We start from the raw sequence: 72089 nt of genomic DNA on the forward strand, positions 1-72089 counted from the left end.
GCCAGAGGTAGCCTGACTGCCATTAGGTACCGAGATGAGATCCTCAGACCCCTTGTGAGACCATATGCTGACACATGCACATTTGTGGCCTGCTGGAGGTCATTTTGCAGGGCTCTGGCAGTGCTCCTCCTTGCACAAAGGTGGAGGTAGCGGTCCTGCTGCTGGGTTGTTGCCCTCCTACGGCCTCCTCCACGTCTCCTGATGTACTGGCCTGTCTCCTGGTAGCGCCTCCATGCTCTGGACACTACGCTGACAGACACAGCAAACCTTCTTGCCACAGCTCGCATTGATGTGCCATCCTGGATGAGCTGCACTACCTGAGCCACTTGTGTGGGTTGTAGACTCCATCTCATGCTACCACTAGAGTGAAAGCACCGCCAGCATTCAAAAGTGACCAAAACATCAGTCAGGAAGCATAGGAACTGAGAAGTGGTCTGTGGTCACCACCTGCAGAACCACTCCTTTATTGGGGGTGTCTTGCTAATTGCCTATAATTTCCACCTTTTGTCTATTCCATTTGCACAACAGCATGTGAAATCTATTGTCAATCAGTGTTGCTTCCTAAGTGGACAGTTTGATTTCACAGAAGTGTGATTGACTTGGAGTTACATTGTGTTGTTTAAGTGTTCCCTTTATTTTTTTGAGCAGTGTATATATTTATTTATTTTATTTTTTATTTTATTTATTTAACTAGGCAAGTCAGTTCAGAACAAATTCTTATTTACACAATTACAGCCTAGGAACAGTGGGTTAACTGCCTTGTTCAGGGGCAGAACAACAGATGATTTTTACCTTGTCAGCTCGGGGATTCGATCTAGCAACATTTTGGTTACTGGCCACTAGGCTACCTGCCGTCCCAATGTCCATTTTGTTTATGGGGAGTCTTTAAGGATGTCTTCTTTAAGGAAGACATCCTCTTCTGCAAACCACTGGAAACCAGGACAACAGGAGAGGATATTTTTAAAGTACTGGACAGCTTTGTGATATCAAATGGACTTTGGTGGTCAAGATGTGTTGGTATCTGTACTGATGGCGCAAAAGCCATAACAGGGAGACATAATGGAGTGGTAACGCGTGTGCAAGCAGTTGCTCCCGATGCCACTTGGGTACACTGCAGCATCCACCGAGAGGCTGTTGCTGCCAAAGGAATGCCTGACAGCTTGAAAGACATTTTGGACACTACAGTGAAAATTGTTAACTTTGTTAAAGCAAGGCTCCTGAACTCTCGTGTATTTTCTGCACTATATAATGATATGGGCAGGGACCATGATACGCTTTTACAACATACAAAAGTGTGCTGGTTATCAAGGGGCAAAGTATTGACATGTTTTTTTTAATTGAGAGACGAGCTTAAAGTTTTCTTTACTGACCGTAATTTTCACTTGTCTGACCGCTTGCATGATGACGAGATTCTCACACGACTGGCCTATCTGGGTGATGTTATTTCTCGCCTGAATTATCTGAATCTAGGATTACAGGGACTCTCTACAACTATATTCAACGTGCGGTACAAAATCCAGGCTGTGATTAAGAAGTTGGAGCTCTTCTCTGTCTGCATTAACAAGGATAACACAAAGGTCTTTCCATCATTGTATAATTGTTTGTATGCAAATGAACTCAAGCTCACGGACAATGTCAAATGTGATATAGCGAAGCACCTGAGTGAGTTGGGTGAGCAATTGCGCAGATACTTTCCCCAAAACGGATGACACAAACAACTGGATTTGTTATCCCTTTCATGCCCTGCCTCCAGTCCACTTACCGAAATCTGAACAAGAGAGCCTCATCAAAATTGCAACAAGCGGTTCTGTGAAAATTATAATTTAATCAGAAGCCACTGCCAGATTTCTGGATTGGGCTGTGCTTAAAGTATCCTGCCTTGGCAAATCGCGCTGTTAAGACACTGATGCCCTTTGCAACCACGTACCGATGTGAGAGTCGATTCTCGGCCCTCACTAGCATGAAAACTAAATACAGGCACAGACTATTTGGAAAATGATTTAAGACTGAGGCTCTCTCCAATACAACCCAACATTGCAGAGTTATGTGTATCCTTTCAAGCACACCCTTCTCATTAACCTGTGGTGAGTTATTCACAAAGGACAGACACTTCAAAACCTTATTCTTTATTTTTTGACTGTCTGGTACTTTCCTGCCACGTATGAATGTGTTATTCAATGTGTTTCTATGGGCGATGGTAGTAAAGGCCAAATTCAATATTTGATGATACCTACAGGGGTCCTAAAATTCTACATCAAATAGCTAAATGATCCATGGAATGAGCATCTCGCAAAAGGTATTTTTCTGTGCACTATGTTAGCACACACAGCCTTTTATCCGCAGAAGTCAATTTGAAACGAAACACATCTTTGGTGGGAAAATGCTTTCATGCAGAAATTAGCATATTCACATGGAAATCTGTCGCCAATTAGATGGAAACATAGCTAATGATGGCCTGGAGTTTCTTGTTGAAATAAAGTGCGTGTGTGTGTGTGTGTGTCCTAGCCAAAGCAGACTAGGAAGCTGCAGTTTAGTTTTATAGTGCATTCGGAAAGTATTCAGGCCCCTAGACTTTTTCCACATTTTGTTACGTTACAGCCTTATTCTAAAATGGATTAAATTGTTCCCCCCTCAATCTACACACACAATACCCCATAATGACATCACAATACCCCATAATGACATGACAATACCCCATAATGACAAAGCAAAAACAGGTCAAGACATTTTTGTAAATGTATTAAAAATAAAAAACTGAAATACCACATTTACATAAGTATTCAGACCCTTTACTCAGTACTTTGTTGAAGCACCAGTGATTACAGTCTTGATTCTTCTTGAGTATGATGCTAAAAAGTGATGACGCTACAAGCTTGGCACACCTGTATTTGGGGAGTTTCTCCCATTCTTCTCTTCAGGTCCTCTCAAGCTCTGTCAGGTTGGATGGGGAGAGTCGCTGCACAGCTATTTTCAGGTCTCTCCAGAGATGTTTGATCGGGTTCAAGTCTGGGCTCTGGCTGGACCACTCAAAAGACTTTCAGAGATTTTTCATTTTTATTTGTAATACATTTTTTACCCCTTTTTCGTGGTATCCAATTGGTAGTTACAGTCTTGTCTCGTCGCTGCAACTCCCATATGGACGCAGTCAAGAGCATCCTCTTCCAAAACACAACCCAACCAAGCCACACTGCTTCTTGATACAATGCCCACTTAACCCGGCAGCCAGCCGCACCAATGTGTTGGAGGAAACACCGTACACCTGGCGACCAGCATGCACTGCACCCGGCATGCCACAGGAATCGCTAGAGCACGATGGGACAAGGACAACCCTCCCCTAATCCGGACGATGCTGGGCCAATTGTGCGCCACCCCATGGGTCTCCCGGTCACGGCCGGCTGCGACAGAGTCTGGACTCGAACCCAGACTCTCTAGCGGCACAGCTACCACTGTGCCACTCGGGAGGCCTGACAGTCAGAGACTTGTCCCGAAGCCACTCCTGCGTTGTCTTGGCTGTGTGCTTAGGGTCGTTGTCCTGCTGGAAGATGAACCTTCGCTCTACTCTGAGGTCCTGAGCGCTCTGGAGCAGGTTTTCATCAAGGATCTCTCTCTCTGTACTTTGTTCTGCTCATCTTTACCTTGATCCTGAATAGTCTCCCAGTCCCTGCCGGTGAAAAACATCCCCACAGCATGATGCCTCCACCACCATGCTTCACCGTAGGGATGGTGCCAGGTTTCCTCCAGACGTGACGCTTGGCATTCAGACCAAAGAGTTCAATCTTGGTTTCTTCAGACCGGAGAATCTTGTTTCTCATGGTCTGAGAGTCCTTAGGTGCCTTTTGGGAAACTCCAAGAGGGCTTTCATGTGCCTTTTACTGAGGAGTGGCTTCCGTCTGGCCACTCTACCATAAAGGCCTAATTGGTGGAGTGCTGCAGAGATGGTTGTCCTTCTGGAAGGTTCTCCCATCTCCACAGAGGAACTGGAGCTTTGAGAGTGACCATCAGGTTCTTGGTCACCTCTCTGACCAAGACCCTTTTCCCCCGATTGCCCAGTTTGGCCGGGCGGCCAACTCTAGGAAGAGTCTTGGTGGTTTCAAAATTCTTCCATTTAAGAATGATGAAGGCCATGTTTTGGGGTACGTTCAATGCTGCAGAAATCTTTTGGTACCCTTCCCCAGATCTGTGCCTCAACACAATCCTGTATCGGAGCTCTACGAACAATTCCTTCAACCTCATGGCTTGGTTTTTGCTCTGACAACTGTTGGATTTGATACCTTATATCTTTCCAAATCATGTCCAATCAATTGAATTTACCACAGGTGGACTCCAAGTTGTAGAAACATCTCAAGGATGATCTTTTTTTTGGTTATAGTTAGTCTTGTCCCATCGCTGCAACTCTCCTACGGACTCAGGAGAGGCAAAGATCGAGAGCCATATGCGTCCCCCGAAACACGACCCTGCTTCTTGACGCTCGCTTAACCTGGAAGCCAGCTGCACCAATGTGTCGGAGGAAACACCTTCCAACTTGCAACCGAAATCAGCTTACAGGCACCCAGCCCTCCACAAGGAATTGCTAGAGCGTGATGGGGCAAGGAAATTGTAGGCTGTAACGTAACAAAATGTGGAAAAAGTCTAGGAGTCTGAATACTTTCCGCACTGTATAAAGACGTTTTACAAAAACTCCCACTGTACCTAACATCATCACTACAGACACGAGTCTCCACCATGGTCTCAGGGATGGAAAACTTTGGAAAGTCCTTTGGTCTCTACTGAGTTAAGTAAATTAGCTTTTAGTTTTCGCACCTTATTTGTGGAACAATCTTAAATTTGATGTTCGGGTGCCTCTACGTCAATTCAGAAAGCTGATTGAGGACCTGAATTTTTTAAATGACTGTTTATATTTTGTGTGTATTTTGTGTAATTCAGGGCTCATCTGTGAAAAAAAAAAAACTGGTCTCACTGACTGATAAAAAACAGAAAATACTACACTACTTTAGACCAGGGCCCACATTGATCTGGTCTAAAGTAGTTCACGATTTAAGGAATAGGGTGGCGTTTGGGATTTACACACCGGTAACTACATAAAAGTAAATACACTGCTCAAAAAAATAAAGGGAACACTTAAACAACACAATGTAACTCCAAGTCAATCACACTTCTGTGAAATCAAACTGTCCACTTAGGAAGCAACACTGATTGACAATAAATTTCACATGCTGTTGTGCAAATGGAATAGACAAAAGGTGGAAATTATAGGCAATTAGCAAGACACCCCCAATAAAGGAGTGGTTCTGCAGGGTGACCACAGACCACTTCTCAGTTCCTATGCTTCCTGGCTAATGTTTTGGTCACTTTTGAATGCTGGCGGTGCTTTCACTCTAGTGGTAGCATGAGACGGAGTCTCCAACCCACACAAGTGGCTCAGGTAGTGCAGCTCATCCAGGATGGCACATCAATGCGAACTGTGGCAAGAAGGTTTGCTGTGTCTGTCAGCGTAGTGTCCAGAGCATGGAGGCGCTACCAGGAGACAGGCCAGTACATCAGGAGACGTGGAGGAGGCCGTAGGAGGGCAACAACCCAGCAGCAGGACTGCTACCTCCGCCTTTGTGCAAGGAGGAGCACTGCCAGAGCCCTGCAAAATGACCTCCAGCAGGCCACAACTGTGCATGTGTCTGCTCAAACGGTCAGAAACAGACTCCATGAGGGTGGTATTAGGGCCCGACGTCCACAGGTGGGGGTTGTGCTTACAGCCCAGATCTAGGATGTGTTATTTTAGTGTTCTCTTTATTTTTTTGAGCAGTGTATATAATAAACCAGCACAACTGGAACAGGAGTCAAACAAGTTTCCTTTATTTGTAACATACAAATAAAACACTGACAAGGCTGAAATGACCGTTTCGTTGTTTTCCTTTCATCGTCGTCAGTTAATAATGAAAATCAGTCACAGGACAGGTACACTCACTGTCCAACATTGAGTTAAATGTCATTTTTAAAACCTAAACAAATGTTTTACCTGTAAAAAGCAAATAGAAACCAATCCAATGTATCTGTAACCGATTATATACAGACAGAAAGAGACAATGATGAAAAAAAAAAAAAAAAGAGTTGATCTTGAGGGGAGATATTCAAACAGGTCATAGTAAAAGGTCAGATTTATTTTAAATATGAAGAAACGTTTATTCCCTAAACTAAATGATTTTTAATTTAAACAAAAGCGTTTCCGCACCACTCCCTGCAACACCTGACCAAAGCCACCAATCCAGGTAGCGGTCTCCCAGATACAGATCTTGGATCAGATTCCCACAACCCTAACCATTAAGGGGGGAAGCTTTAACCACCCCACCCCCGCATCCCAACAGAGTTGGCGCTAAACAATTTGCCCCTAACCTATAAAAATATGATTTCTAGAAGAAGCCCTATTGATGTAAGTGCCGAATTACCATTTTAGGACTTCCATTTCTATGCCCCAATCACTGATCTCAGGTGAGGAACATTGTCACCCCCCCCCCCCCAGGCCAGTTTCCAAGACCGAGATAAAGCCTAGTCCTGGATTTAAAAGCATTCATTTTTTAGTCCAGGACTAGGTGTAAAATTTGAGGTTGGGAAATCTGATACTAGATCTGTGGTTAGGGGTGTCTTCTTTCCCCAAACTATTTGACCGTAACATAGTTGCTAAGAAACACAAAGAGATGGTTGTTAGTGTCAGTTGGGATTTGAACCTGAGACAGACATGGTCTGTAGAATATTATCTGGTTGGAAAGTAGAAAACAAAACGAGCGATTTTACTTACCTGACAGTTTATCTTTATACAATGAACAAGAAAAAAAATGTCAACGTTTTTTGTTTCTTTGTTGTTTTAATAAAGCAGTAAACTTCGAGCCTGGGTGAGATGCCAGAGTTGAGTTTCTTCCCGGTCACTGGGGAGACATCCCAAATATAACCCTATTCCTTAGTGCACTACTTTTAACCAGAGACCTATGGGCATTAGCATGCCCTTTGGGATGCAGCCACAGACATACAGCACAGAGGTGGGTTTCTAGTATCTCTATGGGAAACCACCCAATCTGGCAACCCAGATCTGCCAGCCACTATACCCTGAAGGTTTCTGTAAGTTAACAGAGACGGCAACAACTACTACCCTACGGGCCTGTTCAAAGGTAGTGCACTATATTATATATATGGTACTGTGTGTGTGTGTGTGTGTATATATATATATTGTACCAGTCAAAAGTTGACACACCTAGTCAGTCCAGGGTTTCATTAGTTATATATATAAAAAAAATTCTACATTGTAGAATAGTGAAGAAATCAAAACTATGAAATAACACATGGTAACCAAAATAAAATATTTGAGATTTGAGATTCTTAAAAGTAGCCACCCTTTGCCTTGATGACAGCTTTGCACACTCTTGGCATTCTCTCAACCAGATCATGAGGAAGTCACCTGGAATACATTTCAATTAACAGGTGTGTCTTGTTAAAAGTTAATTTGTGGAATTTCTTTCCTTCTTAATGTGTTTGAGCCAATCAGTTGTGTTGTGACAAGATAGGGGTGGTAAACAGAAGACAGCCCTATTTGGTAAAAGACCAAGTCCATATTATGGCAAGAACAGCTCAAATAAGCAAAGAGAAACGACAGTCCATCATTACTTTAAGACGTGAAGGTCAGTCAATACGGAACATTGAAAGTTTCTTCAAGTGCTGTCGCAAAAACCATCAAGCGCTATGATGAAACTGGCTCTCATGAGGACCACCACAGGAATGGAAGACCCAGAGTTACCTCTGCTGCAGAGGATAAGTTCATTAGTTATCAGCCTCAGATTTCAGAGTTCTAGTAACAGACACATCTCAACATTAACTGTCCAGAGGAGACTGTGTAAATCAGATTACTACATTAATCCATATGTGTTACTTCATAGTAGAGATGTCTTCAATATTATTCTACAACGTAGAACATTTAAAAAAACGTTTAAGAAACACCCTCAAATGAGTAGGCGTCCTAACTTTGACTGTTACTGTGTGTGTGTATATATATATGTATGTATGTATCTCTCACACACGTCTCTCTACAAAAATGTAGGAACAGCGGGTGTTCCTGCCATCAGACAGCATTTAAAAATACTGTAGAAGATCAACTGAAACGGATCAGAGGCTCTGGGGAAGAGAGAGACTATCTACCGAACACCTGATCAAACTAAGATAAATACATGTGGGCCTCTGTCCCAACAGTCCATCCTAATTTACCATTCAGAATGCATGGCTAATACATCGCTTCATCCATAATAGTATGCACATTAGGATTATTGGGATGGAGCCTTGGGACAGTTCAGAAAGCTGTTGGTGGCTGGCTAGAAAGAGCACAAGCAGATTCCTAACTTATCAAAGACTAAAATAGTATGGAGAGAGGGGGGATATGGATGAGAGAGAGAGAGGGGGGAATATAGAGTGGGCCAGGGGTTTTGGGGCGTTTGGGTACAGTAATGACTCATGAGCAGAGAAGGGGACGAGGGGCAGCTTCTAGAGCGTGGGACCAGGAAGTGGGCAGGAAGTGGTGAAACAGGAACAGGCTTCCTCAGTGACAGCAGCCTCCACAGTGCCCTCCTCCACCGTGGCTGTGCCCCTGGGCCTCGGCTTGGGCCTCGGCATGTTTGGTCCGCCGCGACAGGATCTCATAGGTGCAGTCGTCGCCACAACAACCAGACATACTGGGGGAGGTGTCGTCGATATCGAACCTGGGGAGGGATAAAGGGGTGGTAGAAAGAAGCACAGGAAAGAGAAAGATGAAGGGAAGAGTGGATTGAGTACAGTACCAACAGTGATCTCTAAAATAACAAAATCATGTTTGTACATGCTGAGAAGCAGCTGTTGATGTTGCTATAGAAACCCACTGTAAAGCTTCTCTGAAGAACTGGTACGCCCCGTGGTTGTGTTTGAATACTGTTAACATCACCTTCTTCATCTGTGTGCTAGAGGCAGAGAGAGAGAGGGGCAGAGAGAGAGGGGCAGAGAGAGAGGGGCAGAGAGAGAGAGGCAGAGAGAGAGAGGCAGAGAGAGAGAGGCAGAGAGAGAGAGGCAGAGAGAGAGAGGCAGAGAGAGAGAGGCAGAGAGAGAGAGGCAGAGAGAGAGAGGCAGAGAGAGAGAGGCAGAGAGTTGGTGATGGGTTACAGTATATGGATGAGGAACTACACTGAACAAAAATAAATGCAACATGGAAAAATGTCTACGTTTTTACTGAGTTTAGTTGAATTTATTTAAGTAACTTATTTCTTTAAAATTATTAGGCCCTAATCTATGGATTTCACATGACTGGGCACGGGTGCAGCAATGGAGGGCATAGGCCCACCCACTTGGGAGCCAGGCCCACACCCACTTGGGAGCCAGGCCCACCCAATAAGAATGAGTTTCTCCACCACAGAAAGGCTTCATTACAGACAGAAATACTCCTCAGCACACCCCCTCCGCCGATCCCACAGGTGAAGAAGCCGGATGTGGAGGTCCTGGGCTGGCGTGTTTACATGTGGTCTGCGGTTGTGAGGCCGGTTGGACCTACTGCCAAATTATCTAAAAAACGTTGGATGTGGCTTATGGTGGAGGAATGAACATTTAATCCTCTGGCAACAGCTCTGGTGGACATTCCTGCAGTCAGCATGCCAATTGCACAGTCCCTCAACTTGAGACATCTGTGTCATTGTGTTGTGTGACAAAACTGCACATTTTAGTGGCCTTTGTCCCAGCAGAAGGTGCACCTGTGTAATGATGATGCTGTTTTAAATCAGCTTCTTGATATGCCACACCAGTCAGGTATATCTTGCCAAAGGTGAAATGCTCACCAACATGGATGTAAACATCCAAAATCAGCTGTTTGTACATCTGGAACATTTCTGTCCTTTTTTTTCTTCTTCCCAGCTCATGAAACATGGGACCAACAGTTTACATGTTGCGTTTATATTTTTGTTCAGTTTAGTTTGAAACTTAAAGCAAATCTGTCCATATCTGCATATCCATAGTTTGGAACTCTTTCCTATTGGTCTGTTAACTTAGTTACCACCTGGTGATGTCACAAGGCAGGCCAAATGATAGTGTATATACACGGAGCAAAAATGTAAACACAACATGTGAAATCCATAGATTTATTTAACCTGGCAAGTCAGTTAAGAACAAATTCTTATTTTCAATGACGGCCTAGGAACGAACGGTGAGTTAACTGCCATGTTCAGGGGCAGAACAGTTTTTTTACCAAGTCAGCTCGGGGATTCGATCTTGCAACCTTCTGGTTACAAGTTCAACACTCTAACCACTAGGCTACCCACTAGGCTAACCCCCCCCCCCCCTCCCCATTAGGTCCTAATGAATTTATTTCCATTGACTGATTTCCTTCCATGAACCCATTAAAATCTTTGAAAATTGTTGCACGTTGCGTTTATAGTTTTGTTATGTACTATATAAACACGTACCTGTTGGCGATGAGCTGTAGTATCTGGATGAGGAACTTGCCCAGTCCTTTCCTCCTCACCCTACTCTCCAGCTGGACCTCATAACTACAAAAACAACAACACACATCAATAAACACAATAACACTGGTCGAGGTTCAACCCAGGTTACGTCGTATCAAAGACTCTAAAAAAAGGGGACGTTACCAACAAGTTGGACCAGTTGGACGGGGATTTTCCCCCGGACGTGTGCTCGCATTTACAAGATGTAATGAAGGCAGCAGAAGGCCCTTTCGACAGACTAGTGTCCTGCTCAGGGGGTTTTTACTTGAACAAGCTGCCTCACACACACACACACACACTGCAGAAACAGGAGATCACCATAGGGCAGGAGCCTCAGACAAGGAAACTATATATTTTAATTTAAAAAAATGTAAACTACTATACAATAATCAATTTCAATACTACTAGCTATAACAAAAATGCTAATAACTAACCCAAGATAGACCAGAGCCAGCTGTTTCCAATGAGAGCAAATTAATCCTAGTGGGCAGAACAAACAAGGGGGTGGGCAGAGCCAAGCACAAGCTAGTGAGATTCTATTGGCACATTCTAGCATATATTTGCATATTTCCACTAGGGAAGAGCTACTCTGAAGTCTGCATTAACTCAATTCACTCTTGCACTCAAAGAATAAAAAAATAATTAAACTTTGGCTAAGGATAAAGTCTACAAAACTTCATCCACTGTTCATAACAGATTACAGTTTTGGAAACTGAAAACTGCATTGAGAGCAAATGTTTTATCGATGAGAAAATGTGCAGAATGCATCTCACACCATCTTTTCCCACTGCCAGCCACTGGGCTTCCTCTCATCACCACACAATGCTTTGCTAAAGTATTCACCCCCCTTTGCATTTTTACTATTTTGTTGCCTTACAACCTGGAATTAAAATAGATTTTTGTGGGGTTTGTATCATTTGATTTACAAAACATGCCTACCACTTTGAAAATGGAAAATATTTGTGAAACAAACAATAAATAAGACAAAACTTGAGGGTACATAACTATTCACCCCCCCAAAGTCAATACTTTGTAGAGCCACCTTTTGCAGCAAATACAGCTACAAGTCTCTTGAGGTATGTCTCTAAAAACTTGGCACAATTAGCCAGTGGGATTTTTGCCCATTCTTCAAGGCAAAACTGCTCCAGCTCCTTCAAGTTGGATGGGTTCCTGCTGGTGTACAGCAATCTTTAAGTCATACCACAGATTCTCAATTGGATTCAGGTCTGGGCTTTGACCAGGCCATTCCAAGACATTTAAATGTCTCCCCATAAACCACTCAAGTGTTGCTTTAGCAGTATGCTTAGGGTCATTGTCCTGCTGGAAGGTGAACCTCCGTCCCAGTCTCATGTCCCTGGAAAACAAACAGGTTCCCCTCAAGAATTTCCCTGTATTTAGCACCATCTGTCATTCCCTCAATTCTGACCAGTTTCCAGTCCCTGCCAATGAAAAACATTCCCACAGCATGATGCTGCCACCACCATGCTTCACTGTGGGGATAGTGTTCTCGGGGTGATGAGGTGTTGGGTTTGTGCCAGACATAGCGATTTCCTTGATGTACAAAAAGCAAATTGTAGTCTCATCTGACCAGAGCACCTTCTCCCATATTTTTGGGGAGTCTCCCACATGCCTTTTGGCAAACACCAAACGTTTGCTTATTTTTTTCTTTAAGCAATGGCTTTTTTTCTGCCCACTCTTCCATACAGCCCAGCTCTGTGGAGTGTACGGCCTAAAGTGGTCCTATAGACAGATACTCCAATCTCCGCTGTGGAGCTTTGCAGCTCCTTCAGGGTTATCTGTGGTCTCTTTGTTGCCTCTCTGATTAATGCCCTCCTTGCCTGGTCCCTGAGTTTTGGTGGGCGGCCCTCTCTTGGCAGGTTTGTTGTGGTGCCATATTCTTTCCATGTTTTAATAATGGATTTAATGGTTCTCCGTGGGATGTTCAAAGTTTCAGATATTTTTTTTAGAACACAAACCTTATCTGTACTTCTCCACAATTTTGTCCCTGACCTGTTTGGAGAGCTCCTTGGTCTTCATGGTGCCGCTTGCTTGGTGGTGCCCCTTGCTTAGTGTTGTTGCAGACTCTGGGGCCTTTCAGAACAGGTGTATATATATCCACTGAGATCATGTGACACTTAGATTGTACACAGGTGGACTTTAATTAATTATGTGACTTCTGAAGGTAATTGGTTGCACCATATCTAATTTAGGGGCTTCACAGCAAGGGGGTGAATAAGAGCCACTTTTCCATTTTTAAAAGAAAATATATATATTTTTTTTTAAACAAGTTAATTTTTATACAAATCTATTTAAATTACAGGTTGTAATGCAACAAAATAGGAAAAATGCCAAGGGGGTAAATACTTTTGCAAGGCGCTGTATTTGGTAGTGAATGGAAACGTTGACCGGACGCTTCACATATAGACGTCCAGCAAAATATCTGGGTCATTGTTCTATCCGTGGCTATAGTAACAGTCAGTGTCACTTCCTGTAAAAGGAGACCATGACAACCCCTTACCAGTATAGCACCTCCTCCCCGCATTCGACATCGAATCGGAAGTGAGAGAAGGCCACGGGGGAGGAGTCTGTGTCTCGAGCCAGCAGATACCACGCCCTCTCGTCCTTCATCTCATCCCTCTTTTCTCTCTCCTTCCATCCCCACTCGCTTTGTTCATACCTGCAGCATAGAGGTCAGATGTCAAGCACTGGCCTACGTGATTGGATGGAATGTGAGTAGTTTGTTGTGATTGGGTAGAAGACTGTTAGCAGGAGTTAAATCGGGCTGGGTAGCGCCTGGTCCGAGACCCCGGTACCTTTGACCCAAAGGAGAACCGAGACCTTTGGTTATTTGAATTTCCAGAGACAACAACACAAGTAATCAACAGCAAAAATCAGACAAGCCCATAGTAGAATAATTTACCCATTCAATTGTTCAGCCTGTGTCACTTAATGCGAGAAAATGATATTCCTCTCCGGGGGCTTCAAATTACAGTACCACACTGGGAGAAATATGCATTCCCAGTCATTGTACAACACTCGATGCAATCGCGGGGGGAAAAAAACTCATTTGAAATCAGTTTTGAAGAAGAGGATCACTGAGCTTTCTAGTGTTACTAAACTATACTTATCAAATCCAAGACATTTTAGGAGCAGTGTTTATAGCAGCGCCATTGGTTTAATGCCACGATAGCGCTCACCAATGGCGCTGAATGCATAGGGAAGACCGGGTTAAATGGAACAGGCGTAACTGATGGGCCTACATTATACTCACAGTGCAGGATCCTTGGCTGGCTGAGTGCCAGTGGAATGGTTTATTTTTTGGGGGGGGGATTCAAGTCTTCAATATGTTGCTAATTAAATATTAGGCTAGCTTGTTGATAGAGTTGATCTAGCTAATGATTAGCCCCCAGTGGGGTACATGCAGACGGGCAACCCTGAGCCCATTTATTTCTAGCCACTATGCTACATCAGGTGATGACGCTTACTGCTAAATAGAACACCTGTCTGATAACATGGACAGTATGTTATTGGCTTCATGTCTGGAGGGGGGGGGGGGGTTGTATTTTAGTTATCATTTTATTTTAGAATAGAATGTCGTGTTCTAAAGTCAATCAGAACTGACATTCTCCCCCAAAAACATTGTAAGTCCCTCCGAGACCTGTAGTAAAAAGCACGCCCTTCACCATCACCCCAATTCCATGACTCCTCCCAGCTCCCCTCCCTCCTTACAGTGTTTGCATGTTGGTCCGGGTCAGCTCGTAGGCCCACTCCACAGACATGGGGTTGAGAGTGGACACCCTCTTACACTCGATCTGGAGATTTAATCTGGAAGACCAATAGAGCAGTTAGCTGAGCAATCTCTGTTAATCAGCCAGAGTAATTAGCCACTTATCAGCCAGAGTAATTAGCCACTTATCAGCCAGAATAATTAGCCACTTATCAGCCAGAGTAATTAGCCACTTATCAGCCAGACAACACCCATAGTAATAGAGGTGGACAATCTCTTACCCGTTTCTGTCATACTTTTTGAAGACTGGGAAAGCAGCCAAAGGGTCATCCAGCTGTGGGAGGAGAAACAGAGAGAGGAGAGAGAAACAGAGAGAGGAGAGAGAAACAGAGAGAGAAACAGAGAGAGAGAAACAGAGAGAGGAGAGAGAAACAGAGAGAGAAGAGACAGAGAGAAACGTGTTGACGAGCTACAGTCAGACGCAGTCACATTACCAGGAAAAACTGGAGCTCTTTTTCAATTAATATCTTTCCTTGATTCCTCACACCCGTCCTAACATCCCTTTCAAAATGCTTAAAAGAAGGTCAGAGGGGGGTAGACGGTCAGGAGGGAAGAAGGTCAGAGGGGAGGTATTGACCAATAGGGTTGTGGAGGTACAAAAATTATTATCATCCTACGGCTCCCCAATTTCTCCTTCACCCAGATAGCGGATGTTCTGAAAGAGCTGAAAATCTGGACCCCTACAAATCAGCCGAGCTAGACAATCTGGACCCTCTAAAATTATCCGCCGAAATTGTTGCAACCCCTATTACTAGCCTGTTCAACCTCTCTTTCGTATTGTCTGAGATCCCCAAAGATTGGAAAGCTGCTGCGGTCATCCCCCTCTTCAAATGAGGAGACACCCTGGACCCAAACTGTTACAGACCTATATCTATCCTACCCTGCCTTTCTAAGGTCTTCGAAAGCCAAGTTAAACAGATTACCGACCATTTTGAATCCCACTGTACCTTCTCCGCTATGCAATCTGGTTTCCAAGCTGGTCATGGGTGCACCGCATAAACGATATCATAACCGCCATCGATAAGAGAATACTGTGCAGCTGTATTCATCGACCTGGCCAAGGCTTTCGACTGTCAATCACCACATTCTTATTGGCAGACACAACAGCCTTGGTTTCTCAAATGACTGCCTCGCCTGGTTCCCCAACTACTTCGCAGACAGAGTTCAGTGTGTCAAATCGGAGGGCCTGTTGTCCGGACCTCTGGCAGTCTCTATGGGGGTGCCACAGGGTTCAATTCTTAGGCCGACTCTTTTCGCTGTATAGATCAATGATGTTGCTCTTGCTGCTGGTGATTCTCTGATCCACCTCTATGCAGACGACACCATTCTGTATACTTCTGGCCCTTCCTTGGACACTGTGCTATCTAACCTCCAAACGAGCTTCAATGCCATACAACACTCCTTCCGTGGCCTCCAACTGCTCTTAAATGCAAGTAAAACTAAATGCATGCTCTTCAACCGATCGCTGCCCGCACGTCCAGCATCACTACTCTGGACGGTTCTGAATATGTGGACAAGTACAAATACCTAGGTGTCTGGTTAGACTGTAAACTCTCCTTCGACTCACATTAAGCATCTCCAATCCAAAATTAAATCTAGAATCGACTTCCTATTTCGCAACAAAGCATCCTTCACTCATGCTGCCAAACATACCCTCGTAAAACTGACTATCCTACCGATCCTCGACTTCGGCGATGTCATTTACAAAATAGCCTCTAATACTCTACTCAGCAAATTGGATGCAGTCTATCACAGTGTCATCTGTTTTTTCACCAAAGCCCCATATACCACCCACCACTGTGACCTGTATGCTCTCGTTGGCCGGCCCTCGCTTCATATTCGTCACCAAACCCACCGGCTCCAGGTCATCTATAAGTCTTTGCTAGGTAAAGCTCTGCCTTAGCTCACTAGTTACCATAGCAGCACCCACCCGTAGCACGTGCTCCAGCAGGTATATGTCACTGGTCACCCCCAACGCCTTTCCTTCCAGTTCTCTGCTGCCAATGACTGGAACGAATTGCAAAAATCACTGAAGGTGGAGACTCATATCTCCCTCACTAGCTTTAAGCACCAGCTGTCAGAGCAGCTCACAGATCACTGTACCTGTAAATAGCCCATCCAACTACCTCATCCCCATACTGTTATTTATTTATTGCTCCTTTGCACCCCAGTATCTCTACTTGCACATCTATCACTCCAGTATTTAATTGTTAAATTGCAATTATTTCACCACTATGGCCTATAATCTTACCTCATTTGTACATGCTGTATATAGATTCCCCCCCCCCCCCTATTGTGTTAATGACTGTACATTTGTTTATCCCATGTGTAACTGTTGTTTGTGTCGCACTGCTTTGCTTTATCTTGGCCAGGTCACAGTTGTAACTGAGAACTTGTTCTCAACTGGCCTACCTGGTTAAATAAAGGTGAAAACACAAAAAAACAAGTAATCATTGAAAGACAAATTGAAAGTCAGTCAACTTATTGGTTCGATACCCTCTGTTCCCTCACCTTAATGGTTCAATACACTCTGTTCCCTCACCTTAATGGTTCCTTACCCTCTGTTCCCTCATCTTATTGGTCCCTTACCCTCTGTCCCCTCACCTTATTGGCTGTGTCCACCTTGGCACACACTGCATCCATGGCTGCCCTCTCCGCCAGGCGAGCCTGCTTCTTCTCCTTCGCTTTGTTTGACTTCCTCTGGAGAGGGATGGAGAGGGGGGAGAGAGAGAGAGAGGGATGGAGAGGGGGGAGAGAGAGAGAGAGGGATGGAGAGGGGGGAGAGAGAGAGAGAGGGATGGAGAGGGGGGGAGAGAGAGAGAGAGGGATGGAGAGAGGGGAGAGAGGGATGGAGAGGAGAGGGGAGAGAGGGATGGAGAGGGGGGAGAGAGGGATGGAGAGGGGGGAGAGAGGGATGGGAGAGGGGGGGAGAGAGGGATGGAGAGGGGGGAGAGAGGGATGGAGAGGGGGGGAGAGAGGGATGGAGAGGGGGGAGAGAGGGATGGAGAGGGGGGAGAGAGGGATGGAGAGGGGGGAGAGAGGGATGGAGAGGGGGGGAGAGAGGGATGGAGAGGGGGGAGAGAGGGATGGAGAGGGGGAGAGAGAGGGATGGAGAGGGGGGGAGAGAGAGAGAGGGATGGAGAGGGGGGAGAGAGAGAGAGAGGGATGGAGAGGGGGGAGAGAGAGAGAGAGGGATGGAGAGGGGGGAGAGAGAGAGAGAGGGATGGAGAGGGGGGAGAGAGAGAGAGAGGGATGGAGAGGGGGGAGAGAGAGAGAGAGGGATGGAGAGGGGGGAGAGAGAGAGAGAGGGATGGAGAGGGGGGAGAGAGAGAGAGAGGGATGGAGAGGGGGGAGAGAGAGAGAGAGGGATGGAGAGGGGGGAGAGAGAGAGAGAGGGATGGAGAGGGGGGAGAGAGAGAGAGAGGGAGGGAGAGGGGGGAGAGAGAGAGAGAGGGATGGAGAGGGGGGAGAGAGAGAGAGAGGGATGGAGAGGGGGGAGAGAGAGAGAGAGGGATGGAGAGGGGGGAGAGAGAGAGAGAGGGATGGAGAGGGGGGAGAGAGAGAGAGAGGGATGGAGAGGGGGGAGAGAGAGAGAGAGGGAGGGAGAGGGGGGGAGAGAGAGAGAGAGGGATGGAGAGGGGGGAGAGAGAGAGAGAGGGATGGAGAGGGGGGAGAGAGAGAGAGAGGGATGGAGAGGGGGGAGAGAGAGAGAGAGGGATGGAGAGGGGGAGGAGAGAGAGGGATGGAGAGGGGGGAGAGGGATGGATGGGGAGGGATGGAGAGGGAGGGAGGAGAGAGAGGGATGGAGAGGGAGGGAGGAGAGAGAGGGATGGAGAGGGGGGAGAGAGAGAGGGAGGGATGGAGAGGGGGGAGAGAGAGAGAGAGTTGGAGAGGGGGGAGAGAGAGAGTTGGAGACGGGAGAGAGAGAGAGAGAGAGAGGGAGAGGGAGAGAGAGAGAGAGAGGGATGGAGAGGGGGAGAGAGAGAGAGAGGGATGGAGAGGGGGGAGAGAGAGAGAGGGATGGAGAGGGGGAGAGAGAGAGAGAGAGATGGAGAGGGGGGAGAGAGAGAGAGATGGAGAGGGGGGAGAGAGAGAGAGAGATGGAGAGGGGGGAGAGAGAGAGAGAGAGTTGGAGAGGGGGGAGAGAGAGAGAGAGGGATGGAGAGGGGGGAGAGAGAGAGAGAGATGGAGAGGGGGGAGAGAGAGAGAGAGATGGAGAGGGGGGAGAGAGAGAGAGAGTTGGAGAGGGGGGAGAGAGAGAGAGATGGAGAGGGGGGGAGAGAGAGAGGGATGGAGAGGGGGAGAGAGAGAGAGAGGGATGGAGAGGGGGGAGAGAGAGAGAGAGGGATGGAGAGGGGGGAGAGAGAGAGAGAGGGATGGATGGAGGGGGAGGAGAGAGAGAGGGATGGATGGAGGGGGAGGAGAGAGAGAGGGATGGATGGAGGGGGGGAGAGAGAGAGAGAGAGGGATGGAGGGGGGGAGAGAGAGAGAGAGGGATGGAGGGGGGGAGAGAGAGAGAGAGAGGGATGGAGGGGGGGGAGAGAGAGAGAGAGGGATGGAGGGGGGGAGAGAGAGAGAGAGGGATGGAGGGGGGGAGAGAGAGAGAGGGATGGAGGGGGGGAGAGAGAGAGAGGGATGGAGGGGGGGAGAGAGGGAGATGAAGAATTGGGGGGGTGCAAATCAGTTGGTCAATCTTCAAGCAGAAGGCAGCATATGTGTTTGCACATGATGAGTGAAGTGAGGGACTAGTACACGTGTGTCCGACAACGCCAATATTGTTTCAAAGACAAAAACAGGAACGAGGAATGCGTGGTTTTAAATGACACGCGCACTCAGAGACTAACCAACAGGTGCAATGCCTTTACCTTACATACCCGTTTATAAAAGTAGACAATGTAGGAATTGTATGATTACAACAGTAACAAACACATGTATGGTCAGCATGTTGGAGCGGATCTACAGCTACAACTTTCACTCGTTTACAGGAAGCAATTCGGGAACACGTGCCTAGTTATTAGCGTCGGAGGTGCGTTTTAGGAACTTAACACCTTACTGGCAAGCTAGCTAGTTATGCTACTGCTTCCCACCCCAGCTAAAAACACACGCATTGGGTTCTAAAAAAAAAAAAAATCTAGCTAACTAGTCTCAAATATATTCTGAACAGGTAAGACAACTTCAGAGGTTAGTTAGCAGGGTGTAGGTTCTACTCAACTTAACTATGGTAGTTATGATGAGAAGCCTTTCTAAAAATGGATTCCTAGCTAACTTAAGTGGCTAGCAAGCTAGGCTAGCGGTGGCACCACACTTGATAAGACACACGGGAGAACGTTGCACCAATGCTCCCCCCCCAGAAAAAATGTCAAAATAAAACCGGTGCAATCGATAGTGGTTAAAACTAGCCACTGCAATCACGAAGCAGGGTTATTTTTAAGTTAGCTAGCTCACTGTGTAACTAGCTAGCTTGTATAGCCACTTGGACTTTCTGTCTGCCGCCCCTTCAACCATCAATTCCGTGGTCTTCCCTTTCCTCTTTCCCTCTCTACATCACGCATTCACGGGGATCATGATTTCGGACAGTCTTTGTTTGATGCAAGCGTTCACATGTCCTTCTCACAAACACAGACAGACGGTCAAAAACTCACCCCCATATCGCTGTTTTAAAACGACCGCTGTGTCTTGCTGTTGCTAGCTAGCTAACTTAGTCGCTAAATTAATGTGGTTTCTTGAAAAGGGGCAAGATTATGTAAAATGCTAGCGGTTTAGCAAACTACCTAGCGCAACTGGCTACAAAAGAATATGTCCACAATTGATTACACTAAAGTTCACTAAACGACAAAAACGTATTTTTTTTCCGCCAGATTGGCGCCAAGAGAAGGGGGTGAATTACGTCTCTTGGCCCTACTCCCTCTTCCTTTCCTCCCTCCCTCACTCTTTCTCTTTCTCCTCTTCTCCGACCAACATTAGCGCGAATATCGTTTCCTCTAAGCTTTGGGGAAATGACGACACCGCGTCTTTAGGCATTGATGTACACATGATTGGTTTTAGGTGGTCAGTAAAGAAAGAAACCTGTCAATTATTATTATCTCCTAAATCTATATCTTATTATCTTTGAACTTTTCCATTTGATTAATTAGGATTTGCTGCCTTGCTATGCTGTTGTCTTTAGGTCTCTCTTTATGTAGTGTTGTGTGTTTTGTCCTATGTTTATATTGTACTTTATTTATTTTTTAAATCCCAGGCCCCGTACCCGCAGGAGGCCTTTTCCCCTTTGGTAGGCCGTCATTGTAAATAATAATTTGTTCTTAACTGATTTGCCTAGTTAAATAAAGATTAAATAAAAAAAATAAAAGAATAGATAAGAAACCTTGTATATTATTTTATTTATTGATTTTGTTGTAAAAATATGAATAATGATTTTTTAATAGTAATTATTTAAGAGGGGCTGAGGTAGGCAATATTTTTGGAGACAATAAATCGATTGCCGCTATTGAGGCATGGTTGTCCAAAGTCTACACTGGATCAACAGTGTCTCAGTTGGTAGAGCATGGTGGTCACAACGCCTGGGTTATGGATTCGACCAGTATGAAACTTACTATAAGTCGCTCTGGATGAGAGCATCTGCTGAAATGTAAATTTCTGATTTCATTATTATTATTTTTTTATTACACTTCACTTTCACGATGTCACCTACAGCAGTGTGTAAGAGGATATCGAAATATGTTCCTCCAACAAATGCAACACCATTCCCTATTGAGAATCTTTCGTTTAGGTAGTATATTATAAGCCATGGTTACCCAAAGTAGCCACCCTTTGCCTTGATGACAGCTTTGTACACGCTTGGCATTATCTCAACCAGCTTCACCTGGAATGCTTTTCCAACAGTTTTGAAGGAGTTCCCACATATGCTGAGCACTTGTTGGCTGCTTTTCCTTCACTCTGTGGTCCAACTCATCCCAAACCATCTCAATTGGGTTGAGGTTGGGGGATTGTGGAGGACAGGTCATCTGATGCAGCACTCCATCACTTTAATTCTGGGTAAAATACCCCTTACACAGCCTGGAGGTGTGTTTTGGGTCATTGTCCTGTTGAAAAACAAATAATAGTCCCACTAAACGCAAACCAGATGGGATGGTGTATCGCTGCAGAATGCTGTGGTAGCCATGCTGGTTAGGTGTGCCTTGAATGCTAAATAAATCACTGACAGTGTCACCAGAAAAGCACCCCCACACCATCACACCTCCTCCTCCATGCTTCACGGTGGGAACCACACATGTAGAGATCATTCGTTCATCTACTATGCGTCTCACAAAGACACAGCGGTTGGAACCAGAAATCTCAAATTTGGACTCATCAGACCAAAGGACAGATTTCCAAGCAAGTCTCTTCTTATTATTGTCGTCCTTTAGTAGTGGTTTCTTTGCAGCAATTAGACCATGAAGGCCTGATTCATGCAGTCTCCTCTAAACAGTTGATGTTGAGATGTGTCTGCTACTTGAACACTGTGAAGCATTTATTTGGGCTGCAATCTGAGGTGCAATTAAATCTAATGAACTTGTCCTCTGCAGTAGAGGTAACTCTGGGTCTTCCTTTCCTGTGACGGTCCTCATGAGAGCCAGTTTCATCATAGCGCTTGATTGTTTTTGCGACTGTACTTGAAGAAACTTTCAAAGTTGTTGAAATTTTCCGGATAGAAGAAAGGGAGGGCGTTTACAGGCTCAAAATGGACAGAAACAAAGAACTTTCTTCTGAAACTCGTCAGTCTATTCTTGATCTGAGAAATGAAGGCTATTCTATGCGAGAAATTGCCAAGAAACGTAAGATCTCGTACATCTGAAGAATAACTTCTCATCTTTGATCTTGAGGTCTTCATGGAATCTACATTGCCACGTTTGGCCACAGGATGGCGGTATGGGACAAGATGCTACTCGGAAAAGTTCCACAAATGACCATTATAGAATGTATAATTACATCTAACTGAATTAGCGCCTTGCCATAGTCCATCATGCATTTTATCGTTATATTTATTTTTTTATTTGTACACTTAAATCCTGACTGCAGAACATGCAACTGCTGCTGTTGAATAGCTGGTTATGTTAATTTGCAAATAATTTGATAATGACGTGTGCGCCATTTCTTGGGTAGACCATTCTTCTCCGAGCCCTTTATGGAAGGCAGCCCATCCATATGTTGAGTTTCATACAGGCCTATATACTGTCTGTTTCACAAACACACACACACACACAACAACACACACACAACACAACACACACACACACACACACACACACACACACACAAACCAACACACACACACACACACACACTCACTCACGCACACAGCCCTCCCTACACAGATGGCCCCCTCGGTAAGCCCCGCCCACAACCCTTTGTCTTGGTGTAATCTGTCTCGCGACGGGGAGATGGCTTTTGGGAAGAGGGGCGCGAGGGGGGGGGTCATGGAGTTCGAACTCGCAGCCCGCGACGGTTTCCGTTATGGCCTAAACTACTACTGTTTGGGTGTGGAGGAGTTACTAACGGCCTGTACAGAAACAGCGACTTAGCCTCTATCGCACAGGAGATCTGTAAGGACTGGATAGGTATAAGCAATATGGAGGTGAATATTCCTCCTAGCTAGTTGAAGTTACTACCATATTGCTTAAACCTATCCAATCCTTTCAGATCTTCATGAAGTGCCCAAGGACTAGGGATTGTTATGCTACTGGACTTTTGGTCTCTCTCTCTCTCTCCCTCATTCTTTCTCTCCCCCTCCCTCATTACTTATCTCTCTCTCTCCCTCATTACTTATCTCTCTCTCTCTCCCTCATTACTTATCTCTCTCATTCTCTCTCTCTCTCTCTGCCTCATTATTTTTCTCTCTCTCTCTGTCTTCCTTGCATTCCTTCCATTACATCTACATTTTCTCCATCTGATGTGAACAACATTGGTTTGCTTTCGTATTAAAAAATATGAATTAATCATTTGTCATAGGCTGAATATTAAGACCGTGAAGACGTAGCCAGTGTATCTGCAACCTTCCTCTCCTCTCTCATCACACACACACACACACACACACACACACACACACACACACACACACACACACACACACACACACACACACACACACACACACACACACACACTCAGACAGTGTCATGTCAGTTTTTATTTGTCCTAATTTCACCACCTGATAGACCTGTTTATACGAGAATTCTCTGGTGTGTGTGTGTGTGTGTGTTCAGACAGAGCGAGCTGGTTAGGAGGAAAATGATATATCTGCTACAGCAGGCCTCACAAGATGAACACAGACAGACAGACACAGACAGACAGACAGAAAAGACAGACAGACAGACACAGACAGACAAGGCTAACAAACAGAGAGAGAGCTCTAGAGAGAGGGCGGGGAGGGAGGGAGAGGAAAATAGAAGAAAGGGAGGGCGGGAGGGGAAGAGCGAGAGGGAGGGGGAAGAGAGAGAGGGAGTGCAGAGGAGAGAGAGGGAGGGGGAGGAGAGAGGGAGTGCAGAGGAGAGAGAGGGAGGGGGAGCAGAGAGAGTCAGTGTGGGGGACAGGAGGGGAAGAGAGGAGAAATGGAGGGGGTGCAGAGTACAGGGAGGGGAGACGAGGAGAGAAGAGCAAGAGAGAGAGGAAGGGGAATGAGTAGATCACTGGAGAGGAGGTGATGGAGGAGGAGGGGGAAGGGGAGGTGAGGAGGAGGGGTAGGGGAGGAGGTGATGATGGAGGGGGAGGGGAGGAGAGGAGGAGGGGGAGGTCGAAGGACTGTAGAGAGGAAGACAGAGTGAACAGAGAGAGAGAGTGAGAGAGGAAGTCGTAGCCTACACATACAGTCGGTGAGTTTTGGAAAATGAAACGAGGGGGGTAGAGAGAGAGAGAACAGGGGAGGGAGAGAGAACAGGGGGAGAGGAGAGAGAAACAGGGGAGGAGAGAGGAACAGGGGAGAGAGAGAGAACAGGGGAGAGAGAGAGAGAACAGGGGAGAGAGAGAGAACAGGGGGAGAGAGAGAACAGGGGGAGAGAGAGCGAGAACAGGGGAGAGAGAGAGAACAGGGGAGAGTGAGAGAACAGGGGGAGAGAGAGCGAGAACAGGGGAGAGAGAGAGAACAGGGGAGAGTGAGAGAACAGGGGGAGAGAGAGAACAGGGGGAGAGAGAGCGAGAACAGGGAGAGAGAGGAGAACAGGGGGAGAGAGAGAGAAACAGGGGAGAGAGAGAACAGGGGAGAGAGAGAGAACAGGGGAGAGAGAGAGAACAGGGGAGAGAGAGGAGAGGAGAAAAACAGGGGAGAGAGAGAAAGGGGAGAGAGAGAGAACAGGGGAGAGAGAGAGAGGAAACAGGGGAGAGAGAGAGAACAGGGGGAGAGAGGAGAAACAGGGGAGAGAGAGAGAGAACAGGGGAGAGAGGAGAACAGAGGGAGGGAGAGGAGAACAGAGGGAGAGAGAGGAGAGAACAGGGGAGAGAGAGAGAGAGAGAGAAACAGGGGGAGAGGAGAACAGGGAGAGAGAGAGAGAACAGGGAGAGAGAGAGAGAGGGGAGAGAGAGAGAACAGGGGAGAGAGAGAGAACAGGGGAGAGAGAGAGAGAACAGGGGGAGAGAGAGAGAGAACAGGGGGAGAGAGAGAAAGAACAGGGGAGAGAGAGAGAACAGGGGAGAGAGAGAGAGAACAGGGGAGAGAGAGAGAACAGGGGAGCGAGAGAACAGGGGGAGTAAGAGAGAGAACAGGAGAGAGAAAGATAACAGGGGGAGAGAGAGAACAGGGGGGTAGAGAGATCTAAGGAGAGGAGATAGAGAAGGAGGGAAAGAGGAAAGCTTGAAGGGGGAGGAGAAAGAGAGAACAGATACATTGGGTGAGTTTTGGAGCGAGGGAGAGAAAGAGCAGGGCGGACAGGACATAGAGATGAGACAGAGCACAGGGAAGGAGGGGGAGGGGACAGAAGAACACATGCATAGTGGGTGAGTGGAGGAAATAGAGAGGGAAGGAGAGGGAAGAGGAGCGTTAAAAATGGATAGAGGAGAAGAGAGAGGAGTGAGTCAGGAGCAAGAGAGGGAGAAAAGAGAGGGAGGAGGTAGAGGAAGGGACGAGATAACGGGAAGGAGGAGAGATAGAAGGAAAGAAGGATAGGAATGAGAGAAGGGAGAGAGAAGAAACGACAAACAGATAGAGTGAGGACATAGAGGCTGGAGCAGTGAAGAGAGGGGGAGGGAGAAAGAGGAGAGAGAGAGAGGATGTGCCACAAGTGTTGCTGTATGACAGAGCATGGCCTGCATGTTTGCTTGTGAGACAGACATGCAGACAGAATAGCAATGTATGAAGACCTGTCCATCAGTGTGTGTGTGTGTGTGCCTGTGTCAAATTTGAAATCCATCGTTTTCCACATTGTGCGTGCGTGCGGGCACACACACACACACACGGCCCCCCTTTTCCTTTCCAGGCATACATCGTACAGAGCAGCAAGTCTGCCCGAGCGCAGCACAGAGATGCACAGCTGACGAATCACTCCGCGCAAGTAGTTCCCAATTTATGTGATTGTACGATAGCAGGTACACTTGATTTTTTGTTGTTGTAAACATTTCAATTTCAGACATCTACTATTCCAGTATACAATGTAGGGTTGGATTAAAACCAGCACTGTATTTGTGGGCCAACATTTTAAAGAAAATTATGATCTGTCTCTACATCAACGATTGATTAGACGCAAATGCATCTAAATTGGACCAAATAACACATTTGAGGCAACAGCAAGCAAGTGTATTTGCCCCACAACAAGCCATCTTTTGTATGTCTGTCCAACTTGCACAGGGGACTACTTTTCTGCTATTGAAGTTAGTTAGGGAGAGGCGAGGAGCAATCCGACGGTTGCGGATGTACACCTCTCCCCTCCGAGGCCTGGTTAGGTTCTCCCGGCACACTCTCCGCTTCTCTACGTGCAAGCTGTTTTATTGTATACGCGAAGACCCACTTAGGCAACAAATGAATGAAAATTAAGCCGTTTTGAAGGTGAAGTTTATTTTTGTTTTTTTTTCTAGTTAAGCGTCCTATTAGCTGTGGAGAAAGCCGTAGCTAAGTTTTGAATGAGAGAAAAACGCCCGAGGACCACAAAATAGGCAGGTGAGCTACTGAATTGAAATGCTATCCCGACTTGTACAACGAATCCAAAACGTCCACAACGCCAACTAGTAGCGACCAACAACTGGAATAGTACTAGCTACCCCCCCCCCCCTCCACCCCCCGTAGCGAGCAACGTCGTTAGCCTGGCGATAACAAAAGGATTGAAAGTTGAAAGATATATTATCAACGGAGGGCAGAGGAAAGGAGGAGAGAACGGAGGTGGGACAAGATTTCATTATTTATTAAATGTTTTTTAAAAGCCGGTTCTATGGGAACACGTTGTTGTATTCTTGTCACTTCTAATTTAGATGTGGTTTGAGCGAGAGTCGAGGAAGAGTGAGAATATGAGATATTGTGACAAAGATTTCCCAACTTTGGAGAATACGAGAAAGAAAAAATATTTAGTAATTTGTGAGGTGATCTGATACTTAACCCCAAATATTATCTGTATAATTGATTAATATGGATTGTAACCGCCTTTCTGGAAGCAACATAATGGTAATCGTTACCAGGATAGGATTCCAATGCTAGACTTTTCTGGAAATAGCTAATGGTTGAAATGAATGTGTTTTGGCCAGTAGCACTCAAACTAGCGAGTGTCCCAAATGAATTACTTTCCAATAGCTGTTATTATTAATATTAGGGGAAAATAGCTTAGTAACTAGTCAGCCAGCTAATATTTTACACGTAAAAGTTAAGGCAAGATTGCTAAGGTTATGTTGCAACTAACGTAGATAGCTAGCTACCCTGTAGAAATGTGTTGGCTGGTTGATGTAATCAATCAATCAAGTTGCAAAAAGTGAAAGGGGCGGGCTTTGGCGACCGGTGGGACATTAATGATATCGATAAATAACTTTGATATTTGTTCATATAGTTTATCTCTGTTGCCATGGAATTTACTTTTTGTTGTTGTTGTTGCCTTGTTTAGTCTACAATTCTAACCTAAAGTGTGAGTTTACTGTTACACACACACTGGCACCGTTTGTGTGGCTTGGACCAGCATTAGGATAGTAGACAAAGGCCAACAGCATTGTGAATGAGGCCAAACACTATACTATTGCAATATTTTCTTTGAGTGGTTTTTAATCAGTATTACAGGACATTATTTTCTTCAATTAGGCTTGTAAGGTTATCATCACACACACAAAAAAACATACGTCCTAAAATTGTAGTGTTGTGTTTTGTCGTGATATTACAGTTAAGTGAACTTTGATGATGATGCATACATTGTGTGGAACTCGGCTCTTGTTGACAGACCCATTTTTTCCGACAAAATGTACCCTCCAAAAAATGACAGCTATTGAATGTACAACTGTTCTATTAATTTGATAACTGTATGTAGAGTTCGTTTCACGTCTCTTGGGGTCGGTATAACGACAAAGTCGGTTTAACGGGAACATTTGAAACCGGAAGATGTCTTGTCCTGAGGTGACCGTCTAGTCTTTTGTGTCACTGCACGAACGTTAGCGCGTTAGCCCTCCCCCTGAAGACACAAAACTTACTTCATATCTTACTAACTTCACATCACACACACATAGTTTTGCATAGGCTGTGTGTGTGTGTGGTGTGTGTTGATGTTTCCCCACTTGATAGTTGAACATGTGACTCCTCATTGTGTAGCCTAATACTGGATTTTACAGTGTTATTTGTCTGTTGTGAACTCTAAATTGCTTTTGTTTGAGTGTGTGTATATGCAACCTGGTCTCAGAGAATTTAGTATTATTCTGTACGTATCTCCGAGATGTTCCATTTAGTGTGATGTTTTTGTATGATTACATAAAACAGATGGTTACTTAAGGCATAAGCATCGCTAACTACTCATTGCAAATTCGTAACATATGTTACGTTTTGCGAATTCGTAACATATGTTACGTTTTGCGAATTCGTAACATATACATAATACTAATTGTAATTCGTAACATATCATACGAAATGGAGTGATGGACGTCCACAAATTGATACATATCGTACTATTTGGAGTGTCTCGGATTTACGTAGAGAATAATACGAAATGTTCTCAGACCAGGTTGGTATATGTGTGTATTTTTGCTATTATGAGCAGTTGGTGTTGAAAACCAGACAGTAAGAGGCTGATGAGAATGAGACAGTAGTGAGGACGGTTACATTGCACACAATAATGTGATTTATTGTGGATAGTCTGATTTTTTAATATAATCATTTGTTTTAAAATGTTTAAATGCTTTGCAAGCACAACAATTTCCCTAATAATCCTGTTTACATGTACACATCTGAAATCAGGCTGCCTGATGGGACTTATGATAAATGCAGAAAATCACGAATCGAAATAAACGCTCTGCCACACTGACCGTGTCATTTTTGGGAAGAACATTTGATTCTGAGTTCGGACAGATGAAGTTTGTATGTGAAAACTATTTCAAACTAAGATGCTTTCAGTTGTTCCGAACTCACTTCAGTTGCACAAAAGAGAGAGAGTCTTGAACTGCTGGTGTTAACAGACGTACAGATCAAATACACACCGCTGGAACTCGGCTTAAAAAGGTCTTAACACGACCTAATCATTTGAAAGATTGCTCAGAAAAACTTGTGTTTTAAATCGACGTATTCTTAGATAAATGATGATCTAACAGCGTTTTAAGGAGAGTAACGTTTTTACATGACTGATGTCGTACTCAGCCTACTGCCATGTACCCGTACTTAGTGGAAAACAGATTGTTAATCTGCTATACTGAGGGCTTTGGATGTTTGGTAATTTGTTGCTGGGTTGAGTTCATGTGTGTGCTGATTGGTGACAAGACTTTTCCTCAGTGATGTAGTGTATGTGTAGGCCTATGTTTTATCTCTGTGTGTGTGTTGCAGTATGCCCTCGGTGATGGAGCAGTCGGGGAGCGGCGTTCTGTCTAGGAGCAGGGCTAAAACCAATGGAAACAACCAGCACTCGGAGGAGGACAGCAGCGATGAGGAGCACGCTCACGGTGCGCACGTACACACACACACACACACACACACACACACACACACACACACACCATGGGTGTATTCATTCCGTCAAACAGTTGAAACTTTTCATTTTTGCAACTTAAACAAGTTTCTATTGGTCAAATTCAGGTACGCGGGCAAAAAATAACATGGTAGAAAGTTTATTTTGATTGGTGATTTTTTTTCTGCGTTTATCAAAAGTCTCATCAGGCAGCCTGATCTCAGATGTGTCCGTGTCAACAGGATTATTAGGGAAATTGTTCTTTCAAAGCATTTACAAGTTTTAATCAAACTATTATATTAATCTAACTATCTACAATAAATCTCATTATTGTGTGCTTGTAATCGCGCTCACTACTGTCTCCATACCATCTCAGTTCATGACAGCAAAATACACACACACACACACACACACACACACACACACACACACACACACACACACACACACACACACACACACACACACAAACAAAAGCACTGAAGAGTTCACAACAGACAAAAAACACAGTCCCTCCCCATTTCGTTCTCTTTGCTTCCGTTTAAGAAATGTGCAATGTACCCTCATTTTAAGTTACAGGTGTAACAGTGGCCGTGTAGGCTACTGAGGCTGTACCCTCATTAAGTTACAGGTGTAACAGTGGCCGTGTAGGCTACTGAGGCTGTACCCTCATTTTAAGTTACAGGTGTAACAGTGGCCGTGTAGGCTACTGAGGCTGTACCCTCATTAAGTTACAGGTGTAACAGTGGCCGTGTAGGCTACTGAGGCTGTACCCTCATTTTAAGTTACAGGTGTAACAGTGGCCGTGTAGGCTACTGAGGCTGTACCCTCATTAAGTTACAGGTGTAACAGTGGCCGTGTAGGCTACTGAGGCTGTACCCTCATTAAAGTTACAGGTGTAACAGTGGCCGTGTAGGCTACTGAGGCAGTACCCTCATTTAAGTTACAGGTGTAACAGTGGCCGTGTAGGCTACTGAGGCTGTACCCTCATTAAAGTTACAGGTGTAACAGTGGCCGTGTAGGCTACTGAGGCTGTACCCTCATTTAAGTTACAGGTGTAACAGTGGCCGTGTAGGCTACTGAGGCTGTACCCTCATTAAGTTACAGGTGTAACAGTGGCCGTGTAGGCTACTGAGGCTGTACCCTCATTTTAAGTTACAGGTGTAACAGTGGCCGTGTAGGCTACTGAGGCTGTACCCTCATTTTAAGTTACAGGTGTAACAGTGGCCGTGTAGGCTACTGAGGCTGTACCCTCATTAAGTTACAGGTGTAACAGTGTCCGTGTAGGCTACTGAGGCTGTACCCTCATTAAGTTACAGGTGTAACAGTGGCCGTGTAGGCTACTGAGGCTGTACCCTCATTAAGTTACAGGTGTAACAGTGGCCGTGTAGGCTACTGAGGCTGTACCCTCATTTAAGTTACACGTGTAACAGTGGCCGTGTAGGCTACTGAGGATATTTGATCATAATGTAGGCCTAACGGAGTGGTCTTTATTATTATTTATTGAACCTTTATTTAACTAGGCGAGTCAGTTAAGAACAAAGTCTTATTTACAATGACTGTCTACCGGCGGCCAAACCCGGACGACGCTGTGCCAATTGCGCGCCGCCCTATGGGACGTCCAATCACGGCCGGTTGTGATGCAGCCTGGAATCGAACACAATGGAGAAAATGCATCCCATAACATTTTAACATGGAAACAGCTGTTCTATCATTCAGTGTTCAATGAAGGCCTACATTCCATTAGACTTTTGAAAAAAATAACATGCAGGGCTTGACATTTAACCTGTTTATCCACTTGTCCCTCAGACAAGGTGGTGACTGGACATGTTGTTTGATGCAAGATATCACGTTACAAAATAAAATGCATTATTATTCCCATACCATTTATTACAGAGAATGTGATACATTACCTATTGGCTACTTAGCTTATTCAAGCCTGTCTCAAAATACAACACTGCCCCTTTAAGACAAAAAAAAAGAAGCTCTTTACCTGACTGGCTTTTCAAAGATGTCTAGAAATGTATACATGTTGTGCCCTTGTAGGAAGCAGTCACTCCCCTATTGCTGACTATACATGATCTATAACTGGGCTAATAACTCACTAACTGGCAAAGGAAGTGAACAAAATGTGCACACGTGGCTACATGCAGCTCTCACTATGATCTCAAAACAAGCGCATCTACTCACGACCGCTCATACTGTAAACACAGTCCAGTTGAAAGTGCCTGGCACAGATCCATATATGGCAATTGTCTATATGCATATAGGCCTACTGCAGCTCTGATTGGTTATGGTGCACTAGTCTGTGCTGAGTAGTGCATGTCTATACAATAGAATCCTACAACAAAATATTTTGCATCGTTTTTTTCGTTTTTTTCCCCCCAGGTATGTTGCATTAAAAGTGGCTAATATTGTGGTCAGTCGATCACATTTGCCACAGTAAAGGGAAACGTTGATGGTGTTAACAGGGAAAAACTCTAGAACAGTGGTCACCAAACTTCTTTTTCTGAGTCAATATCACTTTGAGTCAAAATGCAAGCTGAGTTCTACCGCTCAGATTTCTGTTTTATTTTTATTTTTATAGCATGACTTTAAAAAAACGGAAGGAAGCTATAGGCCCAATACAGTATCACTGCATATTGGCTTTGCTTGAATTGCCCTACCAATGCATTGTTGTTTGGGCCATTTCTTAAAATGTATATTTCTACATTTGAGGTAGGCTATATGATCATACCGGTAATATATCCTATTGTTGTATTACTTGTGAAACACAGCTGAGTGAGTATACATTTTTAAATCATGTGCTTTTATTTTACTGGGCTGATGGTGCCTGCATCCGATGGTCAGTCTCAGCAGAGGGAGAGAGCAGCAGACTGAGGGTCAGTCTCAGCAGAGGGAGAGAGCAGCAGACTGAGGGTCAGTCTCAGCAGAGGGAGAGAGCAGCAGACTGAGGGTCAGTCTCAGCAGAGGGAGAGAGCAGCAGACTGAGGGTCAGTCTCAGCAGAGGGATAGAGCAGCAGACTGAGTGGTCAGTCTCAGCAGAGGGAGAGAGCAGCAGACTGAGGGGTCAGTCTCAGCAGAGGGAGAGAGCAGCAGACTGAGGGGTCAGTCTCAGCAGAGGGAGAGAGCAGCAGACTGAGGGGTCAGTCTCAGCAGAGGGAGAGAGCAGCAGACTGAGGGGTCAGTCTCAGCAGAGGGAGAGAGCAGCAGACTGAGGGGTCAGTCTCAGCAGAGGGAGAGCGCAGCAGACTGAGGGTCAGTCTCAGCAGAGGGAGAGCGCAGCAGACTGAGGGTCAGTCTCAGCAGAGGGAGAGCGCAGCAGACTGAGGGTCAGTCTCAGCAGAGGGAGAGCGCAGCAGACTGAGGGGTCAGTCTCAGCAGAGGGAGAGCGCAGCAGACTGAGGGTCAGTCTCAGCAGAGGGAGAGCGCAGCAGACTGAGGGTCAGTCTCAGCAGAGGGAGAGCGCAGCAGACTGAGGGTCAGTCTCAGCAGAGGGAGAGCGCAGCAGACTGAGGGTCAGTCTCAGCAGAGGGAGAGCGCAGCAGACTGAGGGTCAGTCTCAGCAGAGGGAGAGCGCAGCAGACTGAGGGTCAGTCTCAGCAGAGGGAGAGCGCAGCAGACTGAGGGTCAGTCTCAGCAGAGGGAGAGCGCAGCAGACTGAGGGTCAGTCTCAGCAGAGGGAGAGCGCAGCAGACTGAGGGTCAGTCTCAGCAGAGGGAGAGCGCAGCAGACTGAGGGTCAGTCTCAGCAGAGGGAGAGCGCAGCAGACTGAGGGTCAGTCTCAGCAGAGGGAGAGCGCAGCAGACTGAGGGTCAGTCTCAGCAGAGGGAGAGCGCAGCAGACTGAGGGTCAGTCTCAGCAGAGGGAGAGCGCAGCAGACTGAGGGTCAGTCTCAGCAGAGGGAGAGCGCAGCAGACTGAGGGTCAGTCTCAGCAGAGGGAGAGCGCAGCAGACTGAGGGTCAGTCTCAGCAGAGGGAGAGCGCAGCAGACTGAGGGTCAGTCTCAGCAGAGGGAGAGCGCAGCAGACTGAGGGTCAGTCTCAGCAGAGGGAGAGCGCAGCAGACTGAGGGTCAGTCTCAGCAGAGGGAGAGCGCAGCAGACTGAGGGAGAGAGCAGCAGACTGAGGGTCCGTCTCAGCAGAGGGAGAGAGCAGCAGACTGAGGGTCCGTCTCAGCAGAGGGAGAGAGCAGCAGACTGAGGGTCCGTCTCAGCAGAGGGAGAGAGCAGCAGACTGAGGGTCCGTCTCAGCAGAGGGAGAGAGCAGCAGACTGAGGGTCCGTCTCAGCAGAGGGAGAGAGCAGCAGACTGAGGGTCCGTCTCAGCAGAGGGAGAGAGCAGCAGACTGAGGGTCCGTCTCAGCAGAGGGAGAGCGCAGCAGACTGAGGGTCCGTCTCAGCAGAGGGAGAGAGCAGCAGACTGAGGGTCCGTCTCAGCAGAGGGAGAGAGCAGCAGACTGAGGGTCCGTCTCAGCAGAGGGAGAGAGCAGCAGACTGAGGGTCCGTCTCTCAACATCCCACCGCTCTCTCTTTCCTCCTCTGACACTGACCAAAAGGAGACACCGTCTTCCAGCTGACGGCAAAACTCGAGTCGCACCACATTGTTTCTGCTTCATGTAAACATTCATTCAAACACTCCCGTGGACAGAGAAGTGAAATCAATCAATCAAATGTATTTATAAAGTCCTTTTTACATCAGCAGTTGTCACAAAGTGCTGTACAGAAAACAGCCTAAAACCCCAAACAGCAAGCAATGCAGATGTAGAAGCACGGTGGCTAGGAAAAACTCCCTAGAAAGGCAGGAACCTAGGAAGAAACCTAGAGAGGAAACAGGCTCTGAGGGTGGCCAGTCCTCTTCTGGCTGTGCCGGGTGGAGATTATAACAGAACATGGCCAAGATGTTCAAATGTTCATAGATGACCAGCAGGGTCAAATAATTATAATCACCACAGTGGTTATAGAGGGTGCAACAGGTCAGCACCTCAGGAGTAAATGTCAGTTGGCTTTTCATAGCTGATCATTCAGTTAGAGACAGCAGGTGCGGTAGAGAAAGAGTCGAAAACAGCAGGTCCTTGATATTAAAAAAGACCCAATCCACTAACAACAACAACAACAAAGCCTATAGATACACTTTCCTACTCATTCATTACAGCTGCACTGCTTGTAGCGCTGAGTGGAAATAGGAAGAACGTGCATTTTATGGATTATAAAAGTGTTGAATACAAAGTGTTGACAGTGCTGAGTAAGAACTTTAAACATGAAGTCACTCATAAAAACAGCAGCTCTTGGCTGTATTCGTTGACAGTCTCTCTCTAGTCGTGGATTTAAAGTTTAAAAACAGCAGCTCTTGGCTGTATTCGTTGACAGTCTCTCTCTAGTCGTGGATTTAAAGTTTAAAAACAGCAGCTCTTGGCTGTATTCGTTGACAGTCTCTCTCTAGTCGTGGATTTAAACATCTTGAAATCTCACAGTAGCTTTCTTTCATGCCATGCTACATTACTGCAGACACGATAATCTGAGCCATCTGATTGGCCAGCGGTAGGCCTATAGTGCACTTGATTTGCTCTCTGGGCCTGCCAGGAAGGCAGAGTTTGTGCCCTCACACATAAAATGGTTCAAAATGGCAACAGTTCGCCTACCCGGTGCGCAGTGTTAGGGTTGCGAAAGTTCAACTGAGATAGGAACAATACCACACCTGAACTTGGTTAAAATAATTGTTTAATTCAAAAGTTAATAAATGGCAAATACATTTTTCGTATATACGGGTTCACTGCACCACCCCGCAGGGTGGAACAAGGAACTGACTTGTTCTTGACAAAGATATTATATTATACTCGTGACAGAGAGAGTTCCCGCTTCCGAGCCGGCCTGTCAGAGTAGAGACTGGGCGTGGTTTAGACTCACCCAGCCTATCGTTGATGTTGGCACATAAGCTGGTCCCAGCTTCTTTGCGCTTTCTGGTGTCCTTTTGCTGTTGCTGTGTAGATTACGCTCCTTCACCCCAGAGACTGGGGTCAGACAGTTTTATAACATTGTCTGAGATATCTGCACCTGTATACATTGTCCACTGTTCTCGCTCAAGGCTAACTACAGCTTCCCAGCTTCTTATCTGAGCTAACTGTTACTTCCAGCACACACACACAGACATCCAGGCGCCCAGGCCAACAGGTTGTCAATATCCAATCACATATGATATAGTTGCTAATCACGTTTGTTATAGTATTGGGTTATAGTGCATGACTCAGAACCTCACATGTGTTTTTCGTGTGTATAGTTTATCTGTTATTGTCTGGTCAGCAGTCTCCTGATTCACCCCCCTCCTGTGTCTCTCTAAGATTAGCACAGTCTCGGCCACACAGTACAGCGCCCACACTACTGATACTTTGTTGCATACACACACATATTTCATACAGTACAGCGCTCTCTTTAACACACACACATTTCAGGCTGATATTCATGGTTAGACAGAGCACTGGTAAGAGTAGAGACTAATGGAAAATGCAGGTTCACAAGAGTCAGCAATTCAAACTTTAATGCATAAGAAGCCCTACTAGCTTATAGTTAGTTAAGCATGTCTAAAAACCCCACAGCAGGGCAGCTGAATCGGGTGCACCTACCACCAACAGCCTGAGACAAATCTCTCACGTGCTCGTCTCTCTGCTCGTCTGTCTCTCTCTGGGCTTATCGCTAAATCTCTCTCTCTCTCTGGGTTTATCGCTAACTTTCTCTCTCTCTGGGCTTATCGCTAACTCTCGCTCTCTCTGGGCTTATCGCTAACTCTCGCTCTCTCTGGGCTTATCGCTAACTCTCGCTCTCTCTGGGCTTATCGCTAACTCTCGCTCTCTCTGGGCTTATCGCTAACTCTCGCTCTCTCTGGGCTTATCGCTAACTCTCGCTCTCTCTGGGCTTATCGCTAACTCTCGCTCTCTCTCTGGGCTTGTCGCTAACTCTCGCTCTCTCTCTGGGCTTGTCGCTAACTCTCGCTCTCTCTCTGGGCTTGTCGATAACTCTCGCTCTCTCTCTGGGCTTGTCGCTAACTCTCGCTCTCTCTCTGGGCTTGTCGCTAACTCTCGCTCTCTCTCTGGGCTTGTCGCTAACTCTCGCTCTCTCTCTGGGCTTATCGCTAACTCTCGCTCTCTCTCTGGGCTTATCGCTAACTCTCGCTCTCTCTCTGGGCTTATCGCTAACTCTCGCTCTCTCTCTGGGCTTATCGCTAACTCTCGCTCTCTCTCTGGGCTTATCGCTAACTCTCTCTGGGCTTATCGCTAGTTCTCTCTCTGCCGATGTCTCTCTTCCTCCACTCATCCCTATTTTCTCTCTCTCTCCACAGACAGTATGATTCGAGTGGGAGGAGACTACCAGGCACAGATACCCGAGTTAAACCCAGGTACCAAAGAGGGAAGGGGGGGACAGAGAGGGAGGTGGATTTGATTATTTGGCTGTGTATGTGACAGATGGAGTGAGAGAAAATGAGGAATGTATGACTAACGTGTGTGTGTGTACAGACACTCCAAGCCGCTACAATGAGAAGGAGCAGAGGAGTATGCTGGTGTGGTGCCCCAACAGCCTCATCTCTGACGCCATGTGTAAACACACAAATTATCTGCTATCTCTGTCTCTCTGTCTCTGCTGTCTCTCTCTCTCTCTCTGCTCTCTCTCTCAATTCAATTAAAGGGCTTTATTGGCATGGGAAACATATGTTAACATTGCCAAAGCATGTGAAGTAGATAATAAACAACTCTCTCTCACTCTCCCCCTCTCTGCTCACTCTCCCCCTCTCGCTCACTCTCCCCCTTTCTGCTCACTCTCCCCCTCTCGCTCTGCTCACTCTCTCTCTCTGCTCACTCTCCCCCTCTCGCTCTGCCTCGCTCTGCTCACTCTCCCTCGCTCTGCTCACTCTCCCTCGCTCTGCTCACTCTCCCTCTCTCTGCTCACTCTCCCTCTCGCTCTGCTCACTCTCCCTCTCGCTCTGCTCACTCTCCCTCTCGCTCTGCTCACTCTCCCTCTCGCTCTGCTCACTCTCCCTCTCGCTCTGCTCACTCTCCCTCTGCTCACTCTCCCCCTCTCTGCTCACTCTCTCTCTCTCTCGCTCTGCTCACTCTCTCTCTCGCTCTGCTCACTCTCTCTCTCGCTCTGCTCACTCTCCCTCTCGCTCTGCTCACTCTCCCCCTCTCTGCTCACTCTCCCCCTCTCTGCTCGCTCTGCTCACTCTCTCTCTCGCTCTGCTCACTCTCTCTCGCTCTGCTCACTCTCTCTCTCGCTCTGCTCACTCTCCCTCTCTCTGCTCACTCTCCCTCTCTCTGCTCACTCTCCTTCTCGCTCTGCTCACTCTCCCCCTCTCGCTCTCTCTGCTCACTCTCCCCCTCTCTGCTCACTCTCCCCCTCTCGCTCTCTCTGCTCACTCTCCCCCTCTCGCTCTCTCTCCCTCTCGCTCTGCTCACTCCCCCTCTCTGCTCACTCTCTCTCTCTCGCTCTGCTCACTCTCTCTCTCTCGCTCTGCTCACTCTCTCTCTCGCTCTGCTCTCTCTCTCGCTCTGCTCACTCTCCCTCTCGCTCTGCTCACTCTCCCTCTGCTCACTCTCCCCCTCTCTGCTCACTCTCCCCCTCTCTGCTCACTCTCTCGCTCTGCTCACTCTCTCGCTCTGCTCACTCTCTCGCTCGCTCTGCTCACTCTCTCGCTCTGCTCACTCTCTCTCTCGCTCTGCTCACTCTCCCTCTCTCTGCTCACTCTCCCCCTCTCGCTCTCTCTGCTCACTCTCCCCCTCTCTGCTCACTCTCCCCCTCTCGCTCTCTCTGCTCACTCTCGCTCTCTCTGCTCACTCTCCCCCTCTCGCTCTCTCTGCTCACTCTCCCCCTCTCGCTCTCTCTGCTCACTCTCGCTCTGCTCACTCTCTCTCTCTGCTCTCTCTCTCTCGCTCTGCTCCCTCTCTCTCTCGCTCTGCTCCCTCTCTCTCTCGCTCTGCTCCCTCTCCCTCTCGCTCTGCTCCCTCTCCCTCTCGCTCTGCTCCCTCTCCCTCTCGCTCTGCTCCCTCTCCCTCTCGCTCTGCTCCCTCTCCCTTTCTCTGCTCACTCTCCCTCCCTCCCTCTCTCGCTCTGCTCACTCTCCCGCTCTGCTCTCCCTCTCCTCTGCTCCCTCTCGCTCTCTCCCTTTCTCTGCTCACTCTCCCCCTCTCGCTCTCTCTGCTCACTCTCCCCCTCTCGCTCTCTCTCCCTCTCGCTCTGCTCACTCTCCCCCTCTCTGCTCACTCTCTCTCTCTCGCTCTGCTCACTCTCTCTCTCTCGCTCTGCTCACTCTCTCTCTCGCTCTGCTCTCTCTCTCGCTCTGCTCACTCTCCCTCTCGCTCTGCTCACTCTCCCTCTGCTCACTCTCCCCCTCTCTGCTCACTCTCCCCCTCTCTGCTCACTCTCTCGCTCTGCTCACTCTCTCGCTCTGCTCACTCTCTCGCTCGCTCTGCTCACTCTCTCGCTCTGCTCACTCTCTCTCTCGCTCTGCTCACTCTCCCTCTCTCTGCTCACTCTCCCCCTCTCGCTCTCTCTGCTCACTCTCCCCCTCTCTGCTCACTCTCCCCCTCTCGCTCTCTCTGCTCACTCTCGCTCTCTCTGCTCACTCTCCCCCTCTCGCTCTCTCTGCTCACTCTCCCCCTCTCGCTCTCTCTGCTCACTCTCGCTCTGCTCACTCTCTCTCTCTGCTCTCTCTCTCGCTCTGCTCCCTCTCTCTCTCGCTCTGCTCCCTCTCTCTCTCGCTCTGCTCCCTCTCCCTCTCGCTCTGCTCCCTCTCCCTCTCGCTCTGCTCCCTCTCCCTCTCGCTCTCTCTCTCCCTTTCTCTGCTCACTCTCCCTCCCTCCCTCTCTCGCTCTGCTCACTCTCCCGCTCTGCTCTCCCTCTCCTCTGCTCCCTCTCGCTCTCTCCCTTTCTCTGCTCACTCTCCCTCCCTCCCTCTCTCGCTCTGCTCACTCTCCCGCTCTGCTCTCTCTCTCTGCTCTCCCTCTCCTCTGCTCTCTCTCCTCTCTCCCCCCCAGTGGATGAGTATATTCTGATGGCTAAAGAGAAGCATGGCTACAACATGGAACAGGTACAGTCAATCTGACTTTAAACAGGAAATATACTGAACAAATATAAACAAAACATTTCAAAGATTTTACTGAGTTTCAGTTCACAAGGAAATCAGTCAATAAAAATAAAATAAAAAAGGTACTAATCTCAGAATTTCACATGACTGGGATTACAGATATGCATCTGTTGGTCACAGATACCTTAAAAAAAGTAGGGGCGTGGATCAGAAAACCAGTCAGTATCTGGTGTGACCACCATGTGCCTCATGCAGCGCGACACATCTCCTTCACATAGAGTTGATCAGGCTGTTGATTGAGGTCTGTGGAATGTTGTCCCACTCCTCTTCCATGGCTGTGTGAAGTCGCTGGATATTGGCGGGAACTGGAACACGCTGTCGTACACGTCGATCCAGAGCATCCCAAACATGCTCAATGGGTGACATGTCTGGTGAGTATGCAGGCCATGGAAGAACTGGGACATTTTCAGCTTCCAGGAATTGTGTACAGATCCTTGCGATATGGGGTTGTGTATTATCCTGCTGAAACATGAGGTGATGGCGACCGATAGAAATTGGCAAAGATAAAATGCAATTGTGTTCGTTGTCCGTAGCTTATACCTGCCCGTACCATAACTCCACCGCCACCATGGGGCGCTCTGTTCACAATGTGGCCATCAGCAAACCGCTTGGCTGCACGACGCCATACAAATTCTATGGTTGGACGTACTGCCAAATTCTCTGGCAACACCTCTGGTGGACAATCCTGGAGTCAGCAAACAAATTTCACACTCCCTTGTCCCCCAGCACAAGGTGCACCTGTGTAATGATTGTGCTGTTTTAATCAGCTTCTTGATATGCCACACCGGTGGATGGATTATTTTGGCAAAGTAGAAATGCTCACTAATAGGGATGTAAACAAATTTGTTCACAATTTTGAGTGAAATAAGCATTTTGTGTATATGGGACATTTCTGGGATCTTTTATTTCAGCTCATGAAACATGGGACCAACACTTTACATGTTGTGTTTTATATTTATGTTCTGTGTAGTTATCTCATAGAGCTCTGGTTCAAAATAATGCACTAAATAGGGAATAAGGTGACACTGGGAATTAATCCTCCTGTCTGTCCCCCTCCCCTTGGTCAAAATGTCACTGCTCTCTCTCTCTCTCTCTCTCTGTCTGTCCCCCTACCCTGGGTCAAAATTTTACTTCTCTCTCTGTCCCCCTCCCCTGGGTCAAAATGTCACTGCTCTCTCTGTCCCCCTCCCCTGGGTCAAAATGTCACTGCTCTCTCTGTCCCCCTCCCCTGGGTCAAAATGTCACTGCTCTCTCTGTCTGTCCCCCACCCCTGGGTCAAAATGTCACTTCTCTCTCTGTCTGTCCCCCTATCCTGGGTCAAAATGTTACTTCTCTCTGTCTCTCTCTGTCCCCCTCCCCTGGTTCAAAATGTCACTTCTCTCTCTCTCTCTGTCTGTCCCCCTCCCCTGGGTCAAAATGTCACCGCTCTCTCTCTCTGTCTGTCCCCCTCCCCTGGGTCAAAATGTCACTGCTCTGTCTGTCCAGGCCCTGTCTCTAAATGTCACTGCTCTGTCTGTCAAGGCCCTGGGTCTAAATGTCACTGCTCTCTGTCTATAAAGGCCCTGGGTCTAAATGTCACTGCTCTCTGTCTGTCTGTCTGTCTGTGTCTGTCTGTCTGTCTCTGTCTGTCCAGGCCCTGGGTCTAAATGTCACTGCTCTCTCTCTGTCTGTCTGTCTGTCTGTCTGTCCAGGCCCTGTCTCTATCTGTCTGTCCAGGCCCTGTCTCTAAATGTCACTGCTCCCTGTCTGTCTGTCTGTCCAGGCCCTGGGTCTAAATGTCACTGCTCTCTCTCTGTCTGTCTGTCCATGCCCTGTCTCTGTCACTGCTGTCTGTCCAGGCCCTGTCTCTAAATGTAACTGCTCTCTGTCTGTCTGTCCAGGCCCTGGGTCTAAATGTCACTGCTCTCTGTCTGTCCAGGCCCTGGGTCTAAATGTCACTGCTCTCTGTCTGTCCAGGCCCTGGGTCTAAATGTCACTGCTCTCTGTCTGTCCAGGCCCTGTCTCTAAATGTCACTGCTCTCTGTCTGTCTGTCTGTCTGTCTAGGCCCTGTCTCTAAATGTTACTGCTCTCTGTCTATCTGTCTGTCCAGGCCCTGGGGATGCTGCTGTGGCATAAACATGATGTGGAGTGTTCCCTTGCTGACCTGGCTAACTTCACTCCCTTTCCTGAGGAGTGGACCGTAGAGGACAAGGTCCTGTTTGAACAGGCCTTCAGCTTCCATGGCAAGAGCTTCCATCGTATACAACAGATGGTGAGGACACTTACTGGGGAGCTACACTGGAGCGTTGTGAAAACACTGTTTAACCTGTTTACACTGGAGAACCAGAGTGTAATTTTAATCTCACCCCCCTCTCTCTCTGTCCCTCTCTCTCTCGCTCTGTCCCCCCCCTCCCTCTCTCTCTCTCGCTCTGTCCCCCCCTCTCTCTCTCGCTCTGTCCCCCCCCTCTCTCTCTCACTCTGTCCCCCCCCCCTCTCTCGCCCCCCCCCCCTCTCTCTCGCTCCCCCCTCCTCCCTCTCTCGCTCTGTTCCCCCCCCCCCCCCCCCCCCCTCGCTCTGTTCCCCCCCCCCCCCCCCCCTATCTCTGTCCCCCCCCCCCTTCTCTCTGTAGCTGCCTGATAAGCTGGTCTCAGGCCTGGTCCGGTACTACTACAGCTGGAAGAAGACCAGGACCAGAACCAGTGTTATGGACCGACAGGCTAGAAGACTGGTCAGAAAGACAGACAAGGAAGATGGGTGAGGAGGAGAGAGTGAGAGGGGAAAGGAATGGAGGGGGTAGGGAGGAATGGAGGGGGTAAGGAGGAGAGGGGGAAGGAATGGAGGGGTGGGAGGTGGACAGGAGGGAGACATGGGGAGGGGAGAGACTAGAGAACACAAACTATATATACCTCGGCCTAAACATCAGCGCCACAGGTAACTTCCACTTAGCTGTGAACGAGCTGAGAAACAAGGCAAGAAGGACCTTCTATGCCATTTAAAAGGAACAAAATTCGACATACACTAGGGCTCCCGAGTGGCGCAGCGGTCTAAGGCACTGCATCTCAGTGCTAGAGGCGTCACTACAGACCCTGGTTTGATTCCAGGCTGTTTCACAACCAGCTGTGATTGGGAGTCCCTATTTTGTTTATCTGTCGGCCCCTGGCCCTGTGTGTAGCTAACTGACCCTCTCTGCCCATTCATCGCCATATACCTGTTGTTGTTGTCCTAGCTCTTTACCCGTTGTTGTCTTAGCTCTCCCAATCAACACCTGTGATTTCTTTATGCCTCTCTCTAATGTCAATATGCCTTGTATACTGTTGTTTAGGGCAGCTCTCATTGTTTTATTTTACTGCGGAGCCCCTAGTCCTGCTCAACATGCCTCAGATAGCCCCCTTGTCCCACCCCCCACATGCGGAGACCGCACCTAGCTTAACTGGTGCCTCCAGAGATGCAACCACTCTCATCGTCACTCAATGCCTAGGTTTACCTCCACTGTACTCGCACCCTACCATACCCTTGTCTGTACATTATGCCCTGAATCTATCCTACCACGCCCAGAAATCTGCTCCTTTTATTCTCTGTTCCCAAAGCACTAGACGACCAGTTCTTATAGCTTTTAGCCGTACCCTCATCCTACTCCTCCGTTCCTCTAGTGATGTTTATTTTACATTTCATTTATTTATTTCACCTTTATTTAACCAGGTAGGCAGTTGAGAACAAGTTCTCATTTACAGTGTGTGCAAATGAAGTAAGGAGGTAAGGCAATAAATAGGCCAACAGTAGTGAAGAAATTACAATATAGCAATTTACACTGGAGTGAAAGATGTGCAGATGAGGATGTGCAAGTAGAAATACTGGTGTGCAAAAGAGCAGAAAAACAAAAACATATGGGGATGAGGTAGTTATTTACAGATGGGCTGTGTACAGCTGCAGCAATTGGTAAGCTGCTCAGATAGCTGACGCTTAAAGTTAGTGAGGGAGATATGAGTCTCCAGCTTCAGTGATTTTTGCAATTCGTTCCAGTCATTGGCAGCAGAGAACTGGAAGGAAAGGCGGCCAAAGGAGGAATTGGCTTTGGGGATGACCAGTGAAATACACCTGCTGGAGCGCATGCTCCACCCTGCTATTTGTGGCAGGGAGGTTAGAGACAAGGAGGGGGGGGGGGGGGTTAGTGAGACAAGGAGGGGGAGGGGGGGTTAGTGAGACAAGGAGGGGGGGGGGGGGGGGGGGGGTTAGAGAGAGACAAGGAGGGGGGGGGGGTTAGAGTGAGATTTGAAAGGGTAAAGAGATTGAAAGTAAGAATGTACAAAATTAATCGCTCTGTCACTTATTCATCCCCCTTCTCTTTATCCCTCCCTCTCTCCATCCCTTCTCTCTCCCTTCCTCAGTAATGATGAGATAGAGGGAGACCCGGGCAGCGACAGCGACTTTGAGATCGACACCAAGAAAGAGGTGAGCAGAATGAAGTGTTCCTCTTCTCCTGAGTGGCACAGTGGTCTAAGGCACTGCATCTCAGTGCTAGAGGCGTCACTACAGACCACGGTTCGATTCCGGGCTGTATCACAACCTGCCACGATCGGGAGTTCCATAGGGCAGCGCACAAGGGGAGGGTTTGGCCGTCATTGTACATAAGAATTTGTTCTTAACTGACTTGCCTAGTTAAATAAAGGTTAAATGTCTGTGTACGGACCCTCCAGACAGTGAAGCAGCAGAGCTCCAGTGGTTCTGGAGGAGAGAGGGGAGCGCCAGGCCGGTCTAACCCACAGAGGAAGGAGTCTGTTGGGGCTCAGTACCGCCACCACCCCCTGAGAGCTCGTCGGAGACCACCTAAAGGTACCTTAGACACACACTGGGTTTCTTTATCCAGGTGTGCGCGTGCGTTAGTGTTGCATGGTATACCGAAACTTTTTTTGATTTAAAAACAAAAAGTTCGTTACTGGAATTTTTGTTACGTTCAGAACTCAAACTTCTGTCAAATGTCTTGAGAGACCGAAGTCTGTCAGCGCAGCCCTTTTATAGAGCAAAGTGCCTGGTCCACTGAGTCATTCATTACTAGTGCCATCTGGCATGTAGAAACTGTTAATTACTGTTCTCAAAACAATGTCCATACAGGCTGGAAAAACTTTACAATGCAGTTAGGTACCTGTAGCTTCCAGCTAGCTTTGTAGGCTAACTTTCCTTGCTAGCTTACAGCTGAAGCTTTTGTCACGTTCCCCAGCAAGAAAACCAACAGAGTCACTGACAACAACAACAAAAACAAAGTAGGCGGGGTTTTAGGGGGTAACAACTGGAACCTAAAAGACACTCACCATGAGAGCCACTACATTTGCCCAAGAAGAGGAAAACAAAAGAAAAACCCACACCAAAACTTAGACAGGAAACAAACAAAAACAGGGAAGATCAGATAAAGGAATGTTTGTCTAGAAATCGAAATTTGGAGCGCCAACTAAAAGGTGTTAACCTTCCACATCTACCAAGACAACTGGAGCACTGGGCCAGCACAGGTGTAACACCTTCCCACTAACGAGATGGACAACCAGCACAGGTGAAACACCTTCCCACTAACGAGATGGACAACCAGCACAGGTGAAACACCTTCCCACTAACGAGATGGACAACCAGCACAGGTGTAACACCTTCCCACTAACGAGATGGACAACCAGCACAGGTGTAACACCTTCCCACTAACGAGATGGACAACCAGCACAGGTGTAACACATACTGACTAACAAGGTGACACCAATCGGTGTGCCCCCATACGTGCTAAAGTACAACCTCAAAACATAAATAGAAAAACCAAAACCTGTAACATCTTCCTCCTATTATTTTTGTTGGACAAGTTTGCTCATCACCAACAGGAAACAACCATCTCACAACATAATCAGCTTAAATGTACTGCCGTCTCCAATATAAACATGGTGTCTTGGCTGTCAATAATTAAATGCCAGATAGAAAAGCCACCTTTTTTATTTAGTTTTTAAATGTGTATGGGTTTTGTTTTTGGTTTGGAAAATATATTTTTTTATTTACCTTTTTTTGTTTTTTGGACATAGTTTGCTTTAAAAAAAACTCTGAAGTTTTGGGAAAAACTCACGTATGCTTCTAGAACGCAAAACGTACAGTCAAAATAAATTGTGAGCCAGAGAGCTACCCATTGGCTTAACACAAAACACCAAACTTATTGACTGAAAGACAATCAGCAACCAAGTTGTCCTCACCACAGACATGTCTGATTTCAAGGGGAAACTCCTGCAACATCCATAGTAACTTTCCTGTCGTGAGGAAAGTTACCACCTCATTGTGGAGCTTCTCTCTTTTCAGGGTTCGGTCGATTAGACATGTTGTTGGATCAAGGCCCCAATGTTGTGCTCTAGTACATTTGTGTGAGTTGGCACATCTGAGCGTAAACCCTGATATTCTAAAAGTAGTGAGACAATGGTGCCAAAAAGACATCAAGGTTTTCTAGAATCTCTGAGTTACTCAACCGGTACGGGGTGTATTGGGCTTTCCTCGTGCTCTTGAGGACGACTATAGTCAACGATGACACTAGTGGCCACAGGCAGAACATCACTACCGGTTTCCAACAACATCGTCACCCGATCGTAGCGGTTGAAGTACGGTTTCAACATGTTGACATGACACAGCCAGGTTTTTTCTGCTGACTTGATGTCCAAATACGAGCCGGTTCGAATTAAAACCGAGAGATTCCTGCACAACCTCCCGCACTGCAAACAGTACAAGAGGGACCCATCCAACTCAAAGCAGTAAGCTCTCAACATAGACCTCAAAGTCTGATAATCTCCCAAGAGCCTCTGGGCGGTAGGCACCAGAGGGACAACGTGCTACACCCGAGACCCTTGACATGAAACTCAAACCTTGGTCCGCCTGCACTACCTGCTGAAGCCAGGAACGTTGAAAAGAACCCCGCCGGGGTTAAGAGAAACTGCTTCCCGCTCTTCGCTCTGGGCAAAGGACCATCACAATCCACCAGAACCCTGCTGAAAGGTTAGTCAAAAGCAGGAATCGGCTGCAAAGGTGCAACCGGTACAGCTTGGTTCAGTTTACCCGTATGTTGGCAAACGCCACAGGATTTACAGTGAGCCACAACATCCTGTTTCAGACCAGGTCAGAAGAAGTTATGCAAGATACGGTCACACGTCTTGTTGACCCCATGATGGCCTGACATACTACCATCATGACCCAACCTCGGTATCTCTTGTCGAAGCGTAACTGGAACAGCAATTTGAAATACACTGGGCCACAATACACTTGCCAGGAAGTGGTGTGAGAACACCATCTCCTCATCAGAACGCCATCTCCGTCAAAAGTAACCCACACGAACTTCATCAAACTCCTCTGGACGTATCTCAACTAAAAGAGGGAAACGTCATTACTCTGTTCAGCAATCGGCTGTTTCCTAGACCTTAAAGTGTCAACCGGTCTTCCTTCAGCGGTCCTACAAAATCACTCACCTTTGTGGTTTTCAAAGGGGAGATGAACTTAGGAGTTTCCCCCCCCCCCCCGATTTCGCAATATCCAATTGGTAGTTAGTCTTGTCCCATCGCTGCAACTCCCGTAACGGACTCAGGAGAGGCGAAGGTCGAGAGCCATGCGTCTTCAGAAACGCATCTCCGCCAAGCCGCGCCGTTTCTTGACACACTGCTCGCTTAACCCGGAAGCCAGCAGCACCGATGTGTCGGAGGAAACACCGTACATCTGGCGACCGCAGTCAGCGTGCAATACACCCGGCCCGCCACAAGGAGTCGCTAGAGCGTGATGGGACAAGGACATACCGGCCAATTGTGCGCCGCCTAATGGGTCTCCTAGTCGCGGCCGGCTGCAAAACAGCCTGGGATCAAACAAGGGTCTGTAGTGAGCCTCTAGCACTGCGATGCAGTGCCCTAGACCGCTGCGCCACTCGGAAGGCCCAACTTGGGAGGTTCACCGAAATCATGATCACCCATAAACGTCTCAGACAGATCAACCATGGTGGGATCGCTGACATCCTCAACGCCAGACTTGCTCCCGGCAACTTTCTTAGACGGAGCACGTGTAACGGCACACTGTGGAAACACTCTAGGGTACTTTTCTGATAACCCATCAGGTTCCTCTACTCTGAGTACTCTGAGTTCCTTACAAACGACAGGATTTGGCACGACCTTCCCTCCAGCCAAATCGTTTCCAAAAATGTATGAGACCCCCTTTACCGGTAGGCTAGGCCTCACTACAACGACGACGGAACCATAAATAAGATCAGATTCGAGTTCCACATTTATACAAATTAACTTCATGCAACTCATCTCCACTCCTCGTACTAACACACTGTAGCCAGTTGCTGAAGCGTCAAAGGCAGAACACCATCCAAAATGAAGGACTGGGCCCGCCCCGGTGTCTCGCAGTATCTTCCCCCCCGGCTGCTCAACAGCATCGCTACTCTGCAGACACACAAACCCATCTGAAACAAAGGTTTCATACACATCTGATCCAAAGTCTTGTTTAGGAGATACACCACTCCTCATCAGAGACCTAATGGGCTGGAGTGTTCCCAGTCAGAGTGTTCCCAGTCCCCATCAGAGACCTAATGGGCTGGAGTGTTCCCAGTCCCCATCAGAGACCTAATGGGCTGGAGTGTTCCCAGTCCCAACCAGAGACCTAATGGGCTGGAGTGTTCCCAGTCCCAACCAGAGACCTAATGGGCTGGAGTGTTCCCAGTCCCAACCAGAGACCTAATGGGCTGGAGTGTTCCCAGTCCCAACCAGAGACCTAATGGGCTGGAGTGTTCCCAGTCCCAACCAGAGACCTAATGGGCTGGAGTGTTCCCAGTCCCCATCAGAGACCTAATGGGCTGGAGTGTTCCCAGTCCCCATCAGAGACCTAATGGGCTGAAGTGTTCCCAGTCCCAACCAGAGACCTAATGGGCTGGAGTGTTCCCAGTCTCAACCAGAGACCTAATGGGCTGGAGTGTTCCCAGTCTCAACCAGAGACCTAATGAGCTGGAGAGTGGATACGATTTTTTTTTCTTTTTTCTGCCGATCTTTATCTTAGGGCACTGTAGAATTGGACTGAAACCTCTTAGTAAGGAGGTGACTTCTCTGAATTGCTTTTTGCATAGGGATAATAACTACGGGGTGCATTTTATGTGAAGGTCATTTTATGTGAAGGTCATTTTATGTGTCATCACAAACATCTGCAGCTTTCTCGAGTGAGATCCTTGTGCTCATAAATGTAGGTCGCAACCCTTTCCTGAAGACAATTCTTGAAACTGCTCGAAGTATGAGTCTTTAAATCCTCAAGAGTCTTGACCTCTTGAGAGCCACCGATCAAAAAAAATAAATACATAGTTGTTCCCTTGCCAACTCAATGTGGCTTTGTAATTCACATCAATTCACTTCCCTAGTACTTTGTTTGTGATAATAGGCAAACAAGATGATTTCAAAGCTGATTGTCTGTAAAAAAAAAAAAAAACTGTTGTTAATTCACTTAGTCTCCCTCACCACCAAAAACGAATTCCCTTCTTCGTCTCTCTCACCTCCCGTCTGGTTTCCACTACATTCCATATTCTGCCTCATGCACGACCTCATTACTTAGAGACTGTGCACACTTTTATAAAAGAAGAGATCGAATCTTCTATGCAAATGTTGTTAATCAGTATAATAAAATATCTCCTTGCAGTTGCCAATAAAATCGTGACGGAGTGTAATACATATAAGTTATGTTCCCTCTCTCTCTCTGTCTGTGTGTGTGTGTATTAACACACTCCTCTCTCTCTATGTGTATTAACACACTCCTCTCTCTCTCTGTGTATTAACACACTCCTCTCTCTCTCTGTGTATTAACACACTCCTCTCTCTCTCTGTGTATTAACACACTCCTCTCTCTCTCTGTGTATTAACACACTCCTCTCTCTCTCTGTGTATTAACACACTCCTCTCTCTCCTCTGTAAAGGCATGCATCTGAACCCCAAGGACATCATGGCTGTGTCAGCCAATCACCACCATGGCTCTGGCAGACAGCTAGACACACACCTGGTGTCACTCAAGAGACGGGTATACACACAGACCACACACACAGACCATATACACACACACACACACACACATCACTTATAGAGTAATAGATTCTCTCTCTCTCCGTCTGTCTCTCTCTGTGTGTCTCAGGTCCAGAGTATTAAGCAGAACAACAGTAGTATGAAACACTGTCTAGACGAGGGCATCGACAACCTGCGTCCTACAGGGGTACATACATTTCCTTATTTAACTTCCTCTTCCCTGTCTTCCGGAGATACCCAAGTAGGTCTTCTCTACACCAGGGGTGTGTCTCAATAGGCTAAAGTTCCTTCATCTATACTAGTGGTGTCAAACATACGGCACGTGGGTGGGTCCAATCTGGCCCGCGGGTGATTAGAGTAAAAAATATAAAACCTTTTTAATTTTTTTTAACCAAATCGAAACTGTATAGAAATGATAATGGGATCTCAGATTGTGTCACAGACGACCGTGACCGGGAGTCCCATAGGTCAGCGCACAATTGTCCCAGTGTTGTCGTCCGGGTTAGGGGAAGGTTTGGCCGGGTGGCTTTCCTTAGCTTATCGCACTCTAGCGACTCCTTGTGGTGGGCTGGGCGCCTGCAAGCTGACTTCAGTTGAACGGTGTTTCCGCCGACATATTAGCGCGGCTGGCTTCAGTTGTCGAAAAAGGGGATAAAATATTTATTTATATATATATATTACCAGTCAAAAGTTTGGACACAACTAAGGGTTTGTCATTATTTTTACTATTTTCTATATTGTAAAATAACAGTCAAGACATCAAAACTGTGAAATAACACATATGGAATCATGTAGTAACCAAAAAAGTGTTAAACAAATCAAAATAGATTTTAGATTCGTCAAAGTAGTCAGCCTTTGCACACTCTTGGCATTCTTTCAACCAGCTTCATGAGGTAGTTAGTTACCTGGAATGCATTTCCAGGTGACTGGAAAAGTCAAAACTTTTGACTGTATATAATGGGCCTACATTCCAACATTTTCTTGACTGTCCAGCTCTAATAATCACTTGACAGTCAGTGGGCATCAAATCAATGGATATTGGACTATTTTTGTAAAATTGACGGCAAGGAAATAAAACACATTTTTAGTACGGCTCTCCGGACCTCGTTGAAGACAGAATGCAGCCCGCGGGGGGAAATGAGTTTGACACCCCCTGATCTACACCCTCATCAGTTAACTTCTCTAGGGTAGGGGGCAGCATTTTCACGTTTGGATGAAAAGCATACCCAAATTCAACTGCTAGCTACTCATCCCCAGAAGATAAGATATGCATATTATTAGTAGATTTGGATAGAAAACACTCTGAAGTTTCTAAAACTGTTTTAATCATGTCTGTGAGTATAACATAACTTATTTAGCAGGCGAAACCCCGTTGACAAACCATTCATATTTTTGTTGTTGTTGAGGTCACTCTTTTCAATGGGAAACCAGATTTCTAAGCGAATTGCTTGCAGTTCCTACGGCTTCCACTGGATGTCAACAGTCCTGAGAAATTGGTTGAAGTTATTCCTTTGTGTAATGAAGAAATACGGCCATCTTGAAGTCGAGTCACTCTAGGTGTCCTGTTTGATTGAAGCGCATGACCAGAAGGCATGCTACATTTGGTTTTAATCCTGTATTGAACACAGATCATCCCATCTTCAATTTTATCGATTATTTACTTTAAAAAATACCTAAAGTTGTATTACAAAAGTGTTTTGAAGTTTTTTGGCAAAGTTTACAGGTAACCTTTGAGATATTTTGTCGTCACGTTTGAGCAAGTTGGAACCTGTGTTTTTCTGGATCAAACGCGCCAAATAAATGGACATTTATCGACGGAATTAATCGAACAAAAGGACCATTTGTGATGTTTATGGGACATATTGGAGTGCCAACAACAGAAGCTCGTCAAAGGTAAGGCATGAATTATATTTTTTATTTCTGCGTTTTCTGTCGCGCCTGCAGGGTTGAAATATGCGTATCTCTCTTTGTTTACAAAGTTGCTATACTCAGATAATAGCATCGTATGCTTTCACCGAAAAGCCTATTTGAATTCTGACATGTTGGCTGGATTCACAACCAGTGTAGCTTTAATTTGGTATCTTTCATGTGTGATTTAATGAAAGTTTGATTTTATAGTAATTAATTTGAATATGGCGCTCTGCATTTTCTCAGGCTTTTTGCCTGAGACAGTAGCGTCTTGCCTAAACTCAGATTTTTGGATATAAATATGAACTTTACCGAACAAAAAATACATGTATTGTGTAACATGAAGTCCTATGAGTGTCATCTGATGAAGACCATCAAAGGTTAGTGATTAATTTTATCTCTTTCTGCTTTTTGTTACTGCTCTCTTTGGCTGGCAAAATGGCTGTCTTTTTCTGTGCTCATACCTAACATAATCGTTTGGTGTGCTTTCGTCGTAAAACCTTTTTGAAATCGGACACTTTGGCTGGATTTACAACAAGTGTAGCTTTAAAATACTTGAATGTTTGAGGAATTTAAATTATGGGATTTCTGTTGTTTTGAATTTGGCACCCTGCAGTTTCACTGGCTGTTGACGAGGTGGGACGCTACCGTCCCACATACCCTAGAGAGGTTAAAAGGTCACGGATTAGTTAGGAACTCCTCTCACCTGGTTGTCTAGGTCATAATGGATTAGTTAGGAACTCACCTGGTTGTCTAGGTCATAATGGATTAGTTAGGAACTCCTCACCTGGTTGTCTAGGTCATAATGGATTAGTTAGGAACTCCTCACCTGGTTGTCTAGGTCATAATGGATTAGTTAGGGACTCACCTCACCTGGTTGTCTAGGTCATAATGGATTAGTTAGGAACTCACCTCACCTGGTTGTCTAGGTCATAATGGATTAGTTAGGAACTCCACTCACCTGGTTGTCTAGGTCATAATGGATTAGTTAGGAACTCCACTCACCTGGTTGTTTAGGTCATAATGGATTAGTTAGGAACTCCTCTCACCTGGTTGTTTAGGTCATAATGAAAACGGTTATAAATAAACTAACTCTTCCTCCTCTCTCTCCAGCCAGCTCACAAGATGAACTCTCGTTGGTCCACTGAGGAACAGCTGCTGGCTGTGCAGGGTGAGTTAACACACCCCCAAAATACAACTCAATCATTTTCTTTAACACAGGAAATTCTTGTATTCTGGCAAATATAACTCACAGAAGAAACACAGTTTGATGATTTCAATGTTGTGATCTGAAACGTATCTTTCTCTTTAAACACCCTCTTCTCCTCAGCTATCCGTCGCTATGGCAAGGACTTTGCGGTGGTTGCCGAGGTAATCGGCAACAAAACTCTGGCCCAGGTGAGCTCCTTCTTCGTTAGTTACCGACGGCGATTCAATCTGGACGAGGTCGTCAAGGAGTGGCAGGCGGAACAAGACGTAGCCTCCACACAGGGGCCTTGTGGGAGTCGTAGTAGGAACGAAGAGAGGGGAGGAGCAGAGGAGGAGGAAGAGGTGAGGAGGGGGTTAGGGTTTGTTTTGGTAAAAGTTTGACAAGTCTGGTGCTGATCTAACTCCTCCCTTCTCTCCTTCCAGATAAAGCTAGAAGACGTTACTCCCCCCGGCGGTGACGCCAACTCCCCCTCTCCCCCCTCATCCAACAACCACACCCCTCCTCCTTCCCTCTCCCAGCCTCCCCCCTTACTGCGCCCGGCTCCCCCCTCTGCCCCCCCCAGCCTCCTCCGGCAGCCCCCTCCGCTCCAGACCCGACCCCTCCAGACCCGAACCCCCCACAATCATCCCCCTCCCCCGTTGATCCGTCCTGCAGTTGCGACTCCGGGCCAACAGGGGAGCTCTAGTCACCGTAGGGAACTAGGAAACAACCTCCGCTCCTCTCCTCCTGCTTGCTCTGGCGCTGGTCAGCCTCCCTCACTGGTAGGGCTCAAAGTAGAGCAAACCAACTCTCACTGACAGAAAGGAGGGGACTCTTGTATATTTAGGGGGGGGGGGGCTCTTGTATACTCAGACGGGTAGATTGTGCTGCTAGTGGAGTGTTTATCCATTATGGTGGAACAATAGACATCAGAATGCAGTAGTTGAATTCAAAGCCTCGCCAGTCTGTTATGTTCAGAAGCCTCTCGTTAAGTCCTCTCTGTATCACTCCGTTCTGACTCACACTCTTAACCAACGACACAACCTGTGAATAACCATACTTCCATCTGAGGCTTGGGTCATCCATCCTTCTGTTCCCGCCCCCCCCCTCTTCTCAGCAGAAAATAGAAGGACATGCCCACACATGCCTCACGGCTGTCTCCGTAGCAGCCAGCACAGATGTGACTGGTTGGCAACGGTGACCCTGTATTTCACCCATCCCTCCTCCCCAAAGAACAGAACTTTCAGAATACCAAAACCCTCAAGGAAAAAAATACACTGGATTGTGGTGATGGATGCCATGACAACAGAACCCCACACACAGTCTCCATGGCAACAACAGAACGAACTCTGGCAAAACACACCCAGGTTCCACTTCCACACTACAAGGTGCTGAACTAATGATTCCACAGGGGAATCAGGAAGACATCCCTCTTCTACCAAATCCACGTATTGTTGGTCTTATGACTGCAGCATTCTTTTGTTAGGTGATCTCTAAGTAGGTAGACATTCCTATATAGTGCACTACTTTGGATCGGAGCCCATTTTGACCAAATCCCTATAGATCCCGGTCCAATGTGGTGCACTACTTTGGATCGGAGCCCATTTTGACCAAATCCCTATAGATCCCAGTCCAATGTGGCGCACTATAAAAGGGAATAGGATGTAATATGTAATCCAAGGCCCATGCATTTCTCCATTCTAAGTAGCATGCTATATGGAACAGAGACCTGTTTTTGATTAAAAGCACAAAAAAATACTGAGTCTCAAATGGCAGCTCTATTTAGCGCTGGTTACAGTTGTGTGCTATGTAAGGGATAGTACTGTACATACTGTGCAATTCACAGGTGTCTGAGAACAAAGTGTGAAGCTGAACTACTCGTAGGGCTGGATTCAAGCCGTATGGAGGGAAGATCTGCATTACAAAGTCATTTCTGAGGCCTCCCGAGTGTCGCAAGGCAGTGCTAGCTGTGCCACTAGAGATCCTGGTTCAAGTCCTGGCTCTGTCGCGGGCGGCACACAATTGGCCCAGCGTCGTCCGGGTTAGGGAGGGTTTGGCCGGCAGGGATATCCTTGTCTCATCGCGCACTGGCGGGCCGGGCGCAGTGCACGCTGACACGGTCGCCAGGTGTACGGTGTTTCCTCCGACACATTGGTGCGGCTTGGTTGGGTTGTGTTTCGGAGGACGCATGGCTCTCGACCTTCGCCTCTCCCGAGTCCGTACGGGAGTTGCAGCGATGAGACAAGACTGTAACTACCAATTGGTGGAGGGAAAAAAAACAACAAACCAAAAAGTCATTTCTGAATATGCAGCGTTGCGTTTAAAAAAAAAATTCAAATCGAGCTATAACGCAGATCTTTCGTGATACGTCTGGCACCCAATTCCCTACATGGTGCACTACTTTTGACCAGAATGGCACCCTAATCCCTACATAGTGCACTACTTTTGACCAGCATAAGGAGTTAGGGTGCCATTTGTAGATTCAAATACTTTGTGGCCTACTACAAATGACTTGACTGTGTTTAGCAGAACAGCCTTCAGCAGGTAATGTTCACGAAGTTTGAGACTGGATTTGCTTGTTATTCTTTTCAGGATATGTTCTTTTGGAATAAAACAAAATTACAACCATATTGTTTCCACTGAATTACATTTGTTAAATACACACTTTTGTCGCTGGCCTATAACTGCAACCAGCTTTTTATTACTTTTCATAATTTCTTTGCACAAAAAACAAATACATTTGGAGTCAACTCCCCCATCTCTCCCAAACCAACCAAATACTGGTTAAAATGTCTGACTCAAATTACAGCAAAAAAAAAATGTAAAACAAAATAAATCAACACTGAAATATAGCAATAAGTAAAGAAGACTACATTTTCCCAGCACCTTAAAACAATGATTTAACAGAACAAATAGAATGACTTTTTAAACAAAAGAACTGAGGCGTTTTGCTCAGGTACACCGTCCCCCAAGCAGGACGCTATCATTTGGCTAGAGATTACTCGCAAACCCCTCTTCCCTCCCTCACTCTTTTCCACTGGCAGAGAAAGGAGGGAGAGGGCTCCTGCTAAAATAGAATCAATGCCGCTGATGACAAGAATACAGTCAGTCACAAGGCGGGCACAGTGACACAACGTTTGGCCTGATCCTACAAAAAAGGCAGCGGCAACAAGTTTACGTTATAAAACCCAACCATCCCACAGAAAACAATCAGTAGTCTTCATCACCCTGTTGACACCAGTCAGGTAGATGCCCAGCTAAGGTGGGTCCTGTGGGGGTGAAGGGATACACAAGGTGGGAGAGCTCAGGTGAGGCATTCTTTAACCCAAACAAGAAGTTCTAAATTAATTTGTTCAGAGATCTGAATAGATAGAATTTTAAAATGAAATACTGGTTGATAAAAGGCTGAACATACTACTCCTTGGGGGCAGGAAGGGGGAGTAGAAAGATGGCTGCTGTGTTCTCTCTCTGTACAGACGCGTGATACAACCCCATCGATCATTAACACGTTTCTTTGTCATAATAGAACAGCAACAAGAAGAACTACATTTTTCCATTTGTCTTCTATTAAAGAAAGGAAATTCCCCTTTTTCCAGTGTAAAACCTTTGACCTTAAACCAACAACCAGAATGAGGAAAATAAAGTGTTGTCGTCCAATGGTGAATCAAGTCTATTGGGCCTGTGATTGGACGAAAGGGGGATGATTTCACCCCTGATGAAAAAATAAAAAGAGTGGGGGGGGGGGGGGGGGGCCTGGTGTGTTTGGATTCAAAACAGACAGCAGTCATTAAGGGTCCAGTTTGGTGTGTGTGAGAGAGACTTAAAACAGAGCAGTGTCTTGACTGTCTCCCCTCACATCAAACGGGCAGAAAGACTGTCCTTCCACCAAAGGCCTGTGGTGTGTTCTACAGTTCAGGTTCCGGGGAGTCCATTTGGGTCAGAGAACAGTAGAACCCAGGAGAACCGTTCCAGCGTTGAGTTAGTTTATTTCCAGCATCAAGTCAGTCCGCTCTGTTCTCTTTAGAACTCGAGTGTAACCCAGTCTAGAACCCATTTAAGTAGAACCGACAGGAGAAGAGCCTCGGAGCAGGTATGAAGGTGTGTTCAGACTTAGGCCTCCCCTCAGTACAGTACAGCGTGTTTGTGTGGCAGCGAGAGAGAGGCAGAGTGTGTACAACCACCAGGTGAAAAGAGAGAGCGGCAGAACCAACATGCAGTGGATCTAGAAGACGAGAACCCCAGCTAGAGAACCCAGCGAGGTTCTAAAACACAAACGTCAACAGAGGAAAAAAACTAGACAGAACCCCCCCCTCCCCCCAGCAGAAGAACAGTCACTCCACCCATTATCTTCTCAAACACTGAACCCCTCCCACCTACCCAGCACTACTCAGTGCAGCATCCTTCTCATTCAGTCTCTCCATTCCTCTCTATCCACATGTGTAAAACCCCTCATCTCTCCATCCGTCTCACAGTTTGAGCTCGTTAGCGATCTTCGACGCGATGTTCTTAAACGCGATCGACGTCCCGGAGATCCTCTTGAAGCGCACGCCGTTCAGTGAGAGGCGGGGCAGCTTGCACACCTCCATCTCCCATTGGACGAAGTCGTCGCGGGAAGGGTTTCCGAAGATGCACAGCAGCATGTAGCGCTCCCGCAGCTCGTACTCACAGCTGTTGGATTCTAGAACCTTCCGGATCTCTCTCATCATCTCCCCGGGATCCAAGGAGGACGTGGTCTTCATGGACCAGGTGAACCGGAGGGAACGCGGTTTGGTCGACGGGTCCTTCGGTGGCGGGGTGGCGGTACCGGAAACAGGGGAGGAGTTATCCTTGTTCTCGTCTCCGCTGCCGCTGTGGGAGGAGCCTAGGACGCCGCTCTTCTCTGATTTGTCGACGGTGCTGCTCAGCATCGACCTATAGGAGGAGAGAGTGGAGGGATGAAAGCAAGAGGGAGAGGAGGGGGCAGGGGGAGAGGCGGAGGGGGCAAGAGAGGGGGCAGGGGGAGAGGCAGAGGGAGAGGCAGAGGGGGGGCAGGGGGAGAGGCAGAGGGGGGGCGAGAGGAGAGGCAGAGGGGGGGCGAGAGGAGAGGCAGAGGGGGGGCAGAAGGAGGTAGGGGGTTGGAGAAGGAGAGAAACAGAGTGAGGGATGAGATGATTAGGAGAAACAGGGGGATAAGGTAAGGACAACACCCAATATGACTTAAATAGCCCTGACACACACACACCTCTTACCATGCATGTACATGCCTACGTCACACACACACCCTCCCATTCGGTAACATTCAGAAACCTCATCCCTGATTGGTTAAAACTAAGGTTTGTCAACCAATTACCGAATAAATTTACCAAATCACCCTTTAATCCAATCATATCTATCCATCTGAGATCTACTGATTAGGTCTGATTGATTGATTGATTGATGGTTGGTTTGAGTCTCACCTGCTTTCCTCATCCTGACCCTCTCCCTCATACGGACTCCTCAAGAAAAATCAACACAAGTTTAGTCTTCGGAGCTAACGGCTAACAGGCTACAATGTTAGTTTAACAGCTAGCAACACCACTAAGCACAGTACCATCCTCCACAAGCACACACGTTGACAATCCTATTCCAGAACCCATTCCTAATCCAGAACCCATTCCTATTCCAGAACCCATTCCTATTCCAGAACCCATTCCAGAACCCAGTGGCTTTGTGTATCAGTACAGAACGCCCTGTAGCATAAAACCACACCAGGGAGAGAAAAAACTAACGAAAATTCACTTTAGTGTCAAAGGTTAAGGGAAGTAAGGGCATTTTAAAGATTTATTCATGATGATTGAAATGTTTAGGATGAATAACTAATAGATTAGAACAGAGGGATGGTTTGATTTAGAAGGGGATGTTTAGTTTGGAATGGTATGGTATGTTTAGTTTGGAATGGGATGTTTAGTTTGGAACGGTATGGTATGTTTAGTTTGGAATGGGATGTTTAGTTTGGAATGGTATGGTATGTTTAGTTTGGAATGGGATGTTTAGTTTGGAACAGTTTGGAATGGGATGTTTAGTTTGGAATGGTATGGTATGTTTAGTTTGGAATGGGATGTTTAGTTTGGAACAGTTTGGAATGGGATGTTTAGTTTGGAATGGTCTGGTCTGGAATGGTATGGTCTGGTCTGGAATGGTTTGGTCTGGAGGGGAGTATGAGTCCTGTGCCTAAAGAAGAGGGAAGGAAGGAGGGAAAGTGGGTCAAATAACCCCACCACCGTTTCAGTCTCTCCAACAGCATTACACTGCTGCACCTAGACAGACTAGCCCTCTAAACCTGCACACGCAGCACAGCCATGTACAGATAAGAGGACGGATAGAATTAACAATATATTAGATAAGGAAATAGAGCCATTCACTACCAGTCAAAAGTTTTAGAACACCTACTCATTCAAGGGTTTTTCGTTATTTTTACTATTTTCTACATTGTAGAATAATAGTGAAGACATCAAAACTATGAAATAACACACATGGAATCATGTAGTAACCCAAAAAGTGTTAAACAAATCAAAATCTATTTTAGATTCTTCAAAGTAGCCAGCCTTTGCCTTCACAGCTTTGCACACGGTTGGTATTCTCTCAACCAGCTCATGAGGTAGTCACCTGGAATGCATTTCAATTAACAGGTGTGTCTTGTTAAAAGTTAATTTGTGGAATTTCTTTCCTTCTTAATGCGTTTGAGCCAATCAGTTGTGTTGTGACAAGGTAGGGGTGGTATACAGAAGATAGCCCTACTTGGTAAAAGACCATGTCCATATTATGGCAAGAACAGCTCAAATAAGCAAAGAGAAACGACAGTCCATCATTATTTTTTAAGACATGAAGGTCAGTCGATACGGAACTTTGAAAGTTTCTTCAAGTGCAGTCGCAAAAACCATCAAGCACTATGATGAAACTGGCTCTCATGAGGACCACCACAGGAATGGAAGACCCAGAGTTACCTCTGCTGCAGAGGATAAGTTCATTAGTTAACAGCCTGATTCACGCAGCCCAAATAAATGCTTCACAGAGTTCAAGTAACAGACACATTTCAACATCAATTGTTCAGAGGAGACTGCATGAATCAGGACTTCATGGTCAAACTGCTGCAGAGAAAACACTACTAAAGGACACCAATGAAAAGAAGAGACTTGCTTGTGCCAAGAAACACGAGCAATGGACATTAGACCTGTGGAAATCTGTCCTTTGGTCTGGAGTCCAAATTGGAGATTTTTGGTTCCCAACCGCCGTGTCTTTGTGAGACGCGGTGTGGGTGAACGGATGATCTCCGCATGTGTATTTCCCACCATAAAGCATGGAGGAGGATGTGTTATGGTGTGGGGGTGCTTTGCTGGTGACACTGTGTATTATTTACAATTCAAGGCACACTTAAACAGCATGGCTACCACATCATTCTGCAGTAATATGCCATCCCATCTGGTTTGGGCTTAGTGGGACGATCATTTGTTTTTCAACAGGACAATGACCCAACACACCTCCAGGCTGTGTAAGGGCTATTTTACCAAGAAGGAGAGTGATGGAGTGCTGCATCAGATGACATGGCCTCCACAATCCCCCGACCTCAACCAAATTGAGATGTTTTGGGATGAGTCGGACTGCAGAGAGAAGGAAAAGCAGCCAACAAGTGCTCAGCATATGTGGGAACTGCTTCAAGACTGTTGGAAAACCATTCCAGGTGAAGCTGGTTGAGAGAATTCCAAGAGTGTGCAAAGCTGTCACCAAGGCAAAGGGTGGCTACTTTGAAGAATCTCAAATATATTTTGATTTGTTTAACACTTGTTTGGTTACTACATGATTCCATATGTGTTATTTCATAGTTTTGATATCGTTATTATTCTACAATGTAGAAAATAGTAAAAATAACAAAAAACCCTTGAATGAGTAGGTGTTCTAAAACTTTTGACCGGTAGTGTACGACAGAAAAAAACAGAGCCATAGAGACATGACATGCAGACTGACTGACAAACCGACAAATTCAACTGAGCACCGACTAAATCGTTCCTTTTATACTGAACATATATAAAATAAAATAGCAGTTAAAAACAGACAAATCATTATCAAATGATTCTCTCAATAGGAGAGAACAGAGCATAAAATGCTTAGACAGGACCGTTAAACATGTCAACATCTCCAAAAATATTTAAGCTATAAGAATGACATATAGATATAATAATGATATATAGATATGACAGATATAATAATGACATAGATATATAGATATAATAATGACATAGATATATAATAATGACATAGATATATAGATATAATAATGACATATAGATATAATAATGACATGACATAGATATAATAATGACATAGATATATAATAATGACATAGATATATAGATATACTAATGACATAGATATATAGATATAATAATGACATAGATATAATAATGACATAGATATATAGATATAATAATGACATAGATATATAGATATAATAATGACATAGATATATAGATATAATAATGACATAGATATATAATAATGACATAGATATATAGATATAATAATGACATAGATATATAGATATAATAATGACATAGATATATAGATATAATAATGACATATAGATATAACATAGATATAATAATGACATGACATAGATATAATAATTATGTATAGATATAACATAGATATAATAATGACAGATATATCGATATAATAATGACAGATATAACGTAGATATAATAATGACATATAGATATCTAGATATAACAGATATAATAATGATATATAGATATACCATAGATATTTAGATATAATGATATATAGATAACAGATGTATAGATATATAGATATACTAATGACATAGATATATAGATATAATAATGACATAGATATAATAATGACATAGATATATAGATATAATAATGACATAGATATATAGATATAATAATGACATAGATATATAATAATGACATAGATATATAGATATAATAATGACATAGATATATAGATATAATAATGACATAGATATATAGATATAATAATGACATATAGATATAACATAGATATAATAATGACATGACATAGATATAATAATTATGTATAGATATAACATAGATATAATAATGACAGATATATCGATATAATAATGACAGATATAACGTAGATATAATAATGACATCTAGATATAACAGATATAATAATGATATATAGATATACCATAGATATTTAGATATAATGATATATAGATAACAGATGTATAGATATAATATAGATATAATAATGATATATAGATAACAGATGTATAGATATAATGATAAAACATAGATAAGAGATAAAATAGATATAATAATGACTATAGATATAACATAAGATATATAGATATAATAATGATATAACATATACAGATAATGATATATCATTATCTATGTTATATCATTATATCTATATTATCTCTGTTTTATCTATATTATATCTATACATCTGTTATCTATATATATCATTATTATACTTACATATCTATGTTATATCTAGATATCATTATTATATCTATCTATATTTTATCGATATAAAGATAAAATAGATATGACATATGGGGCGGCAGGTAGCCTAGTGGTTAGAGCGTTGGACTAGTAACCCGAAAGGTTGCAAGATCGAATCCCCGAGCTGACAAGTAAAAAATCTGTTGTTCTGCCCCTGAACAAGGCAGTTAACCCACTGTTCCCTAGTAGGCCGTCATTGTAAATAATAAGTGTTCTTAACTGACTTGCCTAGTTAAATAAAAAATTATATAATAATGACATAATGTATAGATAATGATATAAATATAGATATACTAATGATAATAAATAATATAGATAATATACTGTACATATGATTTACATATAATATAGTCTATAATATAGGTCTAGGGCACTGCATCGCAGTGATAGCTGCGCCACCAGAGTCTCTGGGTTCGCGCCCAGGCTGGGCTGGGTTCGCGCCCAGGCTCTGTCGCAGCCGGCCGCAACCGGGAGGTCCGTGGGGCGACGCACAATTGGCATAGCGTCGTCCGGGTTAGGGAGGGTTTGGCCGGTAGGATTATATCCTTGTCTCATTATGTAAAAAATGTAATAAAATGTATGCACTCTACTGTAATTCGCTCTGGATAAGAGCGTCTGCTAAATGACTAAAATGTAATGTAATGTAGATAATGACAATGTCGAGATAATATAGATAATGACATAATATAAATATTCAAAGGGGGAGACACTCTAGACCCAAACTGCTATCTATCCTACCCTGCCTTTCTAAGGTCTTCGAAAGCCAAGTTAATAAACAGATCACCGACCATTTCGAATCCCACCGTACCTTCTCCACTAGGCAATCTGGTTTCCGAGCTGGTCATGGGTGCACCGCAGCCACGCTCAAGGTCCTAAACGATATCATAACCGCCATCGATAAAAGACAATACTGTGCAGCTGTATTCATCGACCTGGCCAAGGCTTTCGACTCTGTCAATCACCACATTCCTGTCGGCAGACTCAACAGCCTTGGTTACTCAAATGACTCACACTCCTTCCAGACTCACATTAAGCATCTCCAATCCAAAATCAAATCTAGAATCGGCTTCCTATTTCACAAAACAAAGCATCCTTCACTCATGCTGCCAAACATACCCTCGTAAAACTGACCATCCTACCGATCCTCGACTTCGGCGATGTCATTTACAAAATAGCCTACAACACTCTACTCAGCAAACTGGATGTAGTCTATCACAGTGCCATCCGCTTTGTCACCAAAGCCCCATATACCACCCACCACTGCGACCTGTATGCTCTCGTTGGCTGGCCCTCGCTTCATATTCGTCGCCAAACCCACTGGCTCCAGGTCATCTATAAGTCTACGCTAGGTATATTATTGCCTTACCTCCCTAATCTTACCTCATTTGCACATACTGTATATAGACTTTTCTATTGTGTTATTGACTGTATGTTTGTTTATTCCATGTGTAACTCTGTGTTGTTCTTTTTGACGCACTGCTTTGCTTTATCTTGGCCAGGTCGCAGCTGTAAATGAGAACTTGTTCTCAACTGGCCAACCTGGTTAAATAAAGGTGAAAAAAATAAATAAATACACTGCTCAAAAAAATAAAGGGAACACTAAAATAACACATCCTAGATCTGAATGAATGAAATATTCTTATTAAATACTTTTGTCTTTACATAGTTGAATGTGCTGACAACAAAATCACACAAAAATATCAATGGAAATCAAATTTATCAACCCATGGAGGGCTGGATTTGGAGTCACACTCAAAATTAAAGTGGAAAACCACACTACAGGCTGATCCAACTTTGATGTAATGTCCTTAAAATGAGGCTCAGTAGTGTGTGTGGCCTCCACGTGCCTGTATGACCTCCCTACAACGCCTGGGCATCCTCCTGATGAGGTGGCGGATGGTCTCCTGAGGGATCTCCTCCCAGACCTGGACTAAAGCATCCGCCAACTCCTGGACAGTCTGTGGTGCAACGTGGCGTTGGTGGATGGAGCGAGACATGATGTCCCAGATGTGCTCAATTGGATTCAGGTCTGGGGAACGGGCGGGCCAGTCCATAGCATCAATGCCTTCCTCTTGCAGGAACTGCTGACACACTCCAGCCACATGAGGTCTAGCATTGTCTTGCATTATGAGGAACCCAGGGCCAACCGCACCAGCATATGGTCTCACAAGGGGTCTGAGGATCTCATCTCGGTACCTAATGGCAGTCAGGCTACCTCTGGCGAGCACATGGAGGGCTGTGCGGCCCCACAAAGAAATGCCACCCCACACCATGACTGACCCACCGCCAAACCGGTCATGCTGGAGGATGTTGCAGGCAGCAGAACGTTCTCCACGGCGTCTCCAGACTCTGTCATGTCTGTCACATGTGCTCAGTGTGAACCTGCTTTCATCTGTGAAGAGCACAGGGCGCCAGTGGCGAATTTGCCAATCTTGGTGTTCTCTGGCAAATGCCAAACGTCCTGCACGGTGTTGGGCTGTAAGCACAACCCCCACCTGTGGACGTCGGGCCCTCATACCACCCTCATGGAGTCTGTTTCTGACCGTTTGAGCAGACACATGCACATTTGTGGCCTGCTGGAGGTCATTTTGCAGGGCTCTGGCAGTGCTCCTCCTTGCACAAAGGCGGAGGTAGCGGTCCTGCTGCTGGGTTGTTGCCCTCCTACGGCCTCCTCCACGTCTCCTGATGTACTGGCCTGTCTCCTGGTAGTGCCTCCATGCTCTGGACACTACGCTGACAGACACAGCAAACCTTCTTGCCACAGCTCGCATTGATGTGCCATCCTGGATGAGCTGCACTACCTGAGCCACTTGTGTGGGTTGTAGACTCCGTCTCATGCTACCACTAGAGTGAAAGCACCGCCAGCATTCAAAAATGACCAAAACATCAGCCAGGAAGCATAGGAACTGAGAAGTGGTCTGTGGTCACCACCTGCAGAACCACTCCTTTATTGGGGGTGTCTTGCTAATTGCCTATAATTTCCACCTGTTGTCTATTCCATTTGCACAACAGCATGTGAAATTTATTGTCAATCAGTGTTGCTTCCTAAGTGGACAGTTTGATTTCACAGAAGTGTGATTGACTTGGAGTTACATTGTGTTGTTTAAGTGTTCCCTTTATTTTTTTGAGCAGTATATAAAAAAATATGACATAATATATATAATATAGATATAATATGACCAGTATATAATAATGATAGTGATATAATATAGAGATAAGATGATATAATGTAGATAGCTATAATGATATAATAATGGTGGCCCATTACTCTCTGCTCCAATAAAACATGTGCTTGCTGTTCCTAATCTTCCCCAGCAGAGAGAGCAGTCACTCCGCCTAACCTGCTGAATTACACCCCCTGGTGGTGTAAAGTGTCAGCACACTGACATTTAAATGTAAACATCATAACCCACTGGTGGAAAAACCCAGGTGTCTTCTGTGAAAGTGAGAGTGTTGTTGCAGTAGTGCATGTGGGTATGTGAGAGTGTGTGTTTGTGTGTGTGTGTGAGAGATTCTCTCTCTCAAGAAGGATGAATAAAATACTGATAAAACAACTTCCTAAAGGGTTGGGATTAATTCCACAAATTAAATTATATTTACATTTTCTCTCCCTGTAAATTCCATTCAAATTCCAGGTCAGTCTTTCAATTGAGAGATAATTCAATACCATTATTAGGTAATTCAAAGAATTCAATTCCATTATTAGGTCATTCAAATAATTCAATTCCATTATTAGGTCATTCAAATAATTCAATTCCATTCTCCACTTCATGAGTGAAATTGGATTTTCAAATAAAATTGCAAATCGACCCAAAATCCTGCGTAGAACCATGGTAGATCCGTCTACTACTAACTAAAGCTGGGAAAAACCCCCATCGTACCACACAATGGTGTTGACAGTGGTATAAAGTACTTAAGTAAAAATACTTGAAAGTACTACTTAAGGTTTTTGGGGGGTATCTGTACTTTACTATTTATATTTTTTACAACTTTTGCTTCACTACATTCCTAAAGAAAAGAATGTACTTTTTACTCCATACATTTTCCCTGATATCCAAAAGTACTCACTACATTTTGAATACTTATTAGCAGGACAGGAAAATGGTCAAATTCACATACTTATCAAGAGAACCTCCCTGGTCATCCCTACTGCCTCTGATCTGGCGGACTCACTAAACAGAGAACATCCCTGGTCATCCCTACTGCCTCTGATCTGGCGGACTCACTAAACAGAGAACATCCCTGGTCATCCCTACTGCCTCTGATCTGACGGACTCACTAAACAGAGAACATCCCTGGTCATCCCTACTGCCTCTGATCTGACGGACTCACTAAACAGAGAACATCCCTGGTCATCCCTACTGCCTCTGATCTGGCGGACTCACTAAACAGAGAACATCCCTGGTCATCCCTACTGCCTCTGATCTGACGGACTCACTAAACAGAGAACATCCCTGGTCATCCCTACTGCCTCTGATCTGGCGGACTCAGTAAACACACATGCTTCGTCTGTAAATGTCTGCATGTTGGAGCGTGCCCCTTGGCTATCCGTAAATAAAAAACAAGAAAACGGTGCCGTCTGGTATGCTTAATATAAGGAATTTGAAATTATTTATACTTTTGATACTTAAGTATATTTAAAACCAAATAAAAAGCAACCTCCCTAACAGAAGAGATGACGTCAAATCAGTGACATCACTTCCTATTTTGAGGTAGGGGTAACCTGATCCCAGGTGATCCCTCTATTCCTCCAACACCTACTCTCTCTATTTACACACTCACTCTATCTCGTACACAAAAGGGTGAGCTCACACAGAGAGGGATGAGGTGAGAGGATGGAGAGAGAGGATGGAGAGATGAGGTTAGAGGATGATGGATGGAGGGATGAGGAGAGAGGATGATGGATGGAGGGATGAGGAGAGAGGATGATGATGGAGGGATGAGGTGAGAGGATGGAGAGACGAGGTAAGAGGATGATGGATGGAGGGACGAGGTGAGAGGATGATGGATGGAGGGATGAGGTGAGAGGATGATGGATGGAGGGATGAGGTGAGAGGATGATGGATGGAGGGATGAGGATATAGGATGATGGATGGAGGGATGAGGTGAGAGGATGATGGATGGAGGGATGAGGTGAGAGGATGATGGATGGAGGGATGAGGTGAGAGGATGATGGATGGAGGGATGAGGTGAGAGGATGATGGATGGAGGGATGAGGTGAGAGGATGATGGATGGAGGGATGAGGTGAGAGGATGATGGATGGAGGGATGAGGTAAGAGGATGATGGATGGAGGGATGAGGTAAGAGGATGATGGATGGAGGGATGAGGTAAGAGGATGATGGATGAGGTAAGAGGATGGAGAGATGAGGTTAGAGGATGATGGATGAGGTAAGAGGATGATGGATGGAGGGATGAGGTAAGAGGATGATGGATGGAGGGATGAGGTAAGAGGATGGAGAGATGAGGTTAGAGGATGATGGATGGAGGGATGAGGTTAGAGGATGATGGATGGAGGGATGAGGAGAGAGGATGATGGATGGAGGGAAAGATGGGTTTTATTATGCAAAAGGTTTCCAAAAGTCCTTGGTTTTCCCAATTCCAGGTTTGAGGATTCACTTGAGATTGTCCCCTGCTGATTCTAGAAATCCTCCAACAAGGATTTCTGGAAAATCAGACAATTTTAGATACGATTTTCCAACCCTACGGGGGTGAGGGCGAGGGGGTGAGGGGGGGGTAGCATTAGTAACCGGAGCAAAAAAAACCACTTCACTCCAAACCAACGGCAAAAAAAGGGGCCAGCCACAGAATAGAGAGGGTAAAGGTCAGAGGTCAAGGCACAGGGAAAAATCAAAACAAAAAGCGTTACGAAACACCAAACGAGGGGGAGAATTTTGGTTGCCTCCCAAATGAAACACTATTCCTTACATAATGCACTACTTTTGACCAGGGGCTCTGGTCTATATAGGGGAAAGGGTGCCATTTGGGATGCAAATAATATTAGTCTATATATATATATATATATATTATATATATATAGGACCAAAAAAGGGGTTATTATCGTGGGTGACGTAGTTGCCTACCTTCTCAGAAATCTGAAGGAGAGATTTCTACAAAAACAAAAAGGAACAAAAATATAAATATATGTATATATGTGTACATTGACTGACTGAAGTTGTTTCACAAGAATCGATTTATCAACAGAGAACAATGTGTGCTTCCCAAATGGCACCCTATTCCCTATATAGTACACTACTGAGCCCTGTGAGCTCTGGTCAAAAGTAGTGCACTACATTTTTTAAATTTCACCTTTATTTAACCAGGTAGGCTAGTTGAGAACAAGTTCTCATTTACAACTGCAACCTGGCCAAGAACATAGGGAGTAGGGTGCCATTTGGGACTCAAAATGTATTCAGCATTTAACTGTCTGAGTCTGTTACTATAGCATTTAACTGTCTGAGTCTGTTACTATAGCATTTAACTGTCTGAGTCTGTTACTATAGCATTTAACTGTCTAACTGAGTCTGTTACTATAGCATTTAACTGTCTAACTGAGTCTGTTACTATAGCATTTAACTGTCTAACTGAGTCTGTTACTATAGCATTTAACTGTCTGAGTCTGTTACTATAGCATTTAACTGTCTGAGTCTGTTACTATAGCATTTAACTGTCTGAGTCTGTTACTATAGCATTTAACTGTCTGAGTCTGTTACTATAGCATTTAACTGTCTGAGTCTGTTACTATAGCATTTAACTGTCTAACTGAGTCTGTTACTATAGCATTTAACTGTCTAACTGAGTCTGTTACTATAGCATTTAACTGTCTGAGTCTGTTACTATAGCATTTAACTGTCTGAGTCTGTTACTATAGCATTTAACTGTCTGAGTCTGTTACTATAGCATTTAACTGTCTGAGTCTGTTACTATAGCATTTAACTGTCTGAGTCTGTTACTATAGCATTTAACTGTCTAACTGAGTCTGTTACTATAGCATTTAACTGTCTAACTGAGTCTGTTACTATAGCATTTAACTGTCTGAGTCTGTTACTATAGCATTTAACTGTCTGAGTCTGTTACTATAGCATTTAACTGTCTAACTGAGTCTGTTACTATAGCATTTAACTGTCTAACTGAGTCTGTTACTATAGCATTTAACTGTCTAACTGAGTCTGTTACTATAGCATTTAACTGTCTAACTGAGTCTGTTACTATAGCATTTAACTGTCTAACTGAGTCTGTTACTATAGCGGTGGGATTCAGGATTCAATAAACAACAAAATCCTGTTATATAATATCTATTATTTTTTTATAAATTTCTTTTACATAGACAAACCCCTTGAAAATACCAAAATAAACTTTGAATAATATATATATATTTTAACGCAACTATTCGACAACACCAATAAAATGCTGCATCACAGTTTCATGAGCTTATCAGACGAGTGAAGAGGATTTTAGGAGGAGTTTAATACTGGATGGCACCAACGATGTGTATAAAACCCTGGATGACTGACAGCCGGTGCCGTATTGGAGCCACCACACAGCCATCTTCATGGTACACCTCCATTGGAACAAATATTTTGGAAGCTATAACAATACCTTTATTTATTAACATCTACATTTGTTTTTTTTTGCCAAGTATATTATATTACAGACACCTTAATGTTAAATGATATGTGAACATAAAAATAAAAAATTGCAAAAAATAAAATCCTTAAAAGATTTAATGTTACTGTCCCCACGACAACAGATACATACTTAAACACATGTAATATTGTCCTAGCAACATTTTATTGAAATAATCTAGAATTCCATTCGTATTGGAGGAATGATTCTTCAAAGCCTCTCATAGGCCATGACAGAACATCAGCAATCCAGGCTTTACACACATTATTGGATGGCACCGTTTCCCCTATATAGTGTACTACTACTATAATCTACTCTGGGTTAAAAGTAGTATGTTATATAGGGGATAGGAAGCCATTTGGGACTCAAAGACTTAGTTATAATGGGTTTTAAAATGTGCAAACGTGCAAATGAACATTTCCAAGTGAACATCCAAACAGCTATAAAAAGGTACTCCCACGATGTTGGGGATGGGAATTTAATAAATAAACAAACCCCTTTAATGTTAAATGGAATGTTCTGAGACACAGCGAGAGGTCCAGGACTGAACCAAATCAACCTTTAAAAAATATGGGTTTTGTGAGGTGGTTCGAATGTTAAAAAGTGACACTTTGGGAGGGTAAACGTCTTACACCCCCCCCCCCCCCCCCACTTCCTGGCTGTAGGGGTCAGGTCATGTGATACGCCGGTAAACGGTGTGTGTGTGTGTTATTTGATATGTTAATAAAACACGGTGCCACTGAAACAAGAGCTCTTCTCCTCACCGCTTCTACTTTCCGCCAACACACAGGACTCCAGACCAATGCAACTACGACCTTGAGTTGTACTCTGGGAACATTGTGCGACTATGGCGTGTTAGTCCCCCGGACCAACACTCCCCCGGACCAACACTCCCCCGGACCAACACTCCCCCGGACCAACACTCCCCCGGACCAACACTCCCCCGGACCAACACTCCCCCGGACCAACACTCCCCCGGACCAACACTCCCCCGGACCAACACTACCCCGGACCAACACTACCCCGGACCAACACTCCCCCGGACCAACACTCCCCCGGACCAACACTCCCCCGGACCAACACTCCCCCGGACCAACACTCCCCCGGACCAACACTACCCCGGACCAACACTACCCCGGACCAACACTACCCCGGACCAACACTATCCAGACCAACACTATCCAGACCAACACTACCCCAGACCAACACTATCCAGACCAACACTACCCAGACCAACACTACCCAGACCAACACTACCCCAGACCAACACTATCCAGACCAACACTACCCAGACCAACACTACCCAGACCAACACTACCCAGACCAACACTACCCCAGACCAACACTACCCCAGACCAACACTACCCCAGACCAACACTACCCCAGACCAACACTACCCCAGACCAACACTACCCCAGACCAACACTACCCCAGACCAACACTACCCCAGACCAACACTACCCCAGACCAACATTACCCAGACCAACACTACCCAGACCAACACTACCCCAGACCAACTTTACCCAGACCAACTTTACCCAGACCAACACTACCCCAGACCAACACTATCCAGACCAACACTATCCAGACCAACACTACCCCAGACCAACACTACCCCAGACCAACACTACCCCAGACCAACACTACCCAGACCAACACTACCCAGAACAACTTTACCCAGACCAACACTACCCCAGACCAACACTACCCCAGACCAACACTATCCAGACCAACACTACCCCAGACCAACACTACCCCAGACCAACACTACCCAGACCAACACTACCCCAGACCAACTTTACCCAGACCAACACTATCCAGACCAACACTATCCAGACCAACACTATCCAGACCAACACTACCCCAGACCAACACTACCCCAGACCAACACTACCCAGACCAACTTTACCCAGACCAACACTACCCCAGACCAACACTACCCCAGACCAACACTATCCAGACCAACACTACCCCAGACCAACACTACCCAGACCAACACTACCCCAGACCAACACTACCCAGACCAACACTACCCAGACCAACACTACCCAGACCAACACTACCCCAGACCAACACTACCCCAGACCAACACTACCCCAGACCAACACTACCCAGACCAACACTACCCCAGACCAACACTACCCAGACCAACACTATCCAGACCAACACTACCCCAGACCAACACTACCCCAGACCAACACTACCCAGACCAACACTACCCAGACCAACACTACCCCAGACCAACATTACCCCAGACCAACACTACCCAGACCAACACTACCCCAGACCAACACTACCCCAGACCAACACTACCCCAGACCAACTTTACCCAGACCAACT

General features: G+C 45.7%; 2 protein-coding genes across 2 annotated transcripts; one reads left to right on the forward strand and one right to left on the reverse strand.

Moving 5' to 3' along the window:
- Window positions 1-7704: 7704 nt before the first annotated feature.
- naa40 (N-alpha-acetyltransferase 40, NatD catalytic subunit) lies at window positions 7705-20243 on the reverse strand. The gene is made up of 8 exons (XM_038982970.1): window positions 19920-20243; window positions 16882-16977; window positions 14499-14551; window positions 14220-14315; window positions 13009-13167; window positions 10452-10535; window positions 8886-8963; window positions 7705-8729 (listed from the first exon to the last, which is right to left on the reverse strand). The coding sequence occupies exons 1-8, from the start codon at window positions 19923-19925 to the stop codon at window positions 8570-8572; spliced, it is 732 nt and encodes a 243-aa protein (XP_038838898.1). The 5' UTR covers window positions 19926-20243; the 3' UTR covers window positions 7705-8569.
- Window positions 20244-26206: 5963 nt separating this feature from the next.
- On the forward strand, window positions 26207-54665 carry rcor2 (REST corepressor 2). The gene is made up of 14 exons (XM_038982969.1): window positions 26207-26617; window positions 29237-29352; window positions 36688-36744; window positions 36863-36943; window positions 39377-39429; window positions 41577-41738; window positions 42096-42220; window positions 43852-43915; window positions 44161-44296; window positions 49410-49510; window positions 49622-49699; window positions 52534-52591; window positions 52751-52971; window positions 53053-54665. The coding sequence occupies exons 2-14, from the start codon at window positions 29238-29240 to the stop codon at window positions 53425-53427; spliced, it is 1626 nt and encodes a 541-aa protein (XP_038838897.1). The 5' UTR covers window positions 26207-26617; window position 29237; the 3' UTR covers window positions 53428-54665.
- Window positions 54666-72089: the final 17424 nt, after the last annotated feature.

This window comes from Salvelinus namaycush, unplaced genomic scaffold, assembly GCF_016432855.1.
Source record: "Salvelinus namaycush isolate Seneca unplaced genomic scaffold, SaNama_1.0 Scaffold138, whole genome shotgun sequence".
In the NCBI taxonomy this organism is placed as follows: Eukaryota; Metazoa; Chordata; class Actinopteri; order Salmoniformes; family Salmonidae; genus Salvelinus; species Salvelinus namaycush.

Excerpts from the sequence above, each read along its gene's own strand:
- naa40 (XM_038982970.1), bottom strand. Across the intron at positions 14,316-14,498 it reads AAAAAGTATGACAGAAACGG|ATTAAATCTCCAGATCGAGT; the intron begins GTAAGAGATTGT and ends TTGGTCTTCCAG. Across the intron at positions 8,964-10,451 it reads CTACAGCTCATCGCCAACAG|CACACAGATGAAGAAGGTGA; the intron begins GTACGTGTTTAT and ends CTCTGCCTCTAG.
- rcor2 (XM_038982969.1), top strand. The coding sequence starts at position 29,238 with ATGCCCTCGGTGATGGAGCAGTCGGGGAGCGGCGTTCTGTCTAGGAGC. Across the intron at positions 36,944-39,376 it reads CCTCATCTCTGACGCCATGT|TGGATGAGTATATTCTGATG; the intron begins GTAAACACACAA and ends TCTCCCCCCCAG. Across the intron at positions 39,430-41,576 it reads ATGGCTACAACATGGAACAG|GCCCTGGGGATGCTGCTGTG; the intron begins GTACAGTCAATC and ends CTGTCTGTCCAG.